This window comes from Lepeophtheirus salmonis, chromosome 11, assembly GCF_016086655.4.
Source record: "Lepeophtheirus salmonis chromosome 11, UVic_Lsal_1.4, whole genome shotgun sequence".
NCBI classification, from domain to species: Eukaryota; Metazoa; Arthropoda; class Copepoda; order Siphonostomatoida; family Caligidae; genus Lepeophtheirus; species Lepeophtheirus salmonis.
The window spans coordinates 3,267,941-3,340,029 of NC_052141.2; the positions used below are offsets into that span (position 1 = coordinate 3,267,941).

Below are 72,089 nucleotides of genomic sequence, written 5' to 3' on the forward strand. Positions count from 1 at the left end.
GTACTTTTAAATGGGATCAAATCGGGGCCAATCCATCAAGGATGATCAATATATTAATGATGTCATTTTTGGCTATTTTAATAAAAATTATTAATAAGTTAGTAATCTGCGGCACATTATAAAGTATAAATCCCCACAGGAATATTACGCATAAATACGTAGATTTTATGTGATTTTAATATATCAAATAAAGATTTTAAACTATAGTTAATACCCTTGGGGATCTACACTCATCCCAGTAATTTGAATAAACAGCCTAAAATTGACTTTTTCTTTGTGCTAATTTTTATGTTTACTCCTCATATCCAAGCAACCTAAGTAGTAAACACTAAATGTACGGAAAATATAATAATATAAATTATATCATCAGCATTTTCTGCCGTTTTTTGTTTATCATTTGTTTTCTGTTGTTGTTTTTCAAACAAGAGCCTTTTTAACATATTTTCTCAATTTTTTTCCAACTACATTCTACTCTGATTTATACATACTTTTTTGAGCATTGAAATATGTAAATTTCTTGTACATTACATAGTCAAAAAACATACACATATTTTTTTATTTTTTAAACGAAATAATATAAACAAGGAAAGTTTTGTAGTTTTTGTTTTTTCTCACATATTAAATTTATATTTGTTCATGGGATACGAGGAAATATCATAATATATATTTTTTATTTTATTATATTTCCGTCAAAATGTGCACAACATATTATTTTATTTTCCAAAGAGAAAAAATGAGTACACCTTAAGAGTTAAAAACAAAAGATCTGGGATAAATTGGTAAAACGAGGGGAAATGCATATTTGAGGAAAATGAGTAGGAATTGATAATCATTACATCTTTCAAACTTTCTTGCAAAATAAAGAATATAAAAGACTCAAAATTAGTAGTTTAATGTACTGGGTGAAACAACAAAATCCAGAGCTTCATATTTCAGAATTTTACAGAGGTTCTCACACCACCATGTCCTGGAATGCAAGAATTTAGATAGAAGCTCCAGTTTCTTTTGGCCTGCACACGGTTCAAGACCCAAATGGAGGTCATTATGGGGATATTGGTGAATAACGATCGGTTTATTAGCAATATGGACCCAAGAGACCGACCATGGATTTAGAAACAGGACTTTACCCTCTGTCACACTTCCAAAACGACTCAGGAACAATGCTACGACTAGGTGTCCAAGGTCTCCTAAGTCCCTCAATCCGATGGATTCTTTTGTCTGTAGCTACGTTGAGTCAAATGTCAACATAGTTTCACACACCACAATGAAGCCCCTAATCGACTCAATTGTTCTGAATGCAAGAATTTATGTACAAATTCTAGTATACCTTGCCCAGCACCCAGTTCAGGATCCGAATAGAGGCCATCATTGGGGCCAAAGGTTCTCACAGCACCAAAAAATCCTAATCGTCTTGGAACGTAAGAATTTAGATAGAAGCTCTAGTTTCCCTTAGCTTGCACAGCGTTTAGAATCCGAGTTGAGGCCATTATTGAGGCCAAGGGAGGACGTAATTAAGTGATATTTATTTTAAATGATTGTATAAGCTACTCAGGTTTTGTTTTATGAATAAATCTTGAGAAAATGACAATTGTATGTTAATTTAAAGTAGATGGATCAAAAGCAACGGATTCAGTTGTAATACCTTGTATATTTTATACATGTGGCTTGTCAACATAACACGTCGTTACCTTTATTGTACGTCTCCTCCAAAATGAAACAGGAACAGGCCCAAAATTAGTTGGTAACTGTTGGTCAATTCTTTCCAACTAAATACTTATTATTCGATATAATAGTTGAGAAGTGATTACAGCTTAAAAAGAACTAATTATAATTGAACCAATCAAGGAGAAAAGAAGCAGCAAGATCGACAGCTGATAATAAGATATATTTTATATTCTTGTGTGAATGAGGTAACTTCATAATTAGACTTAGGATATTTGTGCCATTTTTTTGGCAAAATGAGCAAAACAAGAGAATCAAAATTTTTGGAAAATGAACAGGAAAAATAACTAAATTGAGCAATTTTGATTTGAAGACAAATACAGTTTTATAAGAATAATTTAAATTAATAAGTGTTGTTTTGTATTTAGAGTAATTTATTGATAAGGTTTTTGTATTTATTATTTCGACAAATCTATATTTAAAAAAAAAATTATTCCATTAATTTTTGCCTTGGTTCACAATTGGTAGTTTTAAACATACTAAAAGACGTCCACATTAGTAGTTGAAGGATATTTAAAGTTGGCGTGATCTTCAAGAGTATTGTTAGGCGGAGGTTCATAATTACATCTGATATTAGGGTCAAACTGTTGCATAAATAGAAGATTTGGATTTGGAGTAATGCACAAAAGTAATTATCATTTGTCGCAAGATTCAATGGGAATTATTCAACAGTCAATTTTCTGTTAAATTTATCCCTTACCTAATTAACTATTGTCAGAATCTAGCTCCCTCATGTATCTGAGTATGTAATCATAACTCTGATTGCAGTATATTCATATTTTACCGCCAAAAAAAAAGCCTAACAAAGGAGGGAGGTAGATTTTCCCTCGAAAAAAATAATCAAATAAATCATAAGCTGTTGTTAATCTAACTAAAACCCTGACATTTTATATTTATTCCATACCAGTTTAGAAATAAATTTTAATACAAATAAATAATCATTTTATACTTTAAATCAGTTTATCTAAAAACTTTTTTTGATTCCTTACGATCACTTTAAGTAGAATAAAAGAAGAAATTTGAGTTAAGTAACTTTATCAGAAAGGACTTCTTACTTTTCATAATGAACACTTACATCTATAAAGTATTACTTGTTGGTAAGGGGGATTTATAAGCTAGGCTTTGAGCTTTTTATGATGCTCCTATATAAAGTATAAGAAGCCAATACATTTCTATGTTTAATATTGTATAATGAATTTTGTCTAACATAATAAAGTAGTCAGAAAGGAATCAAAAAAAGTTTGTAGATATGATTTAAAGTATAAAATGATTATTTTAGTTTACAGATCGATTTTCACAAGGGAATTCCTGCCTGTTTTTATGTTGACACGTCAAAGATATCAATTGAATTCCGTAGATTAAACATAGAAATGTTCCATTTTGTATCTTTTCTCTTTAGTTTAATTAAAAGTTCATTTCCGGAGTACATAGTTGACACCGATATCTCAAATAACAGTCTTCATGGTATATCATAACTTTGCCTTCAAAAAAAAAAATATAATAAACTTTAATTGATAAAGAAATCAGTTCATTTAAAAAATTGTTGGCTATCAGTCTTAGGCCGTTATGATTTTGATACTAATTTGGTCCTTTGAGAAGTTTGATCTAACTGGGTCTCATTTAAATTTCGGTCTATAACGATTCTGTAGATGAATGTTTGATTACATTATGTGTTTTTCAATAAGTTGAGCACGTACCAACAGTAACATCATTTGAAAGTAAATGATTTGCTCAAAAAAAATGTTTTGCTAATTTTTACAAATCAAGAATGGGGATAAAATCGGGTTGAAAACTCCTAGACAGAAAAATTTTGACTAGTGTTAGGTTTTTCTGTGTAGCAAAAGTTGCTAATTTTACTTTATTTGTATGAAAATGGCTCATATTTCTAAACTGGTATGGAATAAATATAAAATGTCAGGGTTCTAGTTAGATTAACAACAGCTTATGATGATTATTTGATTCATTTTTTTCGAGGGAAAATCTACCGATTAATACCCTCCTTTGTTAGGCTTTCTTTTTGGCGGTAAAATATGAATATACTGCAATCAGAGTTATGATTACATACTCAGATATATGAGGGAGCTAGATTCTGAGAATAGTTAATTAGGTAAGGAATAAATTTAACAGAAAATTGACTGTTGAATAATTCCCATTGAATCTTGCGACAAATGATAATTACTTTTGTGCATTACTATCAAATCCAATTCTTCTATTTATGCAACAGTTTGACCCTAATATCAGATGTAATTATGAACCTCCGTCTAACAATACTCTTGAAGATCACGCCAACTTTAAATATCCTTCAACTACTAATGTGGACGTCTTTTAGTATGTTTAAAACTACCAATTGTGAACCAAGGCAAACATTAATTGAATAATTTTTTTTTTAAATATAGATTTGTCGAAATAATAAATACAAAAACCTTATCAATAAATTACTCTAAATACAAAACAACACTAATTAATTTAAATTATTCTTATAAAACTGTATTTGTCCAATTCCAATTACCTATAAATTTTAAATGGCTTTGAAAAATATCTAAAGTAGGTCAACAGTTCAATTTTTTTTGAAATTTTACGATTTTTTTTTTCAAAAATGAGTGTTTTTACATTTAAATACTGCCTCAAGTGAGTGCCTCTTTTGGTGAAGTCGGAGTTAGGAGTCGGAAAATTTGTACCTACTCTGGCCATACAGATTATTATAATTTATATAAATAAAATTTATTTATAATCTAAGGCTTACATTGAGTGATTGTTCATGTTTTTCCTAAATGGATATAAATTATAGGTAGTATGTACTATGAATTTATGCAACTTGAAAATTAACTCATTTATAAGTTTAATTTACAAATTTCAAACGTGCTCTATAGTCTACACAATCCCAATTCCCGAACATATCTAATGACTAAATTATTATGCTGTGTAGAGCATAGCCACTAGCCATGGTAGTTCATTACTTAGTCTTGTGAATAGTTAATGTCCTCAGTGTAAAAAATCGGTCTTGAACACCGTATTAACTTTAAATAATACAACATATATTTTAATAGGGTGTTAGAATAACAGTCCGTTATAAAGGATAGTTATCATTTAATAATAGTTATACACCAGAGGGCAGTCCAGTCTACATATTTTCTGATCTAACAAAGAAAGAAAATTGATTTTATTTATCCGTCTATTCTTTTTTTAGAGAGAGATTAGAACAATAGTTGTACATCTAGAAAAAGTGGTAAAAAAATAAAGGTGGAGTGACCCTACACTGCTTAATTTATTAGGTTTTTATTTAAACGTATTTTTTTGTTAACAAATTTATTTATTTATTAATGTATTTTACTTTTCTATTCTTTTTTTTCTTTTCTTAAAATCTATTTTTCGTTTTTTTCAATATACATATATCAGTAATTTATGTACTCTCAGAAATCTGGGAGGTTTTCTTTTTTTTTTTTATTAATGTATACAAATTTAATGTCTGTACAAGTTGGGATTTGTACAAGAAGGGGGTTTTTAAACTATATTAATCATGCATAGTTTGTCTGTGTAGCTTTCATTTTTGAGTAAAATATCTTATAACTGTGGGATCTAAAGGACTAAAAAGGTAGCAACGAGCGTGTATAGCTAAAGTGCAGGAAGTTATAAAGGAGAACCAGGGGTGTCCGCAGGGAAGGGCTGGTGTAGCAAATAAAGAATTTTTGTATTCTTATTAGAAAATGTAATAATTGAAAAAAAAAACCAAAATATTTAATATATGAAATTTTGAAATGTTTCTCCAAAAAATGTAATTTTAAAAATTTTTCCCAAAAAAATTTCTGTTTTTTTCTGAAGAGTTCTAGATTTTTGAAACTTTTTTCCATAAAATTTAATTTTTTAGAAAAACTCTGGATTTTCGATATTTTTTTCTAAGAAATTTAACATTTTTATTTTTTTCAAAATTTAATTTTTTTGTAAACAGGTCAGGATTTTTGAAAAACAAATTCAAAAAAATTAATTTCTTGTGAATAACTATGGATCTTTGAAATTTTTATCCATAAAATGTAATTTTTAAAGTTGTTGCCGTAAAATGTTTCTGTATTTTCTGAAGAGTTCTAGATTTTGAACACTTTCTCCCATAAATTTTAATTTTTTTAATAATAACTATGAATTTTTGATATTTTTTTCTGAAAAATTTAACATTTTAATTTTTTTCAAAAATTTTTTGTTGTAAACAGCTCAGGATTTTTGAAAAACCAATCCACAAAAATTAATTTCTTTTGAATAGCTATGGATTTTGGAAATTTTTTGTTAACAACTGTGGTTTTTTGAATTTTTTTTCCAAAAAATCAAGCCTCCCGTCCCCCTAAAAAAAATGTAATCATGAGGACGACCTTGAGTACATAATAGTGTTGGTATTCGGTCCAAAACTGATATTTTCCTAGTTCTGTCTTAAAGGTTTTTTTATTATTCGACCGGTTGTGACCAATATTTCAGCAATTTTCGTTACTTGCATTTAATGTTTTTCTATGAAGCAAAGTTGATCAGTATGTATGTTTGAATTAAAAACGGTCAATTTTTATATAAGGCATAACTGTGTAGTCATAGCAATCAAATGTAGCAAGTGTTTTACATGTTGTAGTGATGTAAATCGTGTGTATTTTGTAGCTCGACAGGTTTTTCGGAATTGGTAACCTGAAATATACTGTTTTTACCCTTGGATTTTGTAAACTTCCTTTTCTACTAGATTCAAAACTTGAGTGGGCATTATTTTGTGACCATAAGGCAAGAAGAATAACCTTGAGGATTTGTAGCAAAGTTATAATTGTTAGTCCGTGCTTCCTCGTTATCACTGATTAAATGAAACTTCATGATAACTAAGCTGCTCTACTCCAAAACATTTTTCAAATTGTCAGGCTGACCATGTTGATTTTTAGTTTAGTTTTTTAACATTTCCAAACTACAAACGATTTTCATCACCAGCATGTATGTAGTATTGAGTGTATATACATAGTGAACTACAGGTTAAGGCAGCAGAACGTGGACTCGAGAGATAGATTTAGAAATACAACAATAGTTTTATATAATCAATAATATGCAAAAAAAAAATGTTCACAAAACACGTAGACAGACTTTTTGCATAACTTTTTTTTACTCAATATGGTCACCACCTTCATTATCCATCACAGCCTCCACACATCCCCTAAAAGGTCATGCAGGAGTTGATGACAAACTCTTCTGACAAGTTGACTCATACAGCCACTATGGAGGACTTGAGTGAGTCCACATTTGGGGCTGAAGTCCTATTGGTTTTCCTCTCTAAAGTGCCCCGTATAGAAAAGTCCCGTGGGCTCAAATCTGGTGAGGAAGGGGGTCATATCTCTTTGGACCAGAATCCAGCCATGTTATCTTTGCATGACTTTTGGGACTTGGCAGATGTATGAGAGGGGTGCCGTACTTAGTCCATACGTAGTTACCCTCCGGGTAATTGGTTTTCAGCCATGGCAAGATGGTGAACCTGAGCACCTTTTGGGAAGGCCTCCTGTCCGATTTTCTGTCCAGCCTTGAAAAAGAACGGATGCATCTTCTTTCTGTCGGAGGCCACAACGCTGAGAACCATTGTTTTGCCCGGATATTTGGTGTGGTAAACACCTTGGACCTCTTCTTTTGTTTCCACAAGCCAGCGGTTGTTCAGGTGGTTGTATAACTGGAGTTTTTTTGTAATTAACTTGGCAACGAAGTTGCCTCTATTTGTTTGTTTTCTAGTCACCAAGATTACAGGAAAGTTAAGGATCGATTTCGATCAAACTTGGTACAAAGATTATATATGGTCACAGTATGAGGCCATGAAATTTTGAGAGGTCAAACCTCAAAGTTACACAAAACGTAAAAGAATGCATAATCTACCATAACTTTAGAACAAGTTCAGATACATCCCTCAATTTGATTTTTTGGTTTTGCACTCTACCGAGTGTCCATTCCATTTTATTTATGCTTCTGCAAGTTTTTTAGGACCTCACTCCATACATATAATCATATATTTTAAACTAATTAAATATAAATAGTTGTATAAGTTAGCAAATTAGCAAGATTTTAAATGCCGTTATCTTAATTCAGACAATTATTTGAAGTAGTATAATCTTTGAATCAAATATTTTATTCTTCTACATAATATGTAGAATTCGTATTCATTCTAGGTCAAGTTATTTTTGACACGTAGTTATGTATAATGTGTATGTGTATATATATTTATGAAAACAGCCATAAAGATGTGCGCGATAAGAATCTCTTCGTTTTTCTTAGAAAAAAAAACTAAAGTGTTATAAAATAATATCCAGCGTTTTTAAGGGGGAAATGAAGAGACGACACAAGGAGGTTAAACGACCAGGAAAATATATTTTTATGATTATTATTCTGTGTCCTTCACAAGTAGATATGTATGCTGTTGTTCATATCTTCCTGCATTTAGAAAGGGTATATATTAGTGATGGATTTTGGTCTGAAAATTCCTAGACCGGTATGAGAACGTTGTAATTCTTATCATCTCATATAATAGGTCCGGAAACGAGTAGTTTCACATTTTCCCCTTCATTCTTTATAAGAAGTGTTACTGTCATCCGATTTAAGCCAAGTATGTCCTATTTTGTTCGATAACTTCTTGCCCACGATAATCCAACTTCATAATGTCCTTGTTCCTTTTGGCAACTGGTCCAGACTGTAGAAGGGATGAATAAAAAATTCCCATCCGAGCACCCAGGGCTTCTGGTGGGTTATCAAATATGTGTACGGGCTGGCGTTGTCTTGACGAGGTGTTGTTGTCTCGTATTCGCTAAAGAAGGGTGCTTCTGTGCGATCTCCAGGTTCAAACGATCGAGTTGTTTACAGTAGCGGACAGAATTGAGTGTGAAAAAGACCCTCTCAAACCACGGTAGTGCAATATGAACTGAGAGAGTATCAACCCCGTATACGTTACGAATTTTCTTGGTCATTCATTGGTCCTTTCATTGGCGTTATAATTTTTCGTGTACCAAAGTAATTCTATCCTTTAAAGACGTTTGATCTGAACCATACTTAATTGAGACTTCGCTCATGATCTGTCACACAAAAATATCTAGACAGATTCTATTTAATGAATGGTACATGATAGTGATGTAAATCTTGTGTAGTTTTAAGCTGCATCCTTTTTCATAGAATTGGTAATTCGAAGAATACTTTTTTTTCCTTAGCCGTTGCAATTATTATTTAATTTCTGATGAATAAACTTCCTTTCCACCTACAGTCATCTATATTCAAAACCTGATTTAACCTTCCTGCGTGCTCATAAAAGACGGAGAATAACCTTGAGCATTGGTTGTGGAGCTATAATAGTACCTTCCTTGTTGGACTCAGAGTAGGATTGGTGATCGACATCGGAGTCATTCTTGCAAATATCCTTCTTTATTTCCTTCTCCACCTCTTCCAGCGTCACAGCTGATTGCAGCTGTTATAATTAAAGGCTATGACAGCTCTCCTCCAAAACATTCTTCCAATTTTCAGGATTACCAGATTGATTTTCGACTTCTTTTTTTAACATGGCCGAGAATATTCATCACTAGTCCATGACGTCAGTTGTGTATCACAATTACGAACATGAACCTACAATAGCGTCATATGAAATTAAATGTGTTGCAAAAATGATATTTGTACAACACATAAAACAGGTGGATAGGGAAGAAAATCGGGTCATTCATGGATTGCAACTGAAAGAAACCGGCCTTTTTATATTGAGGCCAAAAAATCATTCACGTTTTGAAAACGATTAGGTTTTCCTTCACCGTCTGAGATCACTGTCTCGACGTAAATATCGCTTCAGATCATTATAGATAAAAAATCATTTAAGGTCGAACCGAAACACAAATTCGGTCTTGAACAGGGCAACAACACTAGTAATAAATGTACAAAGTAGTAGTATTTCTTATGGGTAATACAAAAAGAATTATGACTTTAAGTTATTATGCCAAACATTTATTTGGGGGAGGGGGGGGGGCGTTCAAGAAGTAAGTAGAAGTTTGTTCCTCTTCAAATGAAGCCTACCTCCTTTTATTTTATATTTAATCATAAATTACATGGGGATTCTCAAAAGTGTTTCTAATTCATCATGGAGAACATTAAATAAGTATTTTATTAAAGAATGTTTTTGAGGCTCAAAGTAAATATATACAGTGTATAGTAGTGACGTCACAATTAGAGTTGAGAATGGGGTGGAAATTTTCCGAATTTTTTTTTTTTTAAATTGCGTTGGCAATGTTGAGAATTTTCAAATGAGAAGGTTATGTAATTTTGAAATGTTCTGTATATTTAAAGGATAATATTTTATTATTTTAAGTCCTTGTTGAATTATAAGTAGTATTGAGGATCGGCATCGGAGTAATTCGTTCCAATGGTCTTGTTTATTTCCCTATACCCCTCCTCCCTTGTCACAGCTGACTGTAGTTGATCTCCTCCAAAACATTCTTCAAATAGGCAGGGTTACTTCTTTTAGGCCCATTATAAACGAGATGTTCATCACTACTCAACGTTACAAGCCAATGAAAGGGAATTGTTCGATGAATTTGTTAGTGAATAATGGATTCAAAAGAACTTGACTACTTATAAATAGCTTCTGCATCTTATTTATATATAGGCACAACCCACACAGCATTGGCCAATTGACCCATAAGTCCTCTTCACCTCTCTCTCTCTTCCCCAAACCAAAAATAAATGCTTTATCTGTGTTTGATATTGATATATAATTTATTACGTTGCTTGAAGCAGAATTAATTTATACACTGCTATGAAAAAGATGTTGGAGGGAAGGACCCCTTCAGATCCAGGGGTCCCTTTCCCTCCCTCCCTCTGCGGCTGTTCTACATTTAGATAGTACATAAACACAATCTGTTCATATACATATTTTAAACATTTGTTAAATGTCTTGAAAAAAATAAGAAAAAGAAAGAAATGGGGATAATTATGAACGTTTTTCTTATTTATATATACAATGAATTTCTTGAGTCTTAACAGTAGTGGGTCTGCCCACCAGAGACGGCTCTATACATAGTATATGTTTCTTCATTTTCTTAAAAACAATAGTAGTTATTTTAAAAGGAGAGAGACAGAATAATTAATCTAACTACAAGGCAAGTCACCACCTCTTAACTCGAATGGCAAGACTGTCAGCTGACTCCTATCAAAACTTTGAAGAGGATGCGTCATTTAGTTTGTGTTTGTTAGTAGTTTGATTGCAGACCACCGCGAGTGAAATTCGTCTGTACATATACATATGTATATTTTTCGCTTTGCAAAGTTAGTTAATTATTATGAAAAGGTCGCAAGGATTGAATTTCGACTATCTGTTCTGACTGTCTCCAAATTCGAGATAGAAAAAGAAAGTATGGCGTACAATGTACAATATACAATGTACCCAATTATTTTTTTACTTTATCACTGTCTTCAAAAGAAGTACAACATGTTTGGACTCTTCCTAGGTTAGGAATAAAAATAGATGCGGTCCCAAGACGGATTAATTCATTATCAATAAAAATATTTCGCCAGGGCGATACTTTGGGGAATTTTCAGTAATTTGTGTGGCCTATCATAGATTGATAGCAATTCCAGTAAAAATGATGAAAGTAAGAAATGTTGCTAATGAGGAATAAACATTGTTTACTTATTTTTGCTGGTAAATAAAGCAGCAGATCGTGGCGCCGTCTGGTGGTAAAATAATACAACTCGACTCCTCGTTCCTCCCCTCCCTCCAGAATACTTGATAAGAGACAAACTCACCAGTTCCTCTCCATAATGAGACCTTTCATTTACAATTATGAACCTCCATTGTGCTAATTGTGCAAATATCTTAAGAAAGTTAAGATCCATATTAAGGCTAGGACGGTACGCTACACCCACAGTTTGGTACGAACCGCGGTACACCCTTCATGGTACGCAGTTCGGTATAGGATAATAATAATTAAAAAAAATTATTTTTTTAATAGATTCAATGTAGTTTTTCAAGTTTTTTCGATATTTTGTTCATTCATAATTTATTTTCTGTACAAAAGTATACTTAACTTCTACAAAAAACAAAGATTGATATAAAATATTTACAGGGTTATATAATACACTTATTCTTTAGTTTATAATTTGATTTGATAAAAAATGAGCTTGTCTACATTTTCCGTTAATAAACACGACTGATTATCAGGCAAAATATCTTTAGCTGGCGAGTTGTTTGCTTGATATAAAGGTACCTGTTGTTGCAAGGTATTGTGAAGCTAACATGGAAACCCCGGGAAATTTATATAAATTATCCCTCCTCGTCAATTGGGATGTATTTTATCATTTTGTAAGCCATTATTTTACTTATTATCTTATCATTTCTTATAGGTATAAAATGATGCCTCACTATCTAAATCTATTAATTAAAAAAAAAAAATAACTCAAATTTTATTAATCAAAATATTTAAATTGGATTAAATATATATATATATGTACCGAACCGAGGGTAAAAACGAACCGAAGCATAAGGGTTGTATAGAACAAAACGAAGGTACAACAAAGTTGTGCAAATTTAAATATTTTCATACATATTAGTGAAAGCTTGCAATAATTGAATTTCAAATATTCGTTGTTGCTGTCACCAATTTCGAGATGGAAAGAGAGTGTATGACCTGCGGTCGAGCTTATGCAATCTACCCATAAATATTTATTGGTGTATTTCTAAAGCAACCTCTCCAGTCCACGTTTAAATGCTTGGCCCTGTACATATATATATACACATAATAAGTTGAACGATAAATCATGTACAAAAAAGATATCGAAACCATGATAAACACATCCATAAGGGGATTAAATATCATCATCGTTTCTCTTCGTCAAAATGGTTGTAGGAACGTATCATTGATAAAACTCGTTGTTTTTCTGTTCAAAAGGAAAGGAAAAAAAAAAAATTGGGGAATAATGACTTATTATTTGTTTTTGTTTTTATTATTATCTTTATAATAAATAGAGAGGTATCTACTTATTTACCTTTAAAAAAGCAAAACAAGACGAATCCATAATAGTAAAAAAAAAAAAAAAAAAAAAAAAAAAAACTTGATCTACAAGTTTCTAAATTGATCATAAATATGTGACCTGTCCGCACAAAAGCCAGGGAGAATTATTTGTCGTCTCAAAATGGAGTGTGGATTACATTTGTATCCTACAACGAATAATTAATCAATAAATTATCCATATTAAACCTTTAATTTAAAATTATTCCTCACAATAAACGATCAGAGCCATCCATGTTAAACCTTTAAGCTAAAATTGTTCCTCACAATAAACGATCAGAGCCAATATAAGTTTCATGAGTCAAATAAAGGTACTACACTATCGCTAAAATTCTTGGTCATCGAAAATCATACCAGTTATTTGTGGAATAAGCCTCTAATTGACTCACATACGTCTATGAAATATCGGGCCGTGTTTATAAATAGAGTATAAAATTTAATTAAAACTTTCAATTAACTTTTCTTTATTATTGTTCAATATTTTTTTTATGCTGATGTTCCACAAATATATATATATATGCGATGCTTTAAATTTTTTTCAATTTTCAATTTAAAAATCTGTTAAAATACAGAAATAACCAATGAGATTACTTTTGTTTTTTTCTTGTCTTTTCGTTTAATTATCTGTCAAAACATAAGGGATATTTTTTTAAATTATGCTCTTCATGAGATCCTTTCATATAGTTTCATTTTTGGGGTTTTTCGATCTGTGATGGGTCTCATTTAAAACTTGGTTTTGACATCGGCACACGTAATATTGACAAATAATATTGCATATCTCATAAATCAGGGGAGCCATAGATTGAAACCAAAAAAAGAATGGACAAGGATTTAAAACACCATAAAATTTTATTTTATCGAGAATTGTGTAACTGAAACATATTGAATATTGGATTTTGGTCTGAAAATCTTTTACTTTTACGAAACTATTTTAATTTTTAGTGCATCGAACTAATTCAGCCCTTAAAAAGAGTTAGAGTTGGATTAATCTCGAAGAAAAAATGGATTTAGATCGGTACACAAGAAAAAACGGTCTGCATCCGTCTCATATCAAATTCTTTTTGAACGGATTCTATAAATTAACTATTAAAGACGTCATCTGTGTTTCAAAATTCTGAACATCGACCTTTAATAACGTCATATGAAGTTAAATATTAAATGGGAGAAATTCGGTCTATATGTTGGGAACAAAAAAATCCGTCCATTATTTGAAAGTGATAAAACTTTAGTCATCGGTCTGAAATTGGAGTATCTACTGAAAAAACCGTCTAAATCAGTCTTTAAAAACAAAAAATCACTTTAGGCGGAACCGGAAAGAATCGGTCTCGGACCGAGTCTCAACACTAATGGCTACCTATGTACATCTATTACTATAGTAGTAGGTACTTATAATTTGTAGTGGGCTCTCTCTTTTATTCGTAGAAACCATTTCCCGAATTTTATTAGGAGTTCCTTATTTGGAAAGATTTTTTTTTCCTTTTCAACCGTCATAAATTAAAATATTTTGGATAATGAAATTAATTTTCTATTGAGATTTCCTTTCCTTGTTTTTCTTGACAATCTCTATTTTTGGAGTTTTTAATTAGTAATGACTTCATTTTTTTTTATTCTAGATGAAAATACAATTACTACCTACCTACTGATAGTAGGTCAATCGATAGGGTTTTAAATTATAAGCTTTTTTGGTAGGTAAAAAATCAAAAGAATCAAGAGATTGTGAATGTATATTTGAACTTTTGAAGAATGTTTATGAGAAAAGCAGACTTGCTTTAATCAGCTGCAATAATATATGAGAAGAACGAAATATAGGAAGGAATTTCGAATTTCGATTTCGAATTTCGTTTTCGATGCTCCATTCGACTGAGAGTTCAACATGGACTTACCCATATACATAACTTGATAACAAATCATCAGTGTGACTCTTCGTCTTTCAACACTAGTGATTACTTTAAACTTATTGTTCTCTCTTCAAGAATAATTTTTTTTTTAAACTTTACAGGTTGCAACTACAAAAAGACCCTTTTCTGTTATTATATTTTTTTCATTAATGACAATGCCCCCTCCCAGGTTCTGAGGGAACTATAAATAATAGGTGTGTTAAAAAGATATATATATTAATTATACAATAGATGACTTTTGTAATGTATATCTCGCATTGTATACGTGCCATTGGTTTCCACCCAATAGTGTTAGAAAGGGTTATTTGAGAGTTTTGTCATTGTCTGACTTAGTAATATTATTTGAGCAGTTTACAAAGGTGCATAAAAGAAAAATTAAATTATGGCATATTTATCAGCGTATTTTTTTTTTTTTTTTTTTTTCGAACAAGGCGCAAATGCCAGCCAGGCGGCAAAAAATGTGCGTAGTGTTTGGGCTCTGTCACTGTAACAACCAATTACACGGTATTTTAGTTTCGTGGAGTCCGTTCAAGATATTTTGATGTCAAATATGCTCCCAGCTCTGGTTGGCCAATTGTCAAAATATGGCCAAAATAATGGAAATCGTCGAATCCGACCATCATTTCACTACTGTTTTGATTGCTAAGGATATAAGCCTTCACGTCAAAAAAATATATAAATATCCATTCAAAAAGATGGATTTGTTATTACTAAGCCTTTTATATCATTATAAGTCATTTCAGGACCGTAATTCCGGTTCCATAATTGGGATTCAGCGAGAAGCTGAATGTGGTGACAAGTTTAAATACAATTTATATTGATCCTCAATTCAAATCCGAGTCTAAGAAGGATTTACTCTTACAACTCAAGTTTTATAAAATATAACCTGGCAGTGTCTAAAAAAACAAAAAAGGAGTGTGGAAACCTCGACAATTTGAAGAAGATTTAAGAGGAGTGATACTTACTCTTTTATGACGTTTCATAAAATTGGCTGAAGGCACTAGCTATGAAGGAAATAAACACAAACCCAGCCCATTATTTAGAAAAATCAAGATGTATACTCTGATTTCGATTCTCTATTCTACTCCGAATACAACAAGGTCTTACAATAATAACTTCACAACCAATCCTCAGTGATGAACTCTGTCTTTTATCATCACATATACCAATGATACCTTTCTATTTTAGAATTATACCTTTAAAAATTAAATACGAGGGGGTCTGAAAAGTTTCGAGCCCCAAGGTGAAGATGGGAGCACTTGTAAATTAAAGCTAGTCACAGCTATCTAACATCTATTGACAGTTACTCACCAAAGTGTCAGCCATTTTGAACGGGCAGCTGTTACGTTAGAATCTTTTGAGTAAGTTGATGTGAGTGTGTTTGTGGAAATGGACAAAATTGAGTGTCAAGCTGTGATTAAATATTAGTTTTTGTAAGTGTAACCGGGTAATACATTAGAATAATGTCAGACATATAATGCATTGTTTTGTTCAAATTTAAGTTGTTAAGTCGGAAACTTTTCAGACAACTCTCGTAATAATGAGACCGTTTTCGATATATTTATAATTCAAGTTGAGATTTTCATCAATCAAAAGTTAATCTCCCTTTCTATGACATATTTGATGCACCACAGCATATATGAGTGTAGAACTGCATGTGAGGTTATGAGACACCCCTTAATCAAAAGAGAGAAATCGTAAAAGAACGAACATGGGATCATGAAATATCAATAATATTCATGTGCATATGTAGGTAACTAAGCAAGCTAAAGGGGTGTCTAAAGGTCAAGCGGTGAGGAGAACAAAGATACGAATTTCGATGTTACATGATGTTTACATACCAGGGTGTCCATTGAAATCTGAGCACTAACTAATTCAGTAATTAATTCAGGTTAAGTAATTAAAATTGATTCATATTACGATATATGAAACTATTAACAAATAGTTTTAAAAGTAAATATATCTGAGTTTTCTAACTAACGTACAAGTCGGGAAAATGACACTTGAACGTGGTCGACTGATACCCATCTGCAACCTCCTAGGACCACTGTCTACGGTAAAACGTTGGAGATGAAGAAGGGATCCGTCAAAAAGGACAAACTGGGCCCAGAAGAGGGAACAAAAACAGTCCAGGCCAATCCCCTAAAGCTCATGAGAGACCATGCGAGAGATATCGGGTTTTTACAACCCATTGTCCTGAGAGCTATCAAAAAAGTGGTGAAGAGGCCACTTTTGGGACCAGCAATGAAAGAAACCCATTATTAATATCTCAGTGTTACATCATAAACATCCAAAATTACTACTATAATATGTTGTCAACTGTTGATGTTCTGCTTCTTTTCCTCCTAATCAAGGTTATGAACGTTGATACGTTGAATTGGAATGATATCTTGTTAAGTTGTGAACAATTTACAACTATTAATCATGGAACAATTGTTCCATAGTTAGGAAGAATGGGCTAAATACCAACTGATTTTGGGCCTATTTCTGTCTCTTTTCAGCGAAAAGGTTGCATGACACAATAAAGACAACGATATTATATAAATAATCTTTTCACTGACGTCATAAATTGCATCATAATTAAAGGTGATTTGTAATATGTATATAAAATGTACAAATTTCCAATACACCTTGATAAACCTCCATCAAATGAATAAAAAAAGACTTAACACTTTGATTGAATATTACTTGATGCGAAGGATGAACAGTGTTATTGGAATTAAATCAAAGTAATAAGTATTAAAAATCCCTATATGAAGTGTCTAAGTTTCTACAACTTCTTTATCTTTTTTATTGATCGATTAATGACGAGAAAAGTTGGATAATTTAAAAATATATATCTCATTCTTTGCGTAGGAATAGATATTTTCTATTTGCATTATGGAAAATAAGATTGTTGAACGACGCATAAACATATTCTTTATGTTTATCAGGGTCAAATATATATTAAGACTACATAGGCAATAAAGGAATAGATTTTTATAGAGAGTAAAGTTTTTAAGCCCTTTTATTTGATGATCCCATTTTGACATCCAATAGTTCACAATTTTCTTTAATATAAAAGAAAAAATGTTATTTATTCTTATAAAACTTGGTTGTTTATGCGTCTCTCCAATGGCCGACATCAACAATACTGACGTCATTTAAAAGGTATTATGATCCATACTATAAGTTTTTGATATTATATATTGTTGAATGGTGATTTGTTAGCTTAGAGAGGTATTAAAGCTAAAATTAAAAATCCATTTATGACTTATTTTTACGGATATTTGCGTGGAATTGTTTATTACTAGTATGAGTAGGGACTGTTTACTGTCCTGAACTACTTGTCTGCAGATGCGCAACGGCGCTAGTATCGTCGTAAAACTCAATAGGATTTTAAACGATAATTATGACTAAGAACACTATGAAATGTGAAAAATCCAAGCTCAATGCAAAGTTTACATCAAAAGCAAATGATGCCAATGGGGTCATTGGAATTGGACTCATTTTTAGTGTTTATAGTTTGACATCTTCTCAGGTTTTGATTAGACAGAGGGCACCGTAGTGCCCATTCTTGTATATGAAACAGTTCCTTTATAAAATAGGAGTAAATAAATTTATTATTTTAATGATTTTTTTTTTATTTTTTTCATTAATGTTTATCTCATTAGCGATTAAAACAATGCATAAATGGCGGTCAGATTTATCCTCATTTTTGGCAATTCCAGAGGATGGTGCATAATGATATAAAATATACTAAAACGGACTCAACAAAAACCAAAATACTGCGTAATTGGTAATTGGATAAAAGTACCAGGACTATAAATACTTTTTCAAATTTTTAGCTCCGTAGTTTTGGGTTTACCCTTCTTCGAGAAACAAACTGTAAAATATGGCGGTTTGTATCTATGCTGCTGTCTAACTTTGACTAACACTGAAACAAACCTGAGGCAAATAATCAAGAAACTGTAAAATAAGCTTTTACTATGAATTATTTTATATTTAACACCATCTGGCAGAAAATAAGGGCACTTATGGAATTCGAGATACACATTACTAAAGTCATTTCTTGAAAAAACAATTTATTACTCCCACTTAATATCTTGTGTACAAGTACCAACCAACAAATGAGATAAATTATCTTAAATGAAGGGATCATGTAATAATTGAATATAGAGCGTTTATACGTGATGTCACAATTTTGATTAGGCCATTTTGGGATATGCATAATTATCAATTTTTATAACATATAACAACCTTTTTGTGTTTATATGAAGGAAATTAATAATGAACTATTGGATATCAAAATGGACCAACAAATAGAAGGACTTAAGCCTTTGTGCTTATCAAAATTAATCACTCGACTGCATTTTTTTTTTTTATATATATGTGCCCCTAACGCGTATTAAAAATATGTTAATGCATCGTTATACAATCTAAAATATAAGTATTCTGAGGCACTTTTTGAAGTGTCTAATGTCTAACTATATTACTAATAAATACAATTAGGCCTTTAGTGTTGAGTCTCTGTTCAGCACCAATTTTTTTTTTTTTTTTTTCCGTTCGGTCTTAAGTGATTTTTTCTAAACCGATTTGTACTAATTTTTTAACAGTCTCACTTTATTGAACAATTTTTTCGGTCTCAATTTATTGGCCGATTTTTTTCGGTATTACCCTATGGACCGATTATTTTTGGTCCCGTATATATTATGAGAGGCCAATCTTTCTTCTTTTTTTCTATGTCAACCGACATTGATTTTTTCAAAAGAATATCATAAGTACACAATATATACAATTGCTAAGGCCAAAGATCATTCTTAATTTATTAAGACCGAAAGAAGTAGAGTTCTATATTATACAAGAGTTAGGACCAAAGGAAGATAGAAGGAGTCGAAGAAAGTCATTGTACTTGAAAATACATATGGTGTCATGTTATAAACAATTTATCTGTAAAATCGGTCTAGACCGATATTTTGGGGACCGAACTAGACCGCATTTTTCCTTTGGAGGGATCTAGACCGAACTTTTCCTTTGGACCGACCTATACCGATTTTTTCTATGAGACCGGTCCAGACCGAGCTTTTTAATATAGTGGTTAATCTAGGATTTTGATACCAAAACCCAACACTAATAACCATCTAATTTTAAAGGATCAAAATGAAATGATTGTATCAATTAATAATTGAAAATTAGAATGACCAATCTATGGTTTTTTTAGTAGGAAATCTTATCTTTTCAACGCCATCGGACGTAACCTAATGGCACTTATAGAATGCAAGATAGAGATTACAACAACCTTCAATTGGAAAAATAATGTATTTCTTTTTTACTAAACCTTATAACCTTAAGAACTTAAGAGGTTGAGTGACATAAACACATTCCTTCACACTCTAATAATAAATGAATTCTCATTAATATGAATGTGTGTTTTTTTCCCTCTGTTCTGGTAACAATGTTATTATTAATGATATAATCAATTAAAGTAATGACGCTTTGAATAATTTAATCCGTCAATCAATAACTGATTAAAATAATTAAAATTGTAATTGAATCTCACAAAATGAAAAATAGAAAATGTCAAAAGATATGTATGTATGTAAATCATTATCTCATAAAGATAAGAAAAATTAATTGAATTCTGGGAGTTTGAAAGTACATACGTTTAAGAGATGGAATAACAAATCGTTTGCATTCACTTTTGGAGTGAATGTTCAGTATGATTATTATATTACATACTTGTATTGTGAAGTGGTGCATTGTTTATGAGGGTTATTGTACCACAGGAAGGGATCACGTCCCTTCGAGTAATATATATTATGGCTGTAGCACATAGCATAAAAAATATTCCAGAGAGAAGAAAGACAAACATGCAATCAATGCATAAGGGCTATAAAATTATTTTTTCTATAGGCTACAAACAAAATGGTAGAAAAAAAGAGGGAACGGCATGACGTCAAGTGTGTAACACTGACATAACAAAAATAAGATCATTTTTTTCCTGATTTTTTTTTTCAATATAGTCTCCCCGTAACTAACCACATTTATCCCAGCCATATTCCCGTCTCTGTATGCTTTTTAAATTGTTCCATTATTCCGAGTTGGATTGGCTTAGACGCGTCAAATTTACCCCAACACGCCTTTATATGTACCCTATGGTTTGAATTTATTTAAAGGTTACACTTTCAAAAAACAAATATTCAATGACAGCTCCATACTCCATTTCGTCCATTTTGACAAACTCACTCACATCAACTCAGACAGACAAACTATCACATAACGCCTGCTCGTCCAAAATTTGCTGAAACTTTGGTGAGTAACTGTCAATAGATGCAATATAGATGTGACTTGTTTTTATTTACGAGTGCTGCTATCTTCAGGTTGAGGTCCGAAACTTATCTGTATTTTTCGTATTTTGGCTCCATTGCGTACAAATACGGACAGGGTGGAGATTAAATCCTATACAATAATACCGTGACCTGTACTTTATATGACAAAATTTGACACTCTTTTATGCTTTTATATTATTTGTAACTTTACGTTTTGTCTTTACTATCGTATCTCAGGAATAGGTATGAAAAAAAAAACTCGAAAATACGGAGGAAATATATAAGATCAGTAGTGTTCCAGGATCATTAACTAGTGGAACCTTAACAAACAGAGTTTAAGATTTAAAACTATATGTAACTATATATATTTTAAAATATGGACCAATATGTATTTATCGTGACTGGTAATTTTTCCGCCTACATTTTTGTACCTGGTAGTTTGGCCTCGAGGAAATTTGTTCGCATGACATATTCGCCGCCTTTGTACGTTTTTGTATTCGAACTTTACTGTTTCATCTCGATCAGATTAATTATTTAGCTGGGAGAAGCACAAAAAAAAATAGTAATGAAATCATTGATAATAATACTACTATTTAAGGATTTGGTAACGACAAAGGAGCAATGAATCATGTATCTGAGATAATGAATCTATTTCTTTCTTCTTTGATTAAAGTTCAAACCCAAAATTATAATAACTCAACCAGGCGGCAAATATGTCTTATGGCGAAAACTAAATAAAACACATAAATACAATGTATTGCCTGTAAGCTGTCCATGTGTCTCCTTCTTTCCTCTTAATCAATATTCTAAGCGTTCAGGAGAATTGGCCAACAGCTTATTGATTTTGGCCTTATTTTCTGTTTCTTTGTTAAGGAAAGTTTGCGTGATACAAAAAAGTCAACGGCGTGTTCAATACAAATTAGTGAAGCGAAGAGAAAGTGATCGACATTTGTAAAAGGAAGTAATTTTTTGTCCACTAGTAGCGTTGAATATTAATACACAACTGGGGATGAACATTTTGTAGAGCGCGAGAGAATGTGGGAGCAATTTTTATAAAAAACTAAAATACTTGAAAATAACAAAATAAAAATCCTAACATTATTTATATATTATTTAATCAATGTACATTGTACAATGAAAAATCCTAATTTCATAAATTTTCCACTTTTTTTTACCTTTGTATAGTTAACACGCTCTGCACGTTCAAGGAAATGCCCTTGATGCTCCAACCAAGCACCTGGTTGTTGTGGCTGTTGTAAGACAGGTTCAGGGTGAAAAGATTCTCGTCAGCCCAAATGATTGAAGCGTGCCTAGAAGAATTGTACAATTTCAGAAGCACCTTCACCTTTGTATATACAAAATGTTTTGTTAATCTAACTGATACCTTTTTAGTTATGTATTATTCTTGTTTTACAAGAAATTACAAATGAAATATTCATCAAAATGCTCATTTATTCATTTTAAGGCCTCAGAGTTGGTTTAAGTTACAAATTTGAAATTACATTACTGAGTTAATCTACTGTCTACATTACCACAAAGTAAATTTTAGTCCTTTCCTTGTGAAAATTTATGGAATGACTCAATACAATTACAAATTGCTTCATATTTAGAGGTTCTAGCGAAACCCAGATTGATGAAATCCAGACTCAATGGGGTATAGCTGTACGTATGTTAAAAATGGGATACCCTACTAATATATTTAGACATAGATCATAACGCCCTTCCGTATGAGGGAAAATATGTTTTAATAATAATTTTTTTATGCCAAAGGGATGATTTAATTAAAAATTCACAGGGCTCGTACGCATACATTATGATAATGATCTCCCGTTCCTCAAGACAAAAACCCTATTTCCTTAGGGACAAACATTCGCCACCCAGTAGTAGTTAGTTTATACGGCATACCAAACAGTTATATACATATATAATATATATACAGGGTGGCCCAATAACATCTGAACACTTAGTAATTCAATAACTCATGAAGGTTGTGAGATTGAAATTATTTCATATTTCTATATATTACTTACAAAACAATATAAACCTAAAATTTTTTGCTTACGTACAAGTCGAGAAAATGAAACTTGAACGTGATCAACGGATTTTTATTCGCGCACTCCAGGACAGACAATGCCGAAACGTTGGAGAGGAAGAAGGGCTATGTAAAAAGGCTTAACTGGACCTGTGGGGAGTCAAAGAAAACAGCCCAGGGCAATCCATTGGAATCCATGAGGGCCCATGTAAGAGATCTCAGGATTTCACATCCAACTCTCCAGAGAGCTATCAAAAAAGTCGGTTTAAAGAGCTTTGTGAGAGTGGAGAGGCCTCTTTTGACACCACCAATGAAAGGACCCCATCTCCTCCGCTGCAATACTCTTTGGTAGGAGCCTTTTGAACTATTTCTGTAGACTTTTGCCCTCAACAGACTTGATGCCAACCCCCTTGATTACACCTTTTGGCTACATATTGAGGGGAAGGCCTGCAGTCTACGCTATCCAAACACCGCAGCCCAGAATGCAACTCTCAGCCAGCAATAGAATGTCGTGACAGAGAACTATATACAAAGGGGGTGCCAGGCCTTCCAAGGGTGGCTAAATGAATTATTAAGAGAGCTCAGAAACCCATCTATTTCTATCATTGATAGACGTTGAAATTCTAATACTAATTAATCAATCTTGTTGAAGTTTAAATTATAAAGTGTTCAGATTTTAATGTACCACCCAGTATAGAGTGAGATTTGAAATCCGAGGCAGGTTTATACCATAATAGCTTGCATGGCCAACCTAAGATCTATGCGTATAAAAATCCTTCAGACGTCCTTCCAATACAAATGTCTAGTGACCATTATGGTATGCCTCCGTACCGGGGGCATGCTAAGAGAGGTTATTGGGAGGGCCTTTCTTTTAGTAATTTATTTTACAAAAAATTGAAAGATTTAAATATTTTGAAAAATTCATTGTTATTCAAAAAAATATAAATTTTTGAAAAATAAATTCAAAAAATAAATAACTAATATTTCAAAAATCCGTAACTATTCAAAGAAAACTCGATTTTTGGAGGAAAAAACAAGAAAAATTATTTTTTTTACCAAGAATATCAAAAAGTAAATTTCAAATATTTCAAAAATCTACAGCTATTGACAAAAAAAAATTGTTTTTTTGGGGAAAAAAATTCAAATATTAAAGTCTCAATGACAAAAAAAAAATTGATTCTGGGCACCAAAACCTCCAACCCACCCCTCCAGACGTGCTTTTGAATAAGGAGTTCCTCATAAAGGGTTATACCAAGTTCAAGGCAAGGTTAGAGACTGTGGTTGAAGCTAGAGATGGTCTGTTTGAGTTATGTATGTACTTCACACATGTAAGAAAAAAAGTTTTATGAATTACTCAATTAATTTAGGAAAATAATTGTCAAACACATTCTCCATAATTTTTCCGGATGTGAAATCCCACCCTGTATAATAAAAATGGTTAAATAGTTTAAATATATGTACATTAATGGAGTTTTTGGAGCGTGAGGGTCTTTCTTCCATTCATGACGCCACATTGAACTCCAGGCTTCCTTCATCCACCTACCCTCCAGTCATCAACGTCATTATATGATAATAGTAAATATTATTGATAGAGTTCAGCTGTCGTATTCCTTATTTGGAAAGAAAAAGAATCAAAAATTCTTACATATTTTATATTTTTTTTTTTAAAAAAAAAAAGAATAAATCGTGATTCTTTTTTAACCTATTTCTAATTTGTACTAGAGCCTTATATGGTCCGTCATCACAAAAGCAGGCTAGAATTATATATTTTTAAGTTCAAAAATGAGAATGGATTATATTTGTACTCTGTGGGGAATGTTCCTTTATTCTTATGAAGAAAGTATTCTATTTACCCTATTGAAATAACATTTATTTTGTGTAATATAACCACACATTAGATCCGCGTTTCTCAAACTTTTTTTTATGTCAGAGCACTTTTTAAAGTGGCATAAAAGCTACAGTGTAAAATATGACTTAATATGCCACTACATAGCCCATATGGAAATGCTCTGTATATTTAAACGAGAGAGTAAGAAACAGAGCATAATACGAACTCTAAATAATAACAAATGTAATCCTTACAAACACAGGTGTACAAACTTCCTTGACTGCCTATGCGATTCTGCAACACAAAAGCCTAACAATAAGATCAAAACAACTCAAATAAAGGTCATGAAATAGGCTAAGGACCCAATTCATAGTCAATCTTGTTCACTGTTTCTTGAGATTTTATTTTTAGACAACGAACCATGATTATGTTGCTTGTTGCTTCGTGAAATTATATGTGGTTTTGCAGTGAAATGATTAAACAATATGATACGCACTCCAACCATACTCACACCAGTGGGGCCATGATATGACCCATTATTGACTATTTTTGACGTATTTGACATTTTTACTAATTTTAAAGGGAAAAACGTGTCGAAAGCGACCAAGACAACTTGCAATGTATACGGGGCCGATACTCTTTCGGTTATTGTTGTACTACAGTGGCTCGAGCAGTTGTTATTAATATTATTTTTTTTTTGTTTCCCACTCCATTCTAAAAGTAACTAGACCGTTTGAAGATAGCGATCGAGCAGAAGTGGCAAGCATTGGTGAATAGGAGACAACAAGACATCAAGACAATGCTAGGCCACATCTTTTACGTCACGCCAAGAGTTTGGAGGGGAAGTTCTTATGCCTCCACAAAACAGTCTGGACCTGGAACCAACTGAATACCACCTGTTCCTGTCTATGGTCAACGTGTGGTCAACGTGTTTGGTCTACAAATTTGGCCTCAAAAGAGGCTTGATTTGAAAATTGTTTGTCGGAGTTTTTGTGCCAAACGGGACAAGGGCTTCTATCACAAGGGTATTATGAAGCTAAATTGTTATAATCACACAACCTTTCATTGTTTTAGAAATAAATGACACGCTTTAGTTATTTTGTATTTTCATTTATTATTAATAATTCGTTTTTTTTTTATTATTTAAATAATGTTGTTTTCCAGGAGTTATATAAATTTTTAAACATATGTAATTAATGAAGTAAATTATATCGCAACTTTTATATCTATATAATAATAATAAGGTAATCACAGCCATGTTGGTTTTTTTTTCTACGAAAAAAAAAGGAAATGAAAAAAAAAAAAATAATGGATTTGAAGAAGGAATTTGATCAAACAAAGTGATTGCTACTCGAGGAGTTTTTGTTTCGATTCGAGGCAATGAGCTGTTGTTGAGACAATTGATGCCTCCCAGAGGGCGTTCCTCCAGAGCTGCTACTACTCTTGTGTGGACTATTGTTATTGGAAGAAGAGGATGAAAAACTACTCAGAACAGGGGATTTGGTGTTGTGATGTCCATGAAATCCAGGAGACTTACCACTTCCAGGGCGATGAGGCATGGTTTTATTAGCTGCATTGACTAGGGGAACGATCCGTCCCGAAGCATTTCTGACAAGCGTGGCTGGAACCATTTGTCCATTTGGAAGCATGACATCCAATGTCCCCAGAGCATCATAGTGTCCATCATCCACTTGAATATGATTCTCCAGTGGCTCAAGGGTGTGGTATATGTGGGATTGATGGTCAGCTGCACCCCCTCCTACGGGATGATGATGAGTGTCTGAGCCAATGGACTGATAGGTATGTTCACCAACAGCATGGACTCCAGGACCACCCCAACCCCTTACATTTTCTAAAGGATTGTTGAGGATTTGAATTGCATCATCAGAGCCCACATCTGTGTTGCGTGGAGAGCCTCCTGCCACAGTGGAGCGAGTTGAGGTTGAGGAAGAGTTGTTTGAGTTCATGAGGCCATCGTAGTGCCATCCTGAGGCTGCTGGATATTTCATTCCGTTTAATTCAGGTGGGGGAGACACACAGTGACGTCGATACTCGGAGGCATCTGGTAAATAAAACCTTAATTTGTTCCAAAAACCCGTTTCCCCCCACCGGACCAGAGGACATGTCTTGGTAAGAAGATTAAACTCTGGGGCTGCGGCTAAGTCTAGAGATGAAAGCTCCTCAATCATAACCATAAGAGGATTCCACTTTTTAGGTAGAACAAATTTGATTTGAGACCACTCTGTCTCTAAATAGTTTTTGGAGATAATGAGAATATGTTGACAGCAGAGGTGACTGGCCGAGGGAAAAGTATCGGCTATGGAAGTGTTGCTTCGTAGATCCCGATGTTGCAAACAAAGCTTGTAGCCTATATTTCCATTACGGGCCTCCAATTGAGGTAAAAGTATGGAGTGAACAAACTCTTCATCCTTGAGGGAGTAGCTAACAAAGGCATCGTAGAGTTTATCATTGGCTCCAAGGTCCTTGCGGGAGTCACAAATCCTTATTCCATACTTGGAATGAAGCCATACTCGAAGAGGAGTTCGGAAAGCAAAGAGAATAGCTAAAAGCATGGCCAGAATAACAAAAATAGCTGAAACAATGATGAGAGTAGGAATAATGTTCCTCCAAATGGGAGGTAGAGAGCTCTCCTCAGGACTTCGACGCACCACAGCCATCGACTCTGAGCAAGTCAAGTTCCGAGCTAGGCTAACTGTTGTGTATCCATCTTCAAAAAGACAAGACGTATCAGAGATGTCCGAAAAGACATCCCGATTCTCAGCAATAAAGTTTTGAAACTTCTGAACAAATTCACACTTGCATGACCAGGGATTATTGGAGAGTGTAATGGACGTGAGGTCCTGTAGAGAAGAGAGAAGAGGAAACTCCCAAATGCTCGTAGAGATGAGGTTATTTCCATCTAGGGTAAGAATCCTTAGAGAGAGAAGATTGTCAAAGGTTCGTTCATGAATGTATTCTATACGATTTCGATGGAGATAAAGTTCCTGTAAGGAACTAATATTGACAAACTCATAGCCTTCGAGACGCTGGACTTGATTATCCTCCAAGTGAAGGATTTTAAGCTCCATGAGTCCGTTAAATGTTTGATTATCAATGCCTCCAATGTTGCTATTATTCAAAAACATGCTGGAAATACGTTTTCGCCCAATAAAGGACTGTGTATCCAGAAGACCAGTGAAATTATTTCCATCCATGTAAATATTCGTGGCATCCATTGGTATGAGTGGGGGCACAAGGGCATGGTTGCGGTGCGAGCATTGAATGACGTTTACAGACCAGGAAGAGTCGTGATAACAGTCACACCCTTCTGGACACTGCATGCGACAATCACACGCAAAGAAGTCACAACACATACAAAGACTAAAACAATGCGCCTCATACTGACAAAGGAAATGTTCATTGGGTATATCCAGGATGGAAGTGCTGGAGTCTCCATGACATTGAATGGAAGAGTAGTCCATGATGATGGGAAGGCGGGCCTGAGTCATTTCATTCATATTCTTGAACCACTCCATTTCACAATCACAATGAAGGGGATTGTGACCCATGTAAAAGTGAGGACGGGGCTCTGAAATAAAAAATAGATATATGTATATATATGTTGTAGAAAAATCGTTCAACACATAGAATAGTGTATATTAGGGGGATTTGTTTTTCAACCTATGCAAAATTTCATTTTCCAAAGATGTCATCCTTAGGTAGTACGTCTCCTTCAAGGTTTAAAAGGAGACAAAAGTTATTTATCTCGCCAATAAGGATTAAAATACAGGATTAATCATTATTTTATATTTATTAATTATGACAGCCATTATTCTAACATATTTATAAAGTATTTTTCTAAAGCTACCCTGTGGATTAAAAAAGAAAGAAAGAAAGAATATTATCAGAAAAGGGATGCGCGTTATACGAGGATCATCAAATTTTCCTCACTTCCTTCTTTTTTTTTTTTTTTTTTTTGTTCCATAGGACAATTTTAGAAAACAGCTTTTTATAGTTTCAAAAAATGTCTATCAAAATTATTTTATACAAAATGACTCAAAATTTATTTATATTGACTGAATAAAGAGTTTTTGTCTTTTTTTCATAATTTGATTCTGCGATCTAAAGATGAACACTGGGCAATGCAATTTTTCGTACGTTATTTTCATACTAATTGACAACATTTCCGCACTATCTTTTATTTAAATTCGAAAAAAAGTTGAAAACCAAACCGTTCTATTGTCCATGCATCAAAGAGCTGTAAAAATGACGTTAGAAGTGATTTTGTCAGTCCATAGAAACACCCTCAAAATACAGAGCTATTCAATCATCTTTGACTTCCAAAAAAGAAATAAGTTCATATGAATGAAAAAATCCCAATTGAAAAGCACACAAAAAATGATGCAGTCATTATTATTCGACAATCAAACAACTCCCGAGTTCTTTGATCATTTGGTATTCAAAAAGTTTGTAGTCATAGCAAGATTTTATCAAAATCAGAGGGATGTTTATAAAATACATCTGTACATAAACAAATAGATATAAAAAGTTGGGGGAAAGAAACGCAGGAGCGGAAAAGGAAAAACAAAGGTTTTTCCCTTCTTTTCTTTTTGTTAATTATTATGTATTGTTAAAAATTGTATTTCCTTGTTTCGACTCGAGAGAGAGAAAGAGATTTCTATCATCAGCCTTTCACAACAAATCCCGTTAATAAAATAATAATATAATTAGTCAATCATATAAAGCAAAGAGAGAAGGAAAAAAAATGACTCCATTAAATTAATCATTTTGGATTATTATGAAGAAATTCGGGATTCTCTTGATTGAACGAACAAATTATTAATTACGCTTAACCTTTCCTTCTTTCGTAGAAAAAATATATAAATATTTTTTAGCACTTTGACTCACGACTTTTTCGTTGTACCGTCTACAAAAGAAGGTGATTATAACACGAAGCACTTGACTCTATATCTTTCAGCATGATCAAACCTAATTATCTACATATAATATTTCTTTTTTTCCCCAATTTTTATTTTTAATAATTACTGATCGTGATTTTTCCCCTCTTATCAAATAAAAAGGAATTAATTTGATGTAGTTGATTTTTTTTTTTCTATAAACAAATTGACGAATTTTATATTTTATTCTAAAAAAAAAATATTAATTTGTCTCTCTCCTTCTTTCCCGAAATATTAATACTATTATATCGTTACTTTTTTCAACTATGATTTACTCATTTTCTCCGACTGCCATGTTCTATATTTCAATCTCAAAATTGGAGACAGGCTAAGTGACAAATTGGAATTAATTTAATGATTACAACGTTTTTATAATATTCTGGTAAAAGCCTTGCTATTAATTATACATTTTTGAAAACTAGGAGGGGCGGTTTTGCATGCACCGACTATCGTACAATGTCGGCGTGAAAGCACTGGGCTCGGAATGTATTTGAAAGTAGGGGGAGGGACAAATTATAAAATGGTGACGTCATCAGGAGAGAGTATTTGGGGCAAGGGTAGGGCCGTTGTGCTTTTTTGATCATATTGACAGAATGTTTTAGTTTTTTATAAATGTTAAAACAAAATGCCAAACACCTTTTTTTGATAAATTTGAGTGTGAAAATTTTTGGAGAGAGACTAATTTTGAAAGAATATTCATTTTTAGAATTTTCCGCAAAAGTGGGGGTCAATGGTCCCTTCCCCCTATGGTTCTGGCAACACTGCATGAAAGTAACCATATTGTTGTAAATTAAAAAATTATCAAAATCCTCATAAGTGTAAATAAATAAAAAAAAACATTGGCAACTTTGATAGACGATATATCTACTGAAAAAGATCACTAAATTAAGTAAAGTGCTCCTTCTTGCCTAATTCGTTTGAATTTTATAAATAGGGACAAAAAATTACTTTGCAATTTACCCACATCAACTTTTGTTCAAATGTATGTTGACGAGAATTTGGACAATTTTCACATCCTTGATCGTGGTCCATGATACATAAAAGCCAATGAGAAGTGGTCAATGAAGAAAGTTTTTATTATTAGTCAGTTCGAGTTATTGTATTTAAATGATATGAGTTAAGATCCACCCAAGTCAAACTGATTTATATCTCAGAAACTCAATTTAACTATTAGTATAAAAGGAACATAGTTCATTTTGATATTTGATATAAAATAACTACCAAGCATATTGTTAAGCAATCATGATGATTTAATTACACATTTCCAGCTTACGCCATCTCTAATTTCAACCATATCTCCCCTATCTTTAATACAATTTACAATTTTCAAAATCAAATATTTTATTATTTTTTTTGATTCCCATTGACATAACAATATTTTTGATCTCATTACACAGGTAGACATATTGACAGTTGCCATCTTAGTAAGAGATTTATTGATTTCCTTTGATATATACATATAACATATTAAAAAAATCAGACAAAAAGCTACACGTATAAAAAGAATCCAGGGCGGGCGTAGCTTTTATTTAATTTAATTTTCCCCATCTCTGATAAAGTGAACACGATCAATTTATAATCCGATTACCTCAAAATAGACAAGGAACGAACTAACTGACTTGCAAGATGCATCTGCCAACTGTTCTTTTTGTTATTGCTATCATGGTCGTTATGAGTTATGTTTTTTAAAACATTACAAGATAGAGTCTACGCGACTATATACTATATGTATGGTAATACTCTACGGAGTGTCCTCACGCTCCATTAAGTCATATTAGAAAATGTTATTTACATTGTGTACTTGGTTATCCATGATGAGAAAGAAGCCTGAAGAACATGGGTCATTGATTTCCTTCATTAATTCTCATTTATGCAAATTTTAAAGTATTTTAAAAAGAAAAGAAAATAGGAGGAAGCAAAAAATAGAACAAGGTCTTACCTTCTTGAATGCTGGTTGACTCTGAATAAGGAGCAATGTTAAAGGAGGAAATTTGAAGTCGCTTCAAGTAGTTGTGACTTAGATCCACTTTACGAAGTTTGATTTTGTCTCGAAACATTCCTGGAGTGAGTAATCGAATGCGATTGTGATTCAAATTAGCCACTTGTATTGACTTGGGAAAAGAAAGAGTTTCAAGCTTTTTTATTTTGTTATGGCTTGCATCCAGGGTTTTGAGCTCAAATTGATCTGTGAGCTTATAGTAGTTGCCCAAGTTCTCAATTTGATTTCCATGAATGTCCAAGAGCTCTAGATTTTTTGGAATGAAGGCGTAGTCAAACCATTGTAAACGATTTCCAGAGACATTTAACCATTGAAGCTCTTCTTGCCCCGAGAGAAGGCCATTGATGTCAATCAACTCGTTTCCATCTAAGCGGAGCATTTTGAGATTTCTGAGTTTGTTGAAAACCCCCTGGCCCAGGCTCTTTATTTTGTTAAATGCCAAATTAAGGACTTGAACTCCGGGAATGGGTTTGAAAATACTCTCACTAATGTTTGTTATTCCATTGGATGAGAGTTTAAGACCGTAGAGGGCTCTGAGTCCAGTAAATGAACCATTGTGGATCTCTTTAATATTGTTACCGCCCAAGTCCAGGGTTTTGAGCCCATCAAGGCCCTGTAGGCCATCAGGAACACGACTAAACCGATTGTTACTCAGAGTAAGGTCATTGAGGGTGGAACAACAGTCCGAGAATGCATTTTCCTCCAGAGCAGAGAGGGCGTTGGAGTCCAAGTTGATGGAGCTCACCACACTTAGCCCATCAAAAGACCTTGCATGAAGACTCTTCAGATCGTTATGGTTGAGGCGGAGGATGTGAAGATTGTTTTGGGATAGAAATGTGCCTGAGTCGAGTGTGGTAAGCAGATTGTGGCTCAAATCCAAAATTTGAAGACTGGTGAGTGGCCTAAGTACAGAGGGATCCAGAGAAGAGATTCGATTATGAGATAGATCCAGTGAAACGAGTCTGACAAGGGAGGCAAAGAGAGCTGGAGTGAGCCATTCGTTTCCAATTTCATTGCGAGACACGTTCAGGACCAGTAGGCGAGAGAGACCAGAGAATATTTTAGGAGCCAGAACTCCAAGGGAATTATTTTGAAGACTCAGCTCACGAAGATGAGGAGTTGGGGCAAACGTATGCGGAGGTAAAGCAATGAGTTGATTATTTGCAAGACTCAGATACTTTAAATCTCGTAAATTATCAAAAGCGTTATCCTGAACGAGATTAATGGCATTGGAGGAAAGCTCCAGGGTCTCTAATTTAGAGACATGACTCAGAGCCTGGCTAGGGATTTCCACATAGGAATTATCTGACAAAATTAAATTCTCCAATGGAAGCTTACAGGAAGTGGATCTTTTCGAGGGGGAGAAACTCAGCTCATGCATGTCCTGAAGACGATTAAATGACAAATTGAGTGTGCTGAGCCCTGAGAGACGACAGAATGTACCAGGAGGAACACTCCAAAGATTATTGTGGGAGAGATTGAGTGATCTTAAATGATCCAATCCTTCAAATGCTCTCTCGCTGTCTAGCTCCAAAGAGTCTTGGGTCACTACAGAGAGGGATGTCAGTCCCCCTAGACCTTGAAAAGAGCCACTTGGGATTTTCTTCATGGGACATCCCTGTATCCTCAGTTCCTTGAGAGTAGGAAGATGTCCAAAATGTCCAGAACGAAGATTCGACTCTAGAAAATAAATTTGAGAACAAGTAAATTCCAGGACAGAGGCCTTGGAATATGAGGCCGTGTTTGTAGAGTTCCCAACGGCAAAGTCCAATGACTGAATGGAACATTTTAATATTTCTTTTTTGGGCTCGAATGAGCAATTTCGATAGGCTTGACTATTGCTACTACTACTACTACTATCACCAAAGGAGGACTCTGCTGTTCCTCCAAGAATAATAAGGAAGAGTATGTGAATAAGAGCTGTTCCGTAGCGGTGACCTCTATCAATTCGCATATTTGCGCTAAACCCAAACAAAGTCAGACGCACGCACAAATGATAATTAATATTATTAGTGTTCTTTCCGGAGTGTACTGACTGAATGTTTCTACTAATTAATAAATTAATAATGATTTACATATTCGCACAACACTTGAATTGCAAAACAGAGAAATACGATCGTCTCCCCATCACGAAAGACGCTGCTTAACTAACGATACGACGTCTGACAATTACATTTCTGTATGTTTTTTCTTTAGGACGACAAAAAGCGCCCTTTTAGTTATAACAAGAGTAAAAGCGTGCGCGGGACGATTATCCCGGCTTTCCTTCAGTAGTTGAGTGTCCTCTTATTATTTATTAATATATATTGGTACTCCATACTATACTAATGTTTTGATACGTATTAAAAACCAGCGTTAGTGGTAATTAAATTTCTATTAATTCATGCAAATTATGACTTTGTTCAAATGTGTGTACACTATACAGGCATGCTAATAAAAAAAAAACATTGTTTACGAATAAATGTTGAATACAAAACGCCCTTACATAACCCAAGAGCTCTATTATTCATGAGAATCGTTCTTCTTTCCATTTTTTTTTTTTGCAGTTTTATGCAAATATTATGCAAAAACCCCATAGTTTATTCCAGGGAACCTTTGTTGTTAGTTAATAATATGTACATGAAATTAAAAAAAAAAACAAAAACTAAAATGTCATTTGTCATACTTAATTATAATTTTCGTGACTTGGAATGTATTTGGGATTTGCACTAGAAACAAGTACTATTTTTATAGATTGTAATTTGAATCCCATGATATATTATTTCAGTAAAAAAAAAACTACTCCAATTCCTGGAAATTCAAGAAAAATGCAATCGCTAAATCCTACGGTTGGTGTTTATTTCTCAATTTATAAGTAGGAGTACATCAAGTATTACAAATAGATTTGTATTAAACTTTGTAGGAAGGTTATAAATGTTAAAAGTATGAATCCTTAAATTTTGAGAGGTCAAGGTCAGGAATAAAGGTCACATAAAACACATCATTGAACACTACTTTTGAACAAATTAAGATAAAGCCTTTTAATTCAATTTATAGCAAAGATAGGGGAGAAGTCTTCTTTTAGTAAGACTAATTAACCTTTCAATGTATGAAATCTAATTTGTTGGGGGAGAAAAAAATAAATATTTATAACTATGTTATGAGGAAAAATTTATTCCATAGGACTGAAAGTAAGCAGGCTCTTTGATTATGATAAACTCATAAACCAAGTCCTTACGACATAATAGCCAAATTTTATTATGGCCTATATATGGGACACCATGCATTGAAAGGTTACATTACGAAAAGAAAAGTAAGATCACGTGTGATCATGTTTTTTTGTAGTTTGTTTTTTCATTTTCTAATAGCTATACTTACTTTTTTTCTCTACGCAAATCCCTTCCTTAAATTTATAGTCTCTTTTGTTGATGAATTACCCTCATGCATTACGGAATCTAAGAGTGACAATAGAGGTCGTGTCCTCCACCAATGAATGCTTGTGTTCTATAACTAAAAATTAATTAAAGACAATTTTTTTTTTTTTACTAACTCCGGAATTGTGAGGACATTACAATTCCTGTTGTTTCATAATCCCTTCTTTTTACAGCCTCCCTTCAGACCTGGAAATACTACTGAGAGATGCACTAAATATAATAATATTAAATTATTTATCTTTTCTCTTTAAAAAAAATGGTTCTCAACCTATAGTAAACCCACAATAAAAAATCCTATTCACAGTACGGACCATCTCTAAAAATTTGCTTTGCTTTGTTAGGGAACTGCCATCCTATCTACAAATATGCCAACCGCCAATGCGAGTAAAATATATCTCTGACGGGTAGATTTCTCAAATCCAAGGGCCACCACTTCGTATCAAATTTTATATTTAGTGGGTCAACATAAAAACAACCTTGAACAAAAATCAACAAAGGAACAAAATCCCGATATATTTTTTTACGTCATATTAACATACAGCCTAATAATTACTATACCTATTTGAATCAATTGTAAGCTTATTGAGGTAACCAAGAATTATAATTTTAGCTTAGAACCTTTATTTGATTTAATATAATTATTTGTTCACCGATATGGCCCCTTTTAGCCATAAAATCTATCAACCTGTAATTTTTTTATTGTGACCCTCAATTTTGGCTACTTTAAGTGCAATTTGTGGCAGACTCAAAGAACTAAAAAAAAATTAACAAATTTTCAATAAAAACTTGAATAAACCCCAATAAAATCGCTTTGTGAATAAATAAAATACTACTTTATGCCAACGATAAAGAGTGATATTTGACTATAATCAGAGTAATATGTTCAAGAAATCTCTATGAAAGTCTAAATTTGTAGAATGTTTTTTTTTTTGATCGAGTAGAGAAAAATATTGTTATCATACTTGGTTGTTTAGGCCCCAAAATGACCGACATCAACAGTTTTGACGCCCTTTGTTAACACTCCATCAATTCACTTCTTAGGCAGAGGTGAACGTTCACCTTTTTTAATCTTGAAAATAGGGAAATATATTATTTTATATAAAAAAAGTCAATAAATGATAGAAAAAGCCAATAAAGGATTTGTCTTTTTTATTAAAAAAAAGTTCTTTGAAAAAAAAAAAAAAAAAAGAGTCTGCAGATTTATTATTGCCAGCCAGAGCCCCCACCTACTCTAAATCCAGCCCTGTCATTACATATTACTAAGGGTGCTGAGCGCAAGATGAGGGTGGAAGTCAGACATATGGTACTACTAACTAAAGTTTATATTGAAAAATCTGCACACTATTGTGTCAGTGGTTTCCAAAAAAAATTGTGTGACACCCTTAAAATATGTGGCTGAACAATGTGTCATCCTTTCATTGAGTAATGATTGTAAAATTTGGAGTGCATTTTATGCTTATAGATGACTTAAAGGCCAAACCAGTCATATGAAACTTAGCCCAAAGGCAAGTAATATTAATTATTTAACGACAATAATCAAAAATAAAGAATTTAATTCTACATATATATTGAAAAGTATAAGAAATTCAACGAATATATTTTAAATATAAAATCAGTAATATATATACTTCTTGGAATCATTTCTACACTATTAATTCTATTTTTGAGGTAAATCAAGTCAAATTGAGACCCACAAACATGAAAAAATTAGGAGCTGAAGATGTACAAATAGGTTTATACACGAATCAAAGTCTTATTGCCGGTCTGTTCTAGGTTTAATTTTGGACAGAGCCACTGAAAGATCATCCTTTACACACGTGTAGGCGTGATATATATAAATTATTGATATAAAGTGATATTGAGCCAAATCTAAATCAGCTGTAGCTAGTAGTCTGGACTTATTCATCACAAAAATCCAGAATTCGTAAAGTGTTTTAGATTGCAAATCTGTTTTTAGTGTTTGGTTACATGAAAGTTCGTTTAGCGCATCTTCCATGTCAGACAACAGCTCTGGCTGTAAAAGAGGTGTATACAGTTATATTTTTGTGGAGCACTATCTTCTGGAAAGTACTTTCTTTAATTATCCAGAGTAGACTGATAAAAAATATTTACATATTTTATGCCTTGATGCCACTCAAAGCAAAGCCAATTTAAATTATATTCTTCTTTTTTGGAAATAATCTTGCAAACTCCTCTATGGCGTCCCGCGACCCCCACTTGGGAACCATTGTGTTATGTTATAGTTTTGGAGGATTGAATATGACATGTTTCTCATAAAGAAATGAGAAGCTTCTACGTATATTTCAAATAAACTATAAGTTAGTTAATATAAAAATAGTTTATCATTTTTTAGGGATTGAGTAATTTTTAATTAAATATTTATAAACTATAGATTCGTTATTGGAAGGGTATGTTATCACAACAATGATTTGGCAAAGAATGAGTAAAAAGGGGGAAAAGAGCACGCGCAACAACCGTTTCTTCTGTTTTAATCTCAAAAACGGTATTTATTCATACTTTTACGCTGTGGACTTTGATTCTGAGTAGTGCACTTTTATAAATATATATATGGGTTTTTGATTAATTGTCTACATTATCATTTTTGTCAAAGATTAAAAAGAAAAAAATATATAGTTGAAGCACACTGATATATTTTATAGTTTATTTATCTATCAACATCACCTGACGACTATTTTTATTAGATTAAAAAAGCATTAATGTCATTTATTTTTTGATAACTTTTGCTTCATTTCACTTATTATTAAAATGATTGCAATTAAGCTCTTTACTCATTTTGCTTACTACAAAACCACTTGCAACCATCTCACAACAATCCTGACAATAGTCATTTAATATCATTTGCAAAATTCCTACATGTATGTATGTGAGCATACACTGCAAATTATAACCATTTCAGCGGAAGCATGGAAAAAAAATATTTATTTATTTTTTTAAATTTATACAGTGCCTTTGTTGTAAAATAAAATTATATACAGGTAATTTGCAGTCAATGAACAGTAACAATTATAATGCAGAAAAATTATAATATCTCAAAAACAACATTACCGTTTCTTACAATTTAAAAAAAAAAACACCAGTCTTTAGCGTATCATTTGTAAAACTATACGTATGACGTTGTATATATGTGGAAAGAAAAAACAAAAAACATTATTCTACAAGAATCAAGAAATGTAAAAATCCCTTATAAATTGTTATACATTAAATAATATATCTACCGATAGTTGCATAAATACGCGGACTATTTGTGGCAAATAATTAAATGTGTAATAAAATTCGTACGACGCATTTTAATTTTGAGAATTATATAATAGATAATTTATTCTGGTATAAAATATAATATAATTACTGAATATAACCACCATCAGCTACTATGACACCCTCCAAGCGCCCACGGAAGGCCTTGCACACATTGATGATGTAATGGTCTTCCATGACTGCCCATTGCTCATTGACACTGGCCTTCAATGAGTCCAAATTAGGGTGGCGGGTAGCACAGGCCTTCTTCTCAATTTGTCACCACACACTGTAGCCAAGGGGATTCAAATCAGGTGATTGAGGTAGCCAAATATTTTTGTTCCAAAATGGCATGTTGACAGCGAGCCAATCCTGAGTCATTCCAGAGGTATGGGCAGGTCTTTCAGATCTTTTCCATCCTTGACAAGCTTCTGGACGACATTGAACACAGTAGTGCTGGGTAGTCCAGTGTCCTTGATTATCTCCTTGACAGACCTACCGGCACGGAGGAGAGTGGCAACCATATGACGCTTGGCCTTGTCATTCATCGTAAACGACTTTGTTTGATGCGAGTAAGAAAAACAAAACAAAGCCAACAGATTTACCGAGTTACTTGTGCTGGAATTTTTTATTTCTGGTCACGGAACCTCGAGATATAAGTGTTTAAGTGTCCGCGTATTTATGCAACTACCGGTATATTAATATAGTAAACTTTGTCTGCCTGTCTGAATGTATGAAAACGAGTCACCGGGTGCACTGTAGATAAATTTCCTGGTCGAATAAAGTATCCACCGGATAAATTCTTAAATATGGGCAGAGCATGCAGTTGAATTTTAATCCGTTAATAATACAAAATCAAATTTATCTCATATCTCAATGGCCAACCAGAAATTTGATCCCAATTAATGTGCATCATTTGAAAGATATATATAAGTTTTTTTTATGAAGTGTGAAATGACTTTGTACGCTTTAGGGTTGTCAAGAAATGTGCAATTTTTGTGGGCAGTTATGTTTACTGCGTTTGATGATGTGAGTGTTGTTTGATATTCCGGTAACATCATGATGCTGCAATACAATTGCAGTAAATTGATTATGGAACCGCTATTTGCAATGCCATTAAGTAATCCAATTATATTTTGTATGGTTGAGTAGCCAAACTATAATAAAATTTCGTCATCATGAGTGAGCAAACAGCCAATTGATAGTGGATCTCCAGACGCTGGAGGTGACGTAGCGAGGATTATAGAGATTGTGAAGTGCTCCTGATTTTCAAGGTCACCAAGAGGAAGAATGTAGGGGAAGGCATCTCCAGAAAAGCAGAAAGTTGATGGAACAATTTAAAGCGGAATCCGGAGTTCTTGTCCACCTTGGAGAACAATATCATAAAAGACCCAAATCGATGAATCCCCTCACCAACAACTTCTTCATAGCTGCTAGAACCATCAGGAGACCTGTGAAGGGCTACTTGGGATTTTCCTTATACACAAAGACCCAACACCACCTTCTGACAGAGATCATTAAGGACAAATGGCTCGAGAGTCCACCTTTTGCTCCCCAACCCAAAGAAAAGTCTCTTTTGAAAATGTATCAAATTATGACCTCTTTACCTTCTTTATTTGAGTAACTCAAGTTGATAATACTTGTTTTTTAAGTACTTTGAAAAATGGGTCCTTCCATGTCAAGTGTACACACTTTTCTGCAATTTACAGCATGATCATCACCGATTTTGATGACCTGGCTATTCTAAATTAAAAAATAGAGTTTGTGAAATATTAGGGTTCTGTGACTCACTTGGGCTGTTCTAGGACCTAATGCATTGGACCAGTGTTGTATAGAAGGCCATAATTCCTTTCATAGTGGCTTGATTCTATGATAGAGTCAATCATTTTCATTTAAAACTTAAATTATATAACAGATTCAACTTATGCAAATTTTGTAAAAATCATTTATGGTATATAAAATCTTAATTAATTTATTATCGAATTAGACGAATCACTTAGAGTTCACATGTATACTGAATTAGAAGAGCCAAAAGTTGAATCCGTTAAATAATTTAAGTTTTCAATGAAAATGATTGACTCAATCATATTGTTCTTTTATAAAATATATCAATTTTTAATTATATTATACTTAATTAAGAATCCTATTTAATCAACAGAAAATATGTATATTATATAAAATCTGTTTTTAAATACAGAACAATATACTAATATTCTGTAAAAGCGGCTCTACATACTCTTGTTAATGTTCTTGTTAATTATCCCACTCTGAATTTTGGATATGTTTGAAAACATATATTGAGTCATGTTCAACTAAAATTAAAACAAAATCGGGGTTACTGCACGACATGGGGCCCATTTTGATTTGATTTTGGTTTTTGATTCAAATAAGATTATGATTTAATATAAATTATAGTGCGTGTGTGTTCTTGTGCATTTCTTGACGTAATTTTTGTTAAAATCAAGCCACTATGAAAGGAGTTATTGTAACCCTGGAAACATTCGATAATATAAATAGAGAGATTTTCCGTTAAATGTGTATGGCTTCACATAAAAACAATCTTGAGACAAAATCAAGAAAAAGTAAATCCAAATGTTTTTTGAGTAAAAAGTGTTAAGCATTTTTGACAAAAAACAATTGAACAAATTTAGTGATGTGATTAGCGATATTGGTCTTGGTCTGAAGACAAGGTCAGTGCGAGAGGGGGCAGGGGGGGGGGTCGTCTCCTCAAACGTATCTTCTCACAACTACTTCAACAATTACCAAGATTTAGGTAGAACATATGCCTATATCTACCCTATTGCTACGGAATGTTGCAACCAACCCTTTCTCGGGCCAATTATTGAGGATCTAGCTATTGCTTTATTGCCATAACTTTAAACAAAATAGTTAGTTAAAAAATATCTTTTTCCAAAATAAAACAAAGTCAATTTTTTTCTCTTCAAGTCTTTTTCTCTTCTAAACTAAACCGATCTGGACCACAGCACTAAATCAGAGTTGAACAACCTAAAATCATTCTTCTTTCAGCCGAACAAAATTCAATTAATCAAAAAAAAAAAAAAAAAAAATACACAGTTCGTTGGTCATTTTAGCTTTTGAATTTCCTAGAATTGTAATTATTAATATTAATTTATATACTTGCACACTAGGTCAGTCATAGGCCGTCACGCTTTACTTTGTGTATAGATGTATTAGTATGTTTGAACTAATTATACAATGAGTAATTATGGACAGGTATATTTATCATTAATTGTTATATATATATTTTTTTTGTTTAATTACAAGAATCTGAATGATTTATATGGTCGTGAAAATGGTATTAACTGAAATTAGTACTGAGGTGCTATGAAAAACACGTTGGTAATTTAATGTAATTATATAATTAAAGTAAAACGTTGACTTGGAATTATAGAGTCTGCAACTGGACTTTTTAATAACGAACAAATAGTGATTTTGCAAGTATAAAAAGAATACAATATTAAAACTTTATCACAGACTTCATTTTGATATATCTTTCTATTTTTCAAAATGGCTTACTTACCATGATCCCCAACTTTTTGATTAGGGCCTCAGACATGGCAAACCACTGATACTAGACAGACCCCTTGAGGTAATCCAAATTTCGATGAGGGGAAGCACGTACAATTTTTTCGACTATGCTTCAAATGGAATAGGTGAGGGGGGAAGAGTCTGTGGACTAGGGAGGCCAAACCAACGTTTATTTTTAAACCAAGCAAATATTTGCTGACCTCTCTTAACCCAGTTGACATTGGTTTCTGCTTAAAGCATTTGCCAATGTCGTCATACATAAGAGGTCTTCTCCAAATCCTTCACAAGCCTCTCCTCACAGTCCAATCACTGACATAAAGATATGCTACCTCATCGACTTGGCTCAACTTCTAGCTATCGAAGAGTACACGTCTTCCATGTTCCTGCTATTGCAGCGTTAACGCTGCCAGGGGAACTCTTAAGGCTCTGATTTGAAGCAACCATGCTTTTAATCTGATGAACAAGATTTCTGGAACACCCTAGGACTTTGATGATGTTCTAGACACTCACTTGAGCGTAGAAAAAGTCAGACAGCTTTGCTTTTTCGCTTACATGTGGACAACTGACTTCTAAACAGCCCTTGTGCTCACATAGGTTCTAAATTTTAGAAATGGTGTTTTTATATTAGGATAAACACCCTCACTAAAAACTATCCAAATCTGTCATGACCATTTCAAAAAATTCGAAGAAGTATGTACATACACTTGTAAGTTCCATCTAAGTATGGAATGCCTTGCCTGTATATTATCGTCATTTTGGAAATAAAGATTCTACGTAATTATTCCAGGTCTTTGGAACTCTTTGATTGACCATACATAGAATATTCAACTTTTTGCCTTATTTATAATTTGAATTTGATAGTGAGTGCCTATGTGTGAGTGTTCTCAAGAAAAACGCAGAGTAACAGAAAACTTCTTGTTGTGAACTTATCTTCTATATTATTAAAGCAAAACTTGAATGCCCAATAACTCTAGGCAGTGCCGGGTGCTACGGCTAGTCAAGAATTTGAAAAATATTGAACACTGTTCAGGTTGGAATTGCAAAAAGAGTACAATTTCCATTTTCTTATTTTTTTTAACACATATACATATAATATCAAAGGCTACCGGGATGCTTGGTTTTTAAATTTTTTTTTTTTTTAATTTTAATTTCACGTTCATAATTCTTAATAATTTCTTTATTGGGGAGAGGGGCTGCGGACACCCCTGAATATTAGTAATAAATAATTACTAGTACATGAAAGACAAAGCGTAACACCGAGGATTTGCTGCAGAGTCATAAGTTGAAGTCCTTGATAGGCCTGGAGTAGAATTGAAGATGGACAAGGGAGTTATTCTTGCCTTTATCATTCCTAGATTCCATTTGTGTTTAATTCCCTAATCGGATAGCCACTTGCAGCTAATTTAATGTAGCTTCATGAAAACTAAACAGCTCTACTCTTTCAAACATTTCTCAAAAAGTCAGGATTACCAAATTCTTTTTTTTTTTTTTTAACATAACGACAGTCAAATTATTTCTAATTATGCTGATTAGAGTACATAGATTTTGCAGAGTTATAAGGTCATAAAATTTGACAAACTTTGGGTGTCAAATGTCATTTCAAAATCCTTTTTGAACCTGAGCCATGTATGTTTTATGTGTGTTAACCAAGGTTTGTGCCCTTTTCGATCTAGTGGTTCTAGCAGTTTTGGTTCTTGAACCTGAACCGAAAAAGTTGAACCAAGACTGCAATATATTGCTCATCAGTCTCGATTCTTATGCTTTTGTATATACAGAAAATACAATATATACTATAAAAATGAATTAGCTTTATTCAATAAGTCAACTTTCTGAGTTTCTATTTTGTTAGTAATTGCAGCCTCTTCCAACGTCGCTAGGTTGATAAAGTTGTATCGGAGTTCCTAAATAGATAAAGGCTTGTTATGGATATGGAAATTGGTTTCAAGCACCAGACGATGTCAATAAAAGTTATCCCAAACTTTATTATACCAAGGCTTCCTCCACTAATACGTTTTTAGGCGACTGAAAGAAAATCTCAATTGTCCATCTTCCTGCCCCATCCCCCAAGCCTCCCCTCACGGTCCCACTTTGACACCCCTTGTCTTAAGCAACTTAAGTGTTTGGGGCCCCTGCTGGAGCCTGCGGCACTACATACTCTCCGTATAAGGTACCTACAGCCCTGTTTTTATCTAGTATCATTTCCTGAGTCCGAATTTTCTCCTCGTGCTTTAAGTACCTTTTACCTAACTAAGCATATATAAAAAAAGAACTGAAACCGATAAATCTGAACCGAGACCGAAACCATTGAAATGAAAGAACCGTGAGAAGGACCGATAGAACCGCTAAACCTGACCTGGACACACCCTTGGTGCTAACAATGGGTATATATCATCAAATAAATTGTCTAGGAGACAGTAGTATCTTTTGCAAGATGAAAATGTAATAAAGGCCAGGCCTATTTATGCCTTCATACATTATAATAATAAATAATAAAAATAATTTCATAAATAGAATGTATTTCCCTTCTATCTTCTTCTCGCATATCTTTAATATACTAAGGAGTTTTATAAGAATATATAAAAATTGACGGGAAAAACAAAGTTAGGTTGTGAAGTTTGGAATTTTATTATTATACATTTTTTCATTTTTTTATAGGCTTTAAAGCCCATATATCATTCTTCTATGTCCATATATTACTTGCATAGGTATAAATGGGTACATACTTATGATAAAGTCGTCTTGTTAGAATCCCTTCATGAGATCAAGCATAAAAGAAAAACATTTAGAGTCTAAAATATATCAACCATCTATTGAGAGGGGTTATCTCAGATTACTATTGTGGTGAGTCAACATATAAACAATCTTGAAAAAGGTCAAGAAAAGGAGAAAATCCTAAATTTATATTGTGACTTCACCTATGTAGGGCTTTTTAAATTATAATATTTATGGTTTGGTGATTTATTGACCTAATGCAATGAAAATTTGTGAAGCTCTTGTGTTTTGATTCATTCGATGTGACCTCCTTCAGCTTCAATCAACTTTGTGACCCATCAGCTAGGTCGGATTTGAGCCTGGTCAAAAACGATACTCTCTCAGATAGGAAAGACTATTGCTTCAAGTAGTTCAAAAGCTTTTCACATAGATTAACTCTTATGGCCTTAGCTTTCTCTGTAAATAAAGTTTCATATGAAAGAAAAAATTCCGCCAGGTACAGCAAAGCAATTTTGGGCGCGAAATTCAAAATGGGAGCTGAGATACAGCCATTTTGAAAAAAATCCCAAATAAATAGAGCCGATTACTTCATATACATTTTTGAGTCAATTGTAGCCATATTATTCAAATTACTGGGCTAAGTGAAGATATCCAATAATTTTAGATGTAGTTTATAACCTTTGTTCGATTTCAGTTGACTTATATCGGCCTATTATTGTCGTTTCGAATAAAAAGTATAAGTCTATTATTATTTTATTGTGACGATCAATTTTGGCTACTTTAATTGTTATTTACGATACATACAAGGGGTTATTATAAATGATTTATTAATAAAAAGTTGACGATATTCATATAAGAATATAAATGAAATTTAGACTCCATTTTGAAAAACATTATTCCATCTTTTTTTTTTTTTTTTTTGTATTGAGGTTCCAAAAATGTCCTATTTATATCTTTTTGCATCATATACACATAAGCCATATATTTAATCTACAAAATTTGAGTCAATTATAGGCTTATTATTCAAAGTTCTGGGATGAGTACAGAATCCCAAGAGTTTTAGCTGTGAATAATAATCTTTATTTGATGTAAGAGACACATATTGGCCCTGATATGCCCTTTTCAAATGAAATAAATCCATTTCTAAATATTTTATCGCAATTATCGATTTGAACTACTTAAAATAGAATCTGCACCACGGTTTAAAACAAACATTTGTTAATATAAATTGACAATTCTATTGATAATTAAGAAATTACATGTCTTTGGAAGTTTAAAATTAAAAATGTTCAGATTTTAATGTACCAATCAGTACTTGAGTTAAAAAAAAAATGACTACTTTCATTCAGTGCAATTTGGGACACTCTCAAAGGGTTAATAAGACTGATTTGTTGATAGAAATTGAGGATAATTTGTCAAAGAACACAAATATAATTCACACTCACTTTTGAGAAAAACCATTCTCAATTCCTTTTGTATTGACGGGCCCCATACATACATACATGTTCTCAGAGGCTGTTTGATATTATGAACAATGAAGACTTGAAACTTCTGTCACAAGAGTGGATTAGGATATTTTTTTTATTTTTGTTTTGTTTCGTAAGCCATTTCTGTACGTTTCATAATGGACACATTTGTTTCTCGCTAATGTCATGTTCAATGTACACATTGAAGTAACTCGATCCTAACCCCTATTTCAGAAACATAATAAAGAAGGCTTTTAAGTCATTAAAGGTGGCATGCAAAGAGAGCTAGATATTTTGTGGACAGTTTAAATCCTATGTCACTAAGGATTATAAGTACAAAGTAATCAGATCAGAAGTTCCTTTCAAGGCTAACGAAAAAGATGATTTGATTGTAAAGCAATTCGTCGCTTAATGGGTTTGTGTCACTTTTCTGAAATACTTTACTAGTGTTGAGACACGGTCCAAGACGGATTTCCCCCTCGGTTCGTTCATTATTATTTTTTTCTATAGCAATTTGGACTGATATTTCAGTCCAAACACGGCATTAAATCCCTTACACAAAAAATACACAGTGTATTTTTTGTCGGCTGTGAATGTTTCTGCTTTTTTCCCCCACCTAATCAGTGTTCTGAATGTTGATTGGTTGAATCATATAATACTAGAAACCTGTAAGTGAAGGCTCAAGCGCGCTCGCTGCAAATGGTATAAAAGAACCGAGAAATTACATAGTGACTGAACATAACTTCAAAAGGCCATTTGTATTATTTTTATGGGGAAAAACGCTCATTTATTAGATTCTAATAGCCGAATGTGTTGCTATATCTAAAAAAAAAAAAAAGAATTAAAATACACGAAATTTGGAGTTTTTTCGAGAAATATGGTCATTTTAAGCCATATTTGACTTGAATTTCATGAAAAAAGCTTCAAATTGCGATATTTCTTTACTCAAACGGCATGTGATAGGCTTAATATTAGAATTAAATAATGTCCAAAGAACTGTCATTGATGAATTTCACCTACCTGATTTTTTTTTGATTTTTGTATGTTTGACTATTTAAATTTAATAAATACTTTTTTCTTCTTCATAAAATATGACAAATAGACCATAAATGGCTTATTAAATTTATGTTTATGTCCTTTTAGTAATTTCTTAGTTCATATGCCTCATTTGTAGCGGGCGCGCTTGAGTCTTTCCTTTCAGGTTTTTAGTTTTATATGTTTGAATTAAACGTTGCAACAGCATTCACGCCCATCGGCTAGAACCCACCTTTATTATTGTTATTTAAGCTATAAAACACAAAAATAATCTTTAAAATTGTCAATTTGCAATAAGTTTGGCCTTGAAAGCCTTATTTTAAAAATCACATTTCCATGTTTAATTTCGATACAAAGGAATATTTTAAAATGAAATAAATATATTTATTTATACGTGGGAATTTAAGGAAATAACAATTGAAAAGAAAAAAACATTGCAGCATTCAAGACTTGAATTTTGTTGCAAAGTGTTCTAAATACCTCTTTTTAAGCTGTGAACAATTCCCAAACCGTTTGGAAATAAAAACTCTATTGTTTGTAAGTATGGGCTAACAACTCCCAGGGGAGTTTGGGCATTATTTCTGTTTCGTTTCGGAGGAAATTTTGTTTGATAATATAAAAGTAATGACGTGCAGAGCGTAGATTGAGATTTTAAGGTTTCAAATCGTAGATCGAGCTTTTTCGGTCTGAATCTATGAATCAATTTTATCCCCCATTCTGGTTTGTGAATAGCACAAATAGACGTTACTGTAAATCGATATTCACAATTTTTAACAATAACTGACGTCATCAAATAATTAAATTATAGAATCCCTTTAAATCGAACTTTAAATGAGACTCGTCTAGAACAAATTTTCTTTGAGACCGGCCCAGAACAAAAAAAATTCACGGACGGAATTACTAAAAATAATTATGATCTCAGACTGGTCAAGGATTTTTAGAACGGGATCCTTCACTACAATATTAAGTATAATAATTAGTGATAGGACGATTAATCGGAATAGTAATTAGCATCGGAAAAATAATGTTTAATTTGCAATTTAATTTTCTGTGAACGACTATATATTTTTGAAATTTTTATCCCAAAAATTTGATATTTGAACTTTTTTTTGCAAACGTTTAATATAAGAAATTTAATTTTTTAAATTGTTTTTTGAGAACAGCTGTGGATTTTTTTTTTTTTTTAAATTCAAAAACAAAGCCTCCCCTAAAATATAATCCTGTGGACCCCTGATAGCAAAATGGTATTTTTAACTATTTCTTAAAATATTATAGAATTGGAATCGGCATAGGACATTTTTAGAAAAATTCCATCGGATTCAGCATTGGTATCTTTTTTATTTTTTTTTAATCGTCCCATCACTTATAATAATCATTAATGTGATCACAATTATATAATTATTGTTAGCCAATGTTCATAATTTTTAAATACAAATGACGTCATCCACAATATTTAGCACGTTTTTACCTTTATTGTATCGTGCAACGTTTCATACAAAAAGAAACCGGGGGGGAGGGCCCAAAATCAGTTAGTAATCCGGCAATTACGGTCCAATTCTTCCCACATATGGAATTTTATTCAATAATTGTTGATAACTGTTCAGAGCTTAACAAAGACAAAGGTTAATAGAAATACAAAGTTATACCATAACGCGTGTACGACTGATGTTTAACTTCCACTACACTTTTAATATTGACGTCATAGTAGATGAGTAGTTGTATGTTTTGTCGAAATCTTTTTTTCATGCCCGGCAGTCGGTATGATACTTTAAATTGAAAATTCTAGAAGTAGTGACGTCATAAACTATGAGTGGTTGCCTGTTTTGTCAAAATCTGCCTGTCTTGCCCAGGAGTCGGTACAATACATCAGATTGAAAACTTTAGCATGCCTGATTATAATATGGTCTAACCATATACTTCTATTAATCTTGACAATGTCTAATATAAATACAACCAATTAGTATTCAGAGCACTGCTTAGGAGAAAAGAAGATGAAAATCGACAGCTGGCAACAAATTACACTGCGTATTTTAGTGTTAGTGCAATGCATTACCTTGTTAGCACACAAATTCACAATGTATCTTGTTTTCAGCTCTTGATTCACTTATCTCACTTGATACAACATTGTCATTTTGAGTAAATTTTGGCTATAATATAGAAATACAAATGTATAGCTACGCTTTTATTGAAATATTATATACAGTACAGAATAAAAGACTATGTAGAATTTTAATATTAATAGTACTAAGTCTGGGAGTAGTTATGAAATAAATGGCATTTGGAGTAATGGATTTACCTATTTGGCTAACTACCAGATGATTTCGGGGCTTTTTTTACGTTTCTTTATGGAGGAAAGGTTGCGTTTTACAAGGTGGTGAGGTAACGCCGTGATAAAATCAGTCATGACCGCCTTTAAAATGAGGCCCAACTTCTTTAAAGGACTGAATTACTTCAGTTCACTAAAAACTATAACGTTCCCAGACCGGTTTGGCATTGTCCGACGCAAACTCAACACTAAACATTACATTTATAAATTATTCAAAAGATGAGATTTTGGCAGAAACTAATTTTCCCATAGATCCTCTAGCAAATAATCACATATATAAAGAGATGGAGATGAAAAGGAATAGAACACATGTATATAATTACAGGCAGTTAAGCCATTAGCATCATAACCTCTCTCAAATCCATAAATCCACAAAATATAAAGTTCAAATATGTTAATTACAATGAGGAGTTGAAATGAGTAAAATATAAGGTATAGTTAAGAAAAAAACTCATTTTAATTATTATTTGGTTAATTCCAAGAGGCTTAATAGCGTGTATGCCACCCAGGGGAGAGTGATCGTTTGATAATCCCTTATATGAACATACATAGATAGATAGATATTCGTAAATCATCAACATATTCTTTGCATTGCTCTTTTCCATAGGCATGAAATGAGATCTTTATCTGAAGAAAATTTAAATAGGTTCACTCTAGGAAATAAGTATTTGATCCCTTGCCGATTTTGTAAGTTTGCCAACAGATTTCCTATAGGATTGATGTCCCGATCCTGACAATAAATTTTGATGTATTTTTGATGGCAGGCCGGGAAATCTCAGGGAACAAACTCCTTCCCTGAGGACAGGTCACTGAAAAATGAGTCGTGTAGTTAGTCTTCCAACACAACAATGACACAAAAATACGGCCAAAGGAATAAAGGAGTGGCTCAAGAAGAAGCAATTTAAAGACATACAGTTATCTATCCAGTCTCCGGACCTTAATCCTACAGAAAATCAGTGGGCTAACTTATAAAATCCACAAAGGATCAAATACATCTTTTCTCCAATCTATATGATCAAAAAGTGTGCTTATCTGATACACTTTTTTGACATGTTTCCCATTTGTGGCCTGGGCAGAAGGCCCTGAATATTCTATAAGGATAGGAAACAGTAGCATAGGGACCAAGGGGCATACCCTACTTTTTTAGACTAATTTTAATATTTCTATAATGAAATTCTGAGATTGTCTGACTATGATATCACTATTTTATAAATGGATACGTCCCCGGGCCCTAAATTCCGTCGCTGTTGGTAGCAAATGTTGTATCAATTTTTCGTCAAGCTTGGGGCTTTCTTCATCCCTTTTTGACAATTTGAATTTAATTTCAATTTTTATAGAATATGCATGTCTAATTAAGATTTTTTGTTCTGTGAAAATACAGCTATAACCTACCTTTATTTAATGATACTTAGAGTAAACGTTATAAAAGTATTCAATGTCATAAATGAGACATACGTATTAATTCAAAAATCCACACTTTTGTATGAAAAATCAACAAAATGACGTCATTTGGTATGTATAGTCAATTAGGTAAACACTCCCATGTATATACAAATATTAATTTGATGTTGATATGTGTGTACAATAGGCTACCTTATGAGTAAATGTCATGCATTAAATTTGCAATGAGCCTCACCTTAGTAAATAGTTTCCGCCACAGAATATTTGATTTCATTAAATAATGATTTCACATTTTCTTTGCCTGTGACATTACAGATAAGAAAGTGTGTTTGTAGGAATTTGCAAATAGACAAGAAATGTTTGTGGGATCAAGGGCTACCAACCTTGTACTTCTTGTTCACAATGCATAAACACCACCAAGGGAGCATTTCATGATGTTAGCATTTACATAAATTGTAACCTTCTAAACACAAGGCTTAGATTGAACGAAAAGGTAAACAAAATAATGACAAGTCTTTCTTCCCGTTATTCAATTCCTTTTTATTCATTCAATATTGTGCGTAGAAAAATATATAAATGCAATTTTTTGCTACTTTTTTTGTTGCATGCGTGCAAATATACAATTATTTTTTCTCTGCAGGAGTAGTTTTATGAGATCTCTACATAGGTAAAGTGTCATTGGCCTTAGTCTGATTCTGTAAGAATACTTATAAATATAGGTCCTTCATTCTCAAAGACGGTCTTGCAAAGGGGGCCTTGGCCCCCTTCCCCTCTGCCGAATATTTGAAGGGGTGAGAGGAAAAAATACTAAGAGGGAACAAGTTTATAAATCTGTAGTCCAGGTTTAAGCGATAAAACAAAGTTACAAAACGCACCTGTTTGTAGTGATGAAAATCGTGAGTATAAAAAAAAAAAGAAACTGAAAATCAACATGGTAAGCCTGACAATTTGAAGAATGTTTTAGAGGAGATCAGCTGCAATCAGCTGTGACAAGGGAGGAGGGGGAGGAGGATATAAACAAAAACTTGGTAAGAATTACTCTGTTGTTGATCATCAATTCTACTCTGAGTCCAAGAAGGACTTACATTAATAAATCCGCAGTAAATCGTCAGGTTTACGCTCAGGTTTTGAATACAATTGAGTCTATAAAGGAAAGGAAGTTATTTATTGTTTTGTTTTTTTGTTCGGTCTAAGGTGAGTTTTTCTAGACCGATTTTTTGGTCCAGACCGCGGTCACAGATTGTGGACCGATTTTGTTTGTCTCAATTTGTTGACCGATTTTGATTCGGTATCACAGTATGGACCTATTTTTTTTTTCGGTCTCAATTTATGGACCTATTTTTTTTCGGTCTCATATATTATTTTACCTATCAAAATCACAAAAGTACACGATAAGTTCTAGAACAAATACTGTGTACATATTAGAGACGGCAGGATCAAAATTAATCCGAACTATATCTATTTAAACTAAGAAGACTGAATTTTTCCTTTGGACCGAACTAGACCGAACTTTTCCTTTGGACCCATCTAGACCGAATTTTTATATGACACCGGTCCAGACCAAGCTTTTTTGTTGGACTAAACTAATTCATGCCAACTAGGGGGTTGGTTATTTAGATTTATTGGGAAATTATTTTTTTCCCTTTAAAATTTTAAAAATTAAATTTTTTGGAAAAAAAAAATCAAAAATCCACAGGTATTCACAAAAAAATAAATTTTTGTAAAAAAGTTAATTTTCAAATATTAAATTTGTTAGAAAAAAATTTCAAAAATCCATTACTATTTTCAAAAAATTAAACTTTTATGACAAAAAATTCAAAATCCAGATCTGTTTACAAAAAAAAAGTTTTTTGTCTGGAAAGCTATTTCAAATTATAAATTTTTCAAATAAAAATTTTGAAAAATTTTTTTTGGGAAAAAAATTTAATTATTATATTTTGGGGGAGAAAATTTCAAAAATAATAAACCTATTTAGAGAAAAATTTAAATTTTTGAAAAAAAAAAATTTAAATTTAAATTTTTTGGCAAAAAGTTTGAGAAATTAAATTAAAATTTTGAAAAAAAATTCTAATATTAAATTTCTTAGAATAAAGCAAAAATTTATTTTTTGGGGGGGGGGCTACGGTTACAAATAAGATTGTATAATTTAAAACATTTTAGGGTAAATTATATAAATAAATAAAAATGCAATAGAAAGATATTATATATCTGATAGATATTAAGGTTTTAATTCCTTCTACTTGTTAGTCCCACTATTACAACCAATAGGTCACAATTTTCCTTAATACGAATAATAAGGAATTTTTAATTATTTATTAAGCTGGTTGTTTAGAGTTCTAAAAACTAAGTGGCTAAGGGTGGGGGGATCAAGATATTGTTAGGTCTTGCCAAAAGCAAGAATACACTCTTTATGCATTGCCCAATGTATTAAGGATATTGTTTCTACTTAATAACAATTAATTACAGTTTAACAAATCAATGTTCAGAACACTAATAAGGGGGAAAGAGCACACAAATCGACAGCTGACAGAAAAGTTTATATTTCCTGCTAGTTAAATAAAATATATTCTATTATTATTTTGAGAGCAAAATATATTAGAGAAAACGTGAACATCACTTGGGGAATATTTGATGAGCCTATCAAAAAGTTTATGTCTCCAAGCCACGTACTCAATTACAAATCCCCAAATATTCAATATTTTTAATAGATATCTTGGATATATATATTATAGGTATGACAGATTGACACGTGGAATTAACACACTTTGCTCATCAATTCACCTAATTATATGAGGCACTTTATACATATTTGTGGGATCCACCCAATGTATATAAATATAAAGATCATATGTGTAACTCAGTGGTACCACATGCCCTCATTAACTAACTGGTTATTTTTCTTATATAAGTAAATATATGTGTTTGATCAAAATCATTACTTCATATAGGTATATAGTTAAAAAAAAAGTGTCATCGGACATTCCTTTTTATAGGGAAATAAAATAAATTAACAAAAAATACTTTTTAAAAGAAGTTATGCTTTTAAAAAAACACACCATTACTCATAATTCCATGAACTTTCCACTCTAATTTTTTTTTACAAAAAGATGTATAAGTATCCCATTTTTAGATGGTTAAAATTTCAAAAAAACTAATGACGAATAACTATTTTTTTATATTTAAAGTCAAAATAATATCATCAGTTTTGTTGAACTAACTCATAGACTTCCAATGATCTATTATGCATGGCCATCATTACTTTGGTTAAGGATATATCACTGATCATAAGTTCGTCAAAATATTAATTTCTTCATATTTAGGACCTCATAACTCATTATTGTATTAAGTTACTTATCCAATATTTCATTTCAGACTGGAACTACTATCAATAATACCACATGGCAAATTAAAGCCACATCCGTTTCCTCGTATCCATACACAATATCCATTATGTAAGTTTGCTCTCTAATGACGAATTTCTATAGGGTTGAGATCCGGAGAGTAGTTAGACCACTTATGCCCCTAATGTACTTTTTCTTGAGCAACTTGTTTGTAGCCGTGGACGGATTTTTTGAATTATTATCGTGCTTGAAGGACCATTACAGGACTTATTTTCAGTGCCCTGTCCTGAGAGAAGGACGTTGTTGCCCAAGAATTCCCCTGGCGTCCATCCTTGCTATATGTAAAAATTGATAGGGTCCAGGTGAGGGGAAGACGATAGTTTTGACCAAAACATAGACTAATCTACCAGTCATTGCCTCATATGCAGGGCCCGAGTGATGTTACCAAATGACATCGATCTCAGAGTCATTCGGGTTTGTTTGTTGATAAAAACCTTTGTTAATATTCGGTTGTTCAAGAAATTAAATCTATAAGCTTATAAAAAAAGTACTCAATCATGTCACATAGTCTTTTCCAGCTCGGCTAACGCCATGTCAATGGCTCTCCACCTCTTACAACTGCCTGGAGCGCTTCTCTCCGTTCACTTACTTCATCCCCCTCTGAACACCGCATGTGAGGCCTTCATGACTATCAAAATCGTAATCCTGGAGTAGGGTCTTCAGCTTACAGGTGAGAAATCAGTCACAGAGATTGAGTTCTGGGCTGCAGGAATCCTGTTTGATCGTTTCCACCTTTATCTGCGTTAAAAACTGCCGGTGTCGTTGGCTTTGCGGGATCGTACGTTGTCCCTGAAGGAACAGAAGTTCCTTCAGGTGAGTTTTGAGTCTGCAAATACTCTACCATCGTTTCTCGGCTGGCCGTGGTCCTGACAAGCCGGGCTTGGACAGAAACTCGTTTTACAAGTAAAGCCAATCACGATCATTGCCTTTCATCTTGTCTGTTTTGGACGAGAGTCGAGGGTCGCTTGTTCTTGGGTTCACATTTTGGTTTGTTCATATAATGTTCCTATTTTTTTTAAATAAGCGGGAAAATAGTAGTACAGGCCCCATAGGGGCTTCGGCCAAATACACATTGTATCTACTGTATATTTACATGACAGATTATTTATGTATACACGACTCAGTGGTGCCATGTGCCCTGAATACATGACTGGGTTTTTTTAATAAATATATGAATCTCTTGTTAGTGACTTAAAGATGACGATTATTATTATGGAAGTGAAAACAACTTGTCTCATAAAAAAATTTCTTCACGCCTCGTTAAAAAATAAAATAAATATAAAAATTTCAATACATATTTATTGAAAAAAAACAACACACACACACACAATTGTCTCTTGAGACAGATGTTATTAATTAGTGTGTATAAATATGTACAACCGTATCATTTTCTTTTTAAAAAAATCACATTGGAGTCACACGATAGATTCCATACAAAAGTAGTGATGTAAACAAGGCAGGGTTTACCAAGCTAAAGCTATTAGCTTGGTAGGAATTGGAGGAGTCCTCAGGGGATGGACTGAATGGCCTGTATTCTTCGCCAACAAATTAAGAAATATTGTCTTTTTTCCAAAAAAAATTGAATATTAACGTGATTTATTCACGTAATCGACTCAATTGGTCAGTCCCAAAAAATGAACCAATTACAAAACTCTTGCCACGTGACTCAGTCCTGTAACGGTCTGTGGAGAGAAGACGTAGACCACAAAAGAAAGGAGATTTTAAAATTATATAACTGGGCTTCAAAGACACATTTTGACATAGGAACAAAATGAATTATCATAATCATAATTAATTAATATATATTATTTTAAAAAAGGTGTGTGACGTCACATGTTTTCTTTTTCTAATTTATATTGGTCCAGACCGCGGTTCATCGACTCACTCAATTTAGAGCGATGGATAGTCGGTCCAGTTTATTCAGTCCAGACCGACCCAACACTAGTGAGTATCTTTTCCTAAATATATTAAATTATATTCAAAACCTGATTGAACATTCGTGTGTGCTCATAAACAACGGAGTGTAACCCTTGGGATTTGTGGCGGAGTTATAATTGTAAGTCCTTGTTGTACCCAGAGTAGAATTGGGGATCGACGTCGGAGTAAAACTAGCAAATGTGCTTGATTATATCCTTTTCTCCTTCCCCTTTTGTCACAGCTGATTGTAGCTGATCTAATGCAATGTCATGAGCATTATTCTTTCTCTCCTCTAAAACATTCTTCAAATTGTCAGGGTTACCATATTAATTTTTGGTTTCTTTATTTTAAATGCCCATTCTACACTGAATTTTCAGCATTGTTGATTATAGTTATCTCTTCAACAGATAATACAACATATATCTGGTTAGATGTTTCTCTCTTCAAGAATGAAAGAATGATTCAAAAACACTGTTCAGATCTGTAACTACTAGAAAATATTACACGCTAAAAAAATGCTTAAAATTTACAGCTCTAAAGATCCCCCCTCCCCCTACACTTTCTTTCCTTCATTCCAAATAATACAATAACATACAAGTTAATAGAGGTCTTAATTCACTAATCTCATAAGGCTCCCATCTTGTTCTTGCACTCTACAAAAGTCACACCCCTGCCAATAGGACACTCTTGTACTCAAATTTAATTAGTTTCTTCAATAAAATTTAAAAAAGAACGAGAAAAAAATTACGACCGTGACAGGACTCGAACCTGCAATCCTCAGATTCGAAGTCTGATGCCTTATCCATTAGGCCACACGGCCGATCGTATTAAATAAGAAAATTTACATATTAAAAAGTATGAATTATATTCTTCACCAAATTTAGGATATATTTGAGGAAGGATTGAAGTTTCATATTAAACGTTATCTATGAAAAATTAGTCCGGAGGGTATAAAGCGGGAATATATCCCTTCCATTTTTCCGTGTATGTCATTTTCTTTTTTGTTAGACTTCTATTAAGGGGGTTAAAATGGAATTCAATTTAAGCCTACTTTTCAGATGTAAAAGCATCTTTAAAACACCTTAGAAAAAAGATAATTTTTATTTCGGCCAAACCCGGAAAATTACTTTTTCAGCCATCCAGCCACATTTTTTTAATTTATTTTCAAAGTAATTTCGTGATTATTAAAGACATTTTAAGCTTAAAGCAGAAGTTATATCAGATTTTTAATTTATAAAGTACAGTTTTAAGGTCATATAAAAGGTCAAAGGTCACAAAAAGGTCAACATATTCAAAAAAAAATCAGTGTTAAGTTATGTCTGTAAAGTTCCAGTCTTTAAAGGGCATTTTTTACCTCTATTGCCATTTGAAAATGACTTTTTTAAGAACATTCTTTGTTTGTAAAGGGATTCATAAGTTTCAATTTTAAAGGTATGTTGCTGAATTTCAAAAGTTTTATTAACGTTCTTTCTTTCTCAGAGATACATAAGAATATAATCCTTATTTTTCATTTTGAAGAAAAACAAATTGTAGCCCAACGAAATCCTTCAGATACTCAAAGCATCTATACCCCTGTACTTTCCAACGATTATAAACATGCACAAATGTTTGATACAATAAATTAACTTCAAATGAAGGAACGTTATCTTGGTTTGAAAACAATAAATCCTTGAGATATTCAAAATAATTCTTCCCAAACTAACCGAATGATTCCTTAGACAGAGGACATATGTCTTTGGATTTGAAAATTTACATATGCTCAAAAGATTGATCATATCTAACCAAAAGAAATTCAAAATGTATTAAATGATTTCTTGGACAAATTAATGAGAGTACCAATAAATTCAATTTCAAAATTCCTTGATGGTAATCGTCATACGAAGTTGAAACTATAATGAAATGGCAACTTTTGCTTGATATTATCTTTATTATCTTTCTCCTGGACATTGAAACATGAATAAAAATGAACTAGAACCAATCAATTATATTAAAATAGGCCCGAAGTGTTATATTTTATATAATTGTTAATATTGAGCGATTTACTTCAAATGATACATATGGGTTCATTTCAATGAAAAGTATATGCTAAATATATCAAAACTATTAAAAACTATATTAAAACTATAAAAAGATGAGTGTCGGACCCCTATTAATCATTAATGTAGCCAGACTTAGCGGCAATGATGGGTTCCAGGTGGTGGCGAACCCCTGACATCCGTTGCAGATGTAGTCCTCTGTATATTGGCTATGAAGTCCTTTTTGTTTGGATGAAGGATACTGAAGACCTTCTCTTTGATATGACATGCACCTAATAAGAGTAGTCGAGAGGGTTTGCATCAAGGATGTAAGGCCCCAAAGGTGTCAAAAAAAAGTAATCCAAGGACTAATTCAAAAGAGTCTTGCAACGGAAGAGATGGTTTGTTTGTTATTTTGTTACTAGTATTAAAAGTGACCTCTCCCCCTCACAAGGTATTTCCGCCCAATTTTTGGATAGCTCTCTAGACAATCTAGTATGAAACCTCAGAATCTCTTGCGTGGGCCCTCATTGGCTCGAGGGGATATGAGTTGGCTGTTTTCTTTGACTCCTTCGGGTCCAGTTTGGCATTTTTGACAGAGCCCTTTTTCCTCTCCAACGTTTAGGACTTGCTGACGGCGTGGACTAAAGTTTGAAGCTAAATATGCTAAATATATCAAAACTATTTAAAACTATAAAAAGATGTGTGTCGGACCCCTATTAATCATTAATGTAGCCAGACTTAGCGGCAATGATGGGTTCCAGGTGGCGGCGAACCCCTGACATCCGTTGTAGATGTGGTCCTCTGTATATTGGCTATGAAGTCCTTTTTGTTTGAATGAAGGATACTGAAGACCTTCTCTTTGATATGACATGCACCTAATAAGAGTAGTCGAGAGGGTTTGCATCAAGGATGTAAGGCCCCAAAGGTGTCAAAAAAAAGTAATCCAAGGACTAATTCAAAAGAGTCTTGCAACGGAAGAGATGGTTTGTTTGTTTTTTGTTTTTTTCGTTACTAGTATTAAAAGTGACCTCTCCCCCCTCACAAGGTATTTCCGCTCAATTTTTGGATAGCTCTCTAGACAATCTAGTATGAAACCTCAGAATCTCTTGCGTGGGCCCTCATTGGCTCGAGGGGATATGAGTTGGCTGTTTTCTTTGACTCCTTCGGGTCCAGTTTGGCATTTTTGACACAGCCCTTTTTCCTATCCAACGTTTAGCACTTGCTGACGGGGTAAACTGTAGTTTTGAAGACACCCAACTGCTTGAAGTGTGTGAATGGAAATTCGCTCGCGTTCTAGTGTAATATTCTCAACTTGTACGTGTGCTAGAGGGCTCAGGTTTGTTTTTAGTTTCGTGACTAATTGTTTATGCTTTAATACATTGAAATATGAAATAATCAACCTCAATCTTTATTAATTATTGAATTAGTTAGTGTTGAAGCGCCAAACACCAAGGCCCACAAAGTTATTGTCAAACATCACTGGGATTCAAATCCAGAGGACTACATCCTCAATGGGTGCCAGGTCTTCTGCCGCTTCCTGGAAGCCCTCATTGCCGCTAAGGACGGCTACATCAAGGATTAAAAAGCTTAGACACACATATATTTATGGTATTAATTTTTTTGAAATTTTATTGTTAATTAATAGATTATATATTGTTGAAGTCTAAAATTCAAAGTGTTCAGATTTTAGTAGACCACTCTGTAGGTATGAGCTTAAAAAAAATGACTTACACTCGTTAAACGTTCAAATTGAATTAACTTAAATATATATTTTCTAAATTTTAGCAAAAAATGATCCGCATATTTTTTTAAATATTGCAATTTTAAGAGTATTCAATATGTAGCTACTAAAGCAAAAATGAGCTTATAGTTGTATAACATGGGGGTACAATAATTTAAGAAAAAGCAATCAATCAAATGCAATATTCCCAAACTAATATCAGCAAAATGTGTACTTTTGAAACAAAGGAATCCACAATTTAAGTTATATAACTATTAGAGAAAAAGATGAGGCCATATTCAAGTTGCAATAAAAAGTAGCTTAAAGGATATTTCAATTTCACGACAAAAGTAAAAACAAAATTGAATTTTTTAAAAACCAATTAATCAATGTTTATAAACAGTGAAGGAGAGAAGTATTTGATCCCTTGCCGATTTTGTAAGTTTGCCAACTGATTTTCTATCGGATTGAGTTCCATAGACGGACTAGGCAACTCCATGACCTTGATGTGCTTCTTCTGGAGCTACTCCTTTGTTCCTTTGCCCGTAGTTTTGTGTCATTGTCGTGCTGGAAGACTCATTACACGACCCATTTTCAGTGCTCAGTCCTGAGGTAAGATGTTTGTGCCCGAGAAATGAAACACCTTATTGTGTACAATGCAATACTGGATTCACAATAGTAAAATTGCTGGACTTTCTATATGAATCATTTTATACAAATGAATTACTACCCCACGTTTAAGTTGACCCTTACAGAAATGCTCACAGCTCCAGTTTTGATAGGAATTTTGACAATAGCAAGTTTGCGTTATATTCTTATAATCATTTACGATTGCTTTTATTTAAAAATATTACCTTTATCTTCGAAGACGACAAAATAGAATCCGATAGAATTATTTTGCTGCAAATGCTCGAACGCTAGAAGACCGCAACTGAGATTGCCAATCACCTCAAGATCATCCGAAGGGTCCTTTATGTCATTAAAGAGCTATTTAAAATCCAAGAAACTCTTGCCAAAAATTATGAGCAAGGTTGGAAACGAACGGTAAGAACAAAGGCTATGTTTTTGAGTGTCAACCCCCGCCTTGTTAAAAATTCAATGAAGACGGTTCGCAGTATGACCAAAAAGTAAATGTGAGGGAGGATTAGGCTCTGAAGGATCATTAAAGATGACCTGGGAGCTAAATCAAAAGTAAAGAGGAAGAAACATTAAATTACGACGGCCACAAAAGAGAGGAAGTTGTCTAGAGCCAATCATCTGCTGAATATTTCCAAGAACATCTGGCCTCCCAGCTCCCCCGATCTTAATCCTTTGCATTATTCATCAAGGCAAAGGTCGAAGGAGCTGTCACCAACAAATCTCTCGGGTCTGTGAGATCTATATCTGTAAGGTTTCAGTATTTATTCAATGGAAATTTACTTAATTTTGTTCTCACTGTATTGACGATCGAGATTTTAACAAAGTTTAAAAAACAATCTTCAGTGGCAACAACTTCAATACGACACATGCGGTTGATATTCGTTCTAGCATATATTATCTAAAGGAGTTATACTACATAACTCATGTAGAGGCAAGGTTAATAGAAATACAAGGATATATCATTATGCGTGTACGACTGATGTTTGACTTCCACCACGCTTTTAATATTGACGTCATAGTTTTAGATGAGTGGTTGTGTGTATTGTCAAAATCTTTTTTTTCTTCCCCAGCAGTCGGTTCGATAAATTAAATTGAGAATTATAGCAATAGTGACGACATAGACTATGATTGGTTATGTGTTTTGTCAAAATCTGCCTATCTTGCTCAACAGTCGGTACAATACATCAGATTGAATATTCTAGCATGCCCAATTACACGATGGTCTAACCTTATATTTCCATTAACCTTGGGTTAACCCTATTTTTCCTTAGATCTCACCAGTTCTTTCCCATGTTCTTTCTTGCTATGCTTCCATAGTGTGAACGCATTTCCCTTTTTAATGTGATATTCATTCGAACATAATTTTCATTTCACTGTTTCATTGATCCTGGCAATTCCAACTTTCTTACAAAAATTATCTACAGATGAAAAGGGGCTTTTGATAATGATAAGAGTTAGTTTGCACATCTCCAACCATTTCTAAGGGATCCTCAGCGTGTGGCTGGAGGGGATGTAGCCTCCCTAAATCAAGTAAATGTTCCTCTTTTTCTAAAAAAAAAAAAAAATTGGTCAGGTTAAAAAATGTAATAATTTAATTTTTTGAATAGTTATTCGGAAAAGTGCTTGAAATTAAGAGTTCATTAATTATAATTCATTCATTCATTTCATGTTGAGGATACAAAGACAATTGGCTTGTAACAAAAAGCATAATAATTGCCAAATAAATCCTGGTGTTACATCCTTAACAAAAAAAATATACAACGTATTTTGTTCTCCGCTTTGATTGCTTGGATTTCATGGATGAATATTTTTCTTATTGCTTTTCAAAGAGACTTGAGCTCCCTGTGCAGTGTAAGTAACTCTTCCCATAACAAAACAATGAGAATTATAAATTAATTCTATAGTCAGATTAATAAACGAACACTTAATCATCAAACATTTTATCCTTCAAAATGTGAGTTACATGAATGGGAATCATTAGTGACACAGTATTGTAGCCTGAATCAGCTTAAAATATATTAACTATTTTTGGAACAATGTGCTCATTCGACAAACTATCTATGTATCAATTCGGCAATCGGAATTCATTTGGTAATGTGGTCATTCGGTAATGACAAATCATTCGACAATGTGGTCATTCGACAGGTTGTTCTTCGATAGTATTTTTATTTGGTAAAGTACCATTCGGAAAAGTGGTATTCGTCAAAGTATCCTGGAATACAAAATACAATGCAATAACACACATATATAATATTAAAACACATGTTATCTGTTCATCGATGTCTAATAACTCCAAGTAATGCCGGGTACTAATGCTTGTCTTTATTAATAAAACGAAGTAGCACTTCTGGATATTTATATTAACCTTAAACTCTTGCTTTCTTCAATCTAAAGAGTAGGTCCATTAAGGAAATTAGGGCTTTTTGTTATGTGAACATGAGATATAATTTGATAATTACTCAGTGAGTTGATATAATTTGACTTAATTAAGAGAGACATCTAGTCTTTTGCAAAAAATCTTGCCGATAGTCACGAAAAAGTCTTTAAAAAGTAACATTGATTCAACTTAATAGTCATCTTGCGCGTAAAAAAAAAAAGACATATACAGTGCTCCCTGATTTATAAACTAATATACTATAAACATAAAAAAAGAGAATAATAAAGGGGGGGGTCGCTGTATTCAATGAGTTTAATCTCGCGCGGCGCTTAGTTCAACTCATATTAAAAAAGAAAATGAGGGAAGTACTTTATACATTCATTTATAAAAATGAATGTGACTTTATATGAGGTTTTACAACAACAAACACAAATACTTTTTGGTTTAAGGTTTCTATTATTTTTACGTTCTTAAGGAGATAATGTTCAAGCTACGAGTGAGTAGCTAGGTGTGAGAGTGTGCTCCTGAAAAATCGAGAAAAACACAAAGGATTTGTTAGGTGAGGTATTTTCTACATTATTAAAGAATGAATTTGTATGTTTTTCGACGTTTAATAACTCCAAGTAATGCCATATACTATCACTAGTATTTAGTAAATTTGAAATAAGGAATTCTAATTATTGGAAATTAAAAGAGATGCTTCGAGTAGAAAGTTGCTTAATTACCTCATTAAAACTTGACTTTTTTTTTTGCAGTATACGGAAGAAAGACACAATCTGCAGTAATGACAATTAACCTTTCTATAATTCCTAAGGAAATTAGCAAAAAAACAACAGATATGACATTCCCATCATGTCATTTGGGAAGTGTACCTACAATAATTATACACCTGTAGATTCAAAGTACTGTTACAATAAAAAGTCAAGGATCGTGCGTTATAGCCTTTTACCCCTATTGTAAGAGGTATTAATCAAAATTTGGCACAATTCGACTGTCTTACATGCATTACTTGACGCCTGAATCACGATTAATTTATGAGATATTTATGCAAAAAGATAGTTTTTTTTTTTTTTTTTGCAAATGATTTGTTTTCTTTCTTTCATGAATATCTCATTAAAACAACAATTTTTCTTTCTTTCAAACAATATCAAGTATTTTCACTTTTAAACCACTCCATCCCTTTTCCTTGAGGCACTCTGTATTTATTGGGTAATATATAAGGTGTAGTAAAAAAAAAGTCCATTATTTTTAATAGGCTTTTATTTATTTTTTTCCCATTAATAATGTTTACCTACTTGACAATTTAAAACAGTGCATGCATGACGATTGAACTGAACGATTTCCATTATTTTATCCACATTTTCGACAGTTGATCTTCTAAAAATTGTAAATTAAGTCGTATTTCCTCTTTGCTGATCCTTTCTCTTTGACAATTGCTCAAAAAAAAAAAAAACTATCCAAAACAATCACACAACTGTATAATAGTATATTTAGTAAATAATCTTATCTTTCTTACGCCGTCTCACATATGCCGATCGCACTTATATAACGCGAGATACACATGAGTAAAGTCATCTATTGAAAAATTAATGGATTTATTTTCACTGTTTTACTACAAGGTTAATATAAATAAAAGGTTATACCATAACGTGTGTACTACTAATGTTTGACTTCCACCATGCAACTTAATAGTCATGTCATAGAATATGATTGGTTGTGTGTTTTGTCCAAATCTGTCTGTCTTGCCCTGTAGTCGGTACGATACATCAAATTGGAAAATCTTGGCAAGCCCGATTATATGTCTAACGTCTAATCTTGTATTTCTATTAATCTTGCTCTACTATAAATTTTCCATTTTACCTGAGGCACTCTGTATTTAATAAGTAATCATTTATACTGATAAACTAATAAAATTGTCCATAGAAGAGAAGGAGATATGAAATATGACTAATGAGCTATGCCTCTTTATAAGAACGTGATGATGGATTGCAAAAGAAGAATAATAATCATAGCTATGAAAAAATAAACCATTTTGCAATAGAGTATTTATCTCAATAAAGAAACACACATTCGCACTACCATACAACATGCAGAGGAAGACTCCCCTCTTCCATAAATGCCTTTTAATAGCAGATTGGCAACTTGCTATATTTATAAGTCTGTCTTAATTAATTCTGCATTGATTGCATTTTTGAAGCAGTCATTTTTAATAATGATAATAATGCAGAGTGGCTTGATTTGCAAAAATATACAAAACAACAACTACATGGTTATACCAACGACATTGTAATGTATAGGGGTGGGATTTTTGTAGAGAAAAACACTGTTTAAAGATTATACAAAGAAAAAAGTTAGTATTTTTTTTTCCTTTTCTTTTTTGTTCATTCATAAATAGATCCTCGTGGTGTCAACATCTCTCTCTAAGCTCATGGTTTGGATGGGCTAGCTTTTTTGGGTTGTTTTTGTTTAAACAAGAGAGAATTCTCTCGCAAGTTTTATTTATTACTATGCTCCATTTTGTTTGGAGGAGGTCGTTGCTCAAAAATTTGTGTGATTACGTCATCGGAGAGTCAATTCTATAGACGTAATGGCGATTCAAATAACGGTTCCAGTACAAGTATAGCGAATTAGATTTAAAAGTGTCACTACCTAGCTAATAGTTTAAGTTATTAGTAGACTTAGGATTTTGAGCATTTTTTGGGCCGAAATGAGCTCAAAAGAGCTCTACAATTTTGGAAAATGAGCAACCAAAAAATACAGTTTCATAAGAATAATTTAAAATAATTAGTTTATTTCATATTTTTTCATAATTTATTGATACATTTTCTTATATAACACCGCAAAAGTATTTCTCCTTTGTTGCAAAATTCAATTGGGATTATTCAATAGTCCCTTTTGGAACAAATTTCACATTCCTCTAATAAGCTGTTGTCAGAATCTACCTCCCTCACATACTCAATCATGTTTTCATAACCCTGGTTGCATTATATGAATAGGTTTACCTCCAAAAATAATTAGAAAAGGTTTTTGCAGAGAGGTCTTCTCTCCAAAAATAGCATCAAAATCTATTGTTAATCTGACTGGAATCCTAACTTTCTCTATTTATTTTATGACAGTTTAGAAATATAAGCAACTTTTATTCCAAAAATTGTGAAAATGAGCAGTTTCTTCTATAAAGATCAAAGTGAGCAATTTTTTTGAGCGTTTGAGGGATTGCTCACACGTCCCAAGTCTAGTTATTAGGTTTCATTTGATATATGTTGTATAGAAGATGCAACTTGTATAATCAATTTGTACAAGCTTCTATTTCTTCCTTTTAAAATCCTTTATTTAATTACAACCTTGATCATTCTAATTGACAAATAATAATTGATAATATCATTTAGTTTTTATCTATATAAATTACATGGTTATTATGTACATATTTATGGATAATAAACCTCTGGGAATTTAAAAGGTATAATGTGACACAGATGGACTTATTGGTTAGTAATTTTGATCAAAATATGGCTATAAATTACACCATTGTTATATCAATAATCCATGGAACATCTTATTATTGCATTTCCCTCATCCAAAGTACTGTCAAATCTTCATTTAAAATGAGTCATTTCATTTTTAAGTTGTAACTTGTACAAAATCGCAGCTTATACATAACAAATAGAACTTTAAAACATATGCAAGATAATTAGGATTTCTGCATTTCAATCCGGGCTAAAAGGACCAAGATCAACATTATGAAGACCCAACAGGTCAATTAGGTAGGTGTATTGAGTTAAAAATTATTTGGCTTTCAGTTTGTGACTGGAAGTTTTTAATAAAGCTGATCAATAAACAAGTCCTGAGCTCAATGTGTGCAGGTTCGATTCACGGTCGCTCCAAGAGAAGGAAGTATAATATATGTATATGGACTTTAAAGACCATTCCTAGATCAGAAAGAGGCATTATAATATTAGGAGGGTGGTCTGAAAAGTTTGAAACTGAACAAAGATATATTATTTTAACTCGACAGACTTCTTCCAGCAATGCTCCCATCTCTGTAACCCGTTCAAATAGTACGCGGCCTTTATCTCTGCAAAATAATGGTTCACGAAGGGGCATTAGAGTAGATTGTCTGTAATGTGTTTTTGTTTCGATAAGAGTGTATCCAAGTTTAATATACAGTAATTAATAGGCGCTTAATCTTGCCTTAGAGAGCGATACTCGATTGTGTACATTTTCCCAAAAACACTCATATCAACTTATTTAGATGACTATACATAACAACTGTGCCTCCAAAATGGCTGAACTTTGGTCCATAAATGCTAAATAGATGTGACTAGCTTGCTTTGTGGGTGCGGACTTCTTAACGTGGAGGTCCAAAACTTTTCTGACAGCCATCATCTTTAGTTAACTAAGACTTATTGGGTACAACTCCGTCTGACCAATTAGGAAAACATTCACATAATGTAATTGAAAATGGTCTGAAAACCTGTCCTGGTAGAAGTGAAAGAAATACTGCTAATCGTTATTGATAATAGTTGTAGATGGGAATGTTAGTATTCGATATATCACTAGTGGTAAGCATCAATCCTGACAGACTAATTTATGCTAGACCATAACTCATATTTGTATGCATAAAAAAAAAGAGCCAAAACATTGCAAAAACGTTTTTGAACATTCCTGAGACTAATTTCATTAGAAATGGTTAGGAGTGCAATTGAAAAAAAATCAACGTAAAACTGTATTAGTGTTGGATTTCGATCTGGAAATCCTAGATCCGTCTGGGATATGTTAGCAGTAAGAGGCCATTAAACTTTGAAAAGTAAAACTCAATGGTCACATAAAATGTAAAAAACGCATAATAGGAGATAACTTTTGAAAAAATTGAGATAGATAACTGAAATTAAAATTAGTCAAATCTAAGTAAAATGTAAAATTCAAACATCATCGATCATTTTTTTTTTTTTAATTGAGTCCTTATTTTAGTTTTAACTAAATTGGTCAATCTTCGGTCGGAACATAAAAACCTAAAATTTAAAAACGTCATTTATAAAAATGTAATACCTCTATTTATAAAACGAGTGGTGTTTTTTTCAGAAAAAATATTCGTGTCTTGAGTCTGGTTTCCAATTAAAAGAAAAAGAATACTTGTTTAAACTTAATATCCCATTTGGTGCCTATCCGACATGTAAGGGAAATGATGAAGAGTCATTTTTTGATAAGCAATCAATAGTTCAGGATGAGGCTAATATTAAAGATGGCGCTGTTGTACTGTTCAGTAAGCCATTGTTAAAAAATTTACCGGCAATTTAAAGTATCTTATTAGGAATTAAGGGCTTAAATAGCAACATTATTAGTAGAACTTTTAGAACAGGGTAAAAAAGTTAATTTCATGATTGTGGTGAAGAAATTATTCCATTTGAATATAAAGGTTATTGTAAAGAAGAGAAAATAGAACAATCATTTTATCAATTATTCCGAGTTTGTGAAAAAAAATTAGTTAAATGTATTAAAAACCTTCTCCTTTTTTTTACCCTAGACCGATCTGAGACGGTTATAATTACCTCTGCCAACAAAGTTGAACTGAGACTATGTTTTCGCCTAGGTTTTTTTGCATGCTTATCAACAGGATTACGGATAAAGATTATTGTAAAGAAGAGATTATAGAACCATCATTTTATTAATTATTAATTGTAAAGAAGAGATTATAGAAATCATTTTGGGAAAAAAAAATTAAAATACATATTAATTATCCCGAGTTTGGAAAAAAAAATTAGTAAAATGTATTAAAAACCTTTTTTTTTTTTTTTCTCTAGACCGATCTGAGACGGTTATAATTACCTCTGCCAACAAAGTTGAACTGAGACTATGTTTAGCCTAGGTTTTTTTGCATGCTTATCAACAGGATTACGGATAAAGATTATTGTAAAGAAGAGATTATAGAACCATCATTTTATTAATTATTAATTAATACATATTAATTATCCCGAGTTTGGAAAAAAAAATTAGTAAAATGTATTAAAAACCTTCTCTTTTTTTTTCTCTAGACCGATCTGAGACGGTTATAATTACCTCCACCAACAAAGTTGAACTGAGACTATGTTTTCGCCTAGGTTTTTTGCATGTTTATCAACAGGATTACGGATAAAGTTACAAATCGATTTTGATAAAACTTTGGAGGAAGGTTATTATATATTTTAACGGTAAGAAGACATTAAATTGTGAGATGTCAATGTTAAAGGTCAAGGTGGCCCTAAACGTTTTGAAAGAAATTCTACAATAATCCTTTACTGAAATTATTCCGAGTTTGAAATAGGAAGTGATAGTAATAAACCTTACGGTTTAAACCACGGTCTAAATATCGATTTAAAAAAAAATCAAATGAGATTGAACTGGAGAAAACATCTGTTTCGGACCGAGTCGCAACACTATTTTAAATATAAAATGTTTTGTTTGTAGCCAAATCTTGTTTTTATCATACATTTTACAAAACTTGTTTTGTGAGTGTGTTTTTTTTTTTCTTTTATATGCCTGGATTTGGTCATAAATCAAAGAGTAAATAAAGTATGTTTGTGAATATACAGGAGGGGGAAAATTACAATAAAATACAAAAACTGTTGCTTTTACCATTCGACTTTGTACATGTGGCCCGTCAACACAAAAACAAGATAATATCGTTTTTCTCAAAATTGAGTGTGGATTATATTTGTAATCTTCAAAGACGAATGTTCGTCAATTTCTATCAAAAAAATTGTTCTTAATAACCCTTTGGATGTGTTGCAAACTGCACTACTGAAAGTAGGAAAATTGATTGTTAAAATCTAAAAAACTAATAGCTTTTCAGCAAATTGAAAAAAAAATTTATAAACTCCATTGTAATATTATTTTATGGGAAAAAAATTTAAACGTTATATTTCCATTTCAAATTGTTAGAAAAAAAATTTAAAGCTGAAATTTCAAATATTATTTTTTTTGGAAAAAAAAATCAAAAATACACACAGTTATTCCCAAGAAATAAAATTTTTGAAAAAAAATTTCAAAAATTAAATTACAAATATTAAATTTTTTGAAAAAAAAATTTCAATATCCCAAGCTGTTCACAAAAAATAATTTTTTAGGAAAAAAGTTTCAAACATTCCACAGCTATGCATAAAAAATTTCAAAAGTCGATAGAGTAGTCACAAAAATTTTAATTTTTTTAAATAAAATTTCAAATATTCTATTTTTGGAAAAAAAAATTGAACATGAAATTTCCATTTTTAAGTTCTTTGGAAAAAAATTCAAACTTGAAATTTCAAATATCAAATTTTTTTGGAAAATAGTTTAAATATTCCACATCTTTTCTGGCGAAATTTATTTGTTTGGGGAAAAAAATTCACAAGTCTAGAGTTTTTTACAAAAAAACTTCAATAATTAAATTATTAATATTATATTTTTGAAAAAAAAATTGACATATTAATTTTTTTGTAAAAAAAGTTTCAAAATCCAAGGATGTTCACAAAAAAATTAATTTTTTGTAAAAAAAAGTTCAAAATTCCACAGCTGTTTACAAAAAGATTCAAAATTCCATTCGTTTTCATAAAAATTTTAATTTTTTGAAATAAAATTTTAAAAAAACTAAATTTTTTTTTCTAAATTTTGTATTTTTCAACATAGTCTCTTTGTAACTCTACATACTTCTCCCAGAGATGTTCCCATCTCTGCAACCCGTCTAAATAGTACTCGGTGTTCTTCTCTACAAAATGATTGTCCACGAAACACTTCTTTTTTGGGCTTAATTACTCCGAGTTGGATTGACTTAGACGTGTCAAATTTTAACACAACAAGCCTTTACATGTCTGTTATTTGTTTGTTATTGAATCTATTAAAAAATTACACTTTTTTTATAAACAAGTGTTTAATGACAACTCAAGTTTATCCATTTTCACAAAAACTCACTCACATCTACTCGCCGCTCAAAACAGCTGTTACATAACAACTGTGTATTCAAAATGTCTGAAACTTTGGTGAGTAAGTATCAACAGATTTGAGATAGGTAGAACTATCTTTTTTTTTACGAGTGCTGACGTCTTCACATTGAGGTTGGAAACTTTTCAAACCCCCTTGTATAAAGTGAAAAAATATAGGAATATTTGTTGAAGATTATTCATATGTTATATTACAACTTTTGAGAGTGAGTTATTGTCCATTTCTATCCAATAAATTATTCTTATTAACTCTTTGAAGGGACTGAAAATTGCACTTAAGGTAGCCAAAAAAGTTGAACGTCACAATAAAAGAATGATAAATTGATATAGTGAGCAGGCATGAGTAAATATACACATGTCCCACTCCGTATCTCGAGCAAGCACATATAGGGTGTGTGTAAGCTATGGGTGATGTAAAAATGATTTACTTTTATAATAAACTCATTGTTCTCTCCAACCAGAAATCAGTAAAATAAAAGGAATGAATAATGTGAAATTTTGAGGGATTCTGATTTGTTTTATTCAAACATTGCCCAAGGGATGCTCCTGGGCGTCATGGCCAGTGATGGGAAGAAGGTAACGATCTGTACTTTCTTAAGGGTACAGAGTGAGTGGACACAGAGGAGTACTACAAGGTGCTGAGGTACACAGTCTTGCCCTGGCTGGATAAAATGTATCCTGAGGGGAAATTAAACTGAACGCAAGATGGTGCCCCCTAATTTAAAGGCAAGAATAACCAAAACTTTTTAGGCAAGAATATGGCTGACATCTGACGTGATCATTATGACGTGAGGTACGCATTGGACATATTAAATAAAAAAGTATAGTGAAATATAGTATTTAAACACTTTACAATTTGGTTTTGAGTTGTTCTTTCTTCATTCCATCAAAATCCCACTTGGCGTAATTAAGTTGTGATGCTGCAAGTTTTGGTTCCCCACTCTGTAATTTTAAGGCTTTTTTTTACATTAGGTTAAGTAAAAAGATCTGAGTTTTTTGGTAGATGTCTTTAGTGATCTATATCTCACAATTAATACATTTTATTAAAAAAAAAAAAAAAAAAAAGCTTACAGTATCCTTAAAGGTTAAGTGTACACATCAAAAAAGCTATAAGTTTTATAATTTTTGTATTTGGTGAA

General features: G+C 32.6%; 1 protein-coding gene and 1 non-coding gene across 2 annotated transcripts; both read right to left on the minus strand.

Moving 5' to 3' along the window:
- Positions 1–25,912: 25,912 nt before the first annotated feature.
- Positions 25,913–33,945, minus strand: LOC121125906 (toll-like receptor Tollo). Its single transcript, XM_040721164.2, has 2 exons — positions 31,713–33,945; positions 25,913–28,404 (listed from the first exon to the last, which is right to left on the minus strand). The coding sequence occupies exons 1-2, from the start codon at positions 33,724–33,726 to the stop codon at positions 26,147–26,149; spliced, it is 4,272 nt and encodes a 1,423-aa protein (XP_040577098.1). The 5' UTR covers positions 33,727–33,945; the 3' UTR covers positions 25,913–26,146.
- Positions 33,946–56,994: 23,049 nt separating this feature from the next.
- TRNAR-UCG (transfer RNA arginine (anticodon UCG)) lies at positions 56,995–57,067 on the minus strand. The gene has a single exon. It is a non-coding gene; the product is annotated as a tRNA-Arg (tRNA).
- Between the last annotated feature and the right edge of the window lie 15,022 nt (positions 57,068–72,089).

What these genes read in the sequence shown, in the direction of transcription:
- LOC121125906 (XM_040721164.2), bottom strand. Translation starts at nt 33,726, where the DNA reads ATGCGAATTGATAGAGGTCACCGCTACGGAACAGCTCTTATTCACATA. An exon ending in GTCAACCAGCATTCAAGAAG is followed by an intron (nt 28,405 to 31,712) that starts GTAAGACCTTGT and finishes TTTTTATTTCAG; the next exon opens with AGCCCCGTCCTCACTTTTAC.